General features: G+C 38.6%; 2 protein-coding genes across 2 annotated transcripts; one reads left to right on the top strand and one right to left on the bottom strand.

The window, feature by feature from the left end:
• Positions 1-17,078: 17,078 nt before the first annotated feature.
• On the bottom strand, positions 17,079-40,851 carry FBXO15 (F-box protein 15). Its single transcript, XM_062500735.1, has 10 exons — positions 40,832-40,851; positions 37,316-37,429; positions 35,339-35,443; positions 31,481-31,723; positions 31,026-31,235; positions 29,072-29,201; positions 26,694-26,776; positions 25,428-25,573; positions 19,790-19,914; positions 17,079-17,348 (listed from the first exon to the last, which is right to left on the bottom strand). The coding sequence occupies exons 1-10, from the start codon at positions 40,849-40,851 to the stop codon at positions 17,079-17,081; spliced, it is 1,446 nt and encodes a 481-aa protein (XP_062356719.1).
• Positions 40,852-42,310: 1,459 nt separating this feature from the next.
• On the top strand, positions 42,311-47,873 carry TIMM21 (translocase of inner mitochondrial membrane 21). The gene is made up of 6 exons (XM_062500723.1): positions 42,311-42,617; positions 43,818-43,880; positions 43,980-44,077; positions 45,361-45,434; positions 47,257-47,362; positions 47,456-47,873. Exons 1-6 carry the CDS (start codon positions 42,311-42,313, stop codon positions 47,546-47,548), a joined length of 741 nt encoding a protein of 246 aa, XP_062356707.1. The 3' UTR covers positions 47,549-47,873.
• The last annotated feature ends 24,216 nt before the right edge of the window (positions 47,874-72,089 follow it).

Genomic DNA, 72,089 nt, shown 5'->3' with positions numbered 1-72,089 from the left:
TGCTGTGATTCTGTGACCATCAAGGAAAAGACAAAGCTTGTCATGCTCTCATTATAAAGTATGAGAGATTACAATCAAAGTAACAAATAGTAAAATGGCAGCTATAGTATATTGCTTTGAGCAAAACTTTATATAAACAGGAAGTCTGTAAGAAAGCCTAGCTCTGCTAATATCCTGATTTAAAAATCAAAAGTTCTTTCCACTTTCCTCAGAGTAAAGTTTAGTATTTTCATGAGAATACTTGGTGTTTATGTCCCACCCCAACTTTTTTAATGAGCCATGTCTAATAAGGCCAAAGTAAACAACTGTAGTTTCTATATTATCAGCTGTGACTGGACCCTGTTGTTTACAGAACCCAATTCAGTAGGAGCGTTGCAAATACTATTTCACAGCAGAGCCTGGTTGCAGTATAGCTTTTTTTTTTTTTTTTTTAATCCCAGGTAAGTATTATTTGTGAGATTTTACATCAGCTCTTCTGTAAACTGCAAAATCATCCTTCAAATGAGATCAAATATGTTGTATTAGCAACTGAGTAAAAAAAGCAAGAATGTTGAAGCAGCAGCTCTCCCCACAGGAGACACTTTGAAATGTGCTATAAGAACAGATTAGAAGAAGCAATAAACACTAAATTAGAAAGGGCAGCAATCTTCTTTTCTATTGCAGTATTTTAATTGGGAAGGAGAGGAGGGAAGGAGGGGATATTGGGAAACAGGAATGGTTTCAACACTCAAAGTTTTAATTCAGTCTGTAGCTCAGAAATACAAGTGATATAAGGGGGCTTATACCTAAAAAGTTTACTTGAAATTTCAGGAGGTATTTTTGTGTTACCTCTGTGAGCCAGCAAGTCAATACCAGGCAAAAAAGCACAAATTTTCTATTCATGAGTGAGAATAGGAAATCTTATTTTTCCCTAGGCAAGCAGGGGAATACAAGGACCAAGACTCTCGTTTCACTCATAATGTACCTCCCCACCCCTTTTCTACCTAACAATAAAAATTACATAAAAGATAGTAATTGTAGGAAATAGTCCTCAAACTCTTGATCCTTAAAATGTCTCTATACCAGAAGAAAAATAGATTGGAAATTATGCTGCAAATTTTCATGTCCTCCAAGTGAGATTCAGGAACTACAAACGAATAAACCTGACAACCACAATTCTTCAGAGCAACTTTAAGTGGGCATGACCCACCAAAGATTCAGCAAAGCTTTTGTTAAGGGGAGTCACAGCTCCCAGTTTTCCACATTTTAGGAAAGAACCAAGAAGCCGATGAACAAAGAAGATCCAGTTGATAATAGACTACTCATACTGCTGAAGGCTCTTCAAAAGGATTTGTAAGGAGAACAACCAACCATGAGAAGAATTTTACATGGTTTAAAAAAAGGTGGCAATAATAAATAGTGAAATGTTAAAGGCAAAATAGCAGCAATTTGTTTGCCTACTCTACTCCCTCAGTGGAGGGAAGGACCTTGTAGTCCCATATATTCATAATCAATCTAAGAAGAAAAAAGGAGAGCCTAGGACAGCCATACACAATTCAGGTATGCCCCATTTTTGTCAAATTTTGTCCAGCTATTTATAAACATTTTAATTCTGAATAAGAAAGAACATACAAAAATTTGAAGAAGAGAGAACATTGTAGAGGCAGGACACACATGAAGAAAAAAGACTTCCTCCAAATGTTCAGTGGAACAAGTGACTATGAATGAAAGGTCTGAAATCAGAAGAAAAGGAGTTCTCTAGTAAAATCCTCACTGGAAAATACACCCTTTCAGCGCTGGAACAACAAACAGAGAAAGAGCCAAGAAAGAAGGATGGGAGAACCACCAAACAAGGGACAAAAAACTTGCTTTCAAACCAAAAGGAACAAAAGATAAAATAAAGCTTTCCTTTTACTTCATATTTCTTAACTGAAATTGCAGTAGTCCCAATACAAAACCCTATTTGCAACCAAGAAAGCAATCAAGAAAGACAGACGAAACAACATTCAGAAGTTATACCTGAAAAATATGAGACTGTGGGAAGCTACTGTCTGGAGAGAGATACACAGAAGGCTGAGGAGAAAGAGAGAAATCAAGCATGGAGAATAGCAACACAATACAAGGATCATCACAGCACTTTTCTTCACTCTGTAGGTTCATGACAAACACTTGCTGCCACTTGTCAAAAACTGGGTCTCCAGTGAACCTCAGACCCAGCTTAAAGCCTTCAAATACTTCCAGAAGTGACTGTACAGATTAAAATGCAACACAGACAAGTAGGTATTTGAAGTGCTCATCAAACAAATCGTGAAGACCATACCTGAAATTTCAGTCTGAAGGACAATTTAGCACATGTAACATCAGTACTTTTGTGCAGTATAGGAACTCAAGAATACAGTGGTCTAGCACTTCATTTCCTTGACATACTGAGACTACTATATTATCAGCATAATCTGCATTGTCCTAAGTTATGATATATCATAAAACATTTATACACAAGTTACTGTATTTTTAGTATAGACTAAAAATTATTGAAGGAAAACTTCATGATACCTAAATTACGAACCTGCTCAGAAGCTGAAACTTCTAGAATTAGCACAATATTTTTTGAGACTAAAATCCTGATTTGAACTGAAATATTTTGAGTCCTAAACTACAAGAATTTTAGTTTTCTTGTCTTGTTAAAGACAAACTTTAAGCAGACTTTCACTTCTTGATCATACTTTGGAAGAACTTTTGTTTATTAAACATAAAAGCTTCTGTCAGTCTTGGTTGTGTGAGCAAGGGAATACAATCAGAAATCGAAAGAACTGAAAAAAAAATAAAAAGTAGTTCCTATTAAAAACACTAAAGAAACTCTATTTGCATATAAATAAGATAATGCAGGAACACATATCAATATTGAGATCAAAATTCTAATTCTGCAGTAGAAATATTCTGCTGAAACAGTAAGATCTGACAGGAAAGGTCAGAGAGTTAATGAAATAATAGGGCCTCAGGATGGAAATAATAAATAATAAACAGTTTTATACATTATTATGCAGCTTTGTACAATAAGGCACTTCACAGAAGAATTGATCATGACACTACATGAGAAAGTCAAAAGCCATCAATCTGGCATCAAAATGAGAGATTATTATTTATTTGGAGAATATTCAGATGTGAGCCACATAAGTGTGCTGGGAAATGTAGTATAAAATATCCCCCAGCTAAACTATTAATACTGAGGTGAAAGTCACAGAAGTCATTCTGAAAAGGTAATTGCCATAAAGAGGAAGATTGGCACAACCACTTTTAATCACTGCAGCTACTTAATGCATTTGCATTCTAAAAGGCTGTGAACAAAATACTGAACTAAAATATGTACCTCTCATCAATGAGCATTTCCACAAGTTCACTCTTTTTCCTCAACTATTATAACACAGGAATGACAAACAGAAGAATATATCTCTCCTCTGCCTGTCAATGCACTACTCCTGCAATTAGGTTCTAAAACCACAAGGTATTAAGCATTACAAGAATCTACCTCAATACAAAGACTTTAATCTGTGCCTCTGCTAAAATACTCATTTTAATTGGAGAGAACTGTTGGCAATGTAAATAGAGGATCACAAATATAAGCACTAAGAAAAGATTAGTTGCACTGATGTCGTGCAGACTGTATGTAAACATCAGTATTTATTTTTTTTCCTTCAAGTCAGACTCCTTAGAATCTATTTATCTTAACAAGGCAGATAAATAGATTAACAGGTTTAATTAAGTTGATCTACTTACATTGAAGTATCTTTTAATTCTGACCACCCTTATTTTTAAATTGTCAACAAGTACCTGCATGGCAACAGCTTTTCATTTTTGGATGGGCAAAGGAGCAATTATATTAGTCATTTTATTGGAAAGCAGTACCTTGCACAAACAAAAAGGTGGGGTTGAAAAATCTTAAATTAAATTCTCGAATATAAAATTCTGTCTTGAAATTTCAGAAAACAGAAAATTTTAAGAAGTGACAACCATCACCCCCAACTACTCCTTACAAACCTACCTATTTGAAAGATTTAGGCTAACTCAAGTATTTTCTGTGAGGCCACCATAACGTCTTGAAGGCATCAGCGTCAGAAGCACAGTGACACAGGAAAAGATAAAAGTTAGCTTACAACAGAGCCTAGCACTTTCATAGAGTGACTGGATATAAGCACTGCAGTTATCACAGCCTAGAATCAGTCATCTTCTAGAACCATGCATAACTATTTTCTTAGGAGTTAACTTCAGATCAGCTTTTATAAAACAATTTGCAGTCACCTCCAGCTTCATCATTCCCCTTAAAGGGGTGGTTTCCTCCTGTGAATCCCAGAAGATATATACATCAGGAAGCAGCAAAATAATTATCTGTACTCGATGTGTGAGATAACAGCATATGCACTATACTTTTAGAAGTGAACATTACTAAACACAGCCACCTAGGTAAATAAAGCCTTCCAGAAAGTCAAAATTATTAGTGTACAATGAGAAGGTAGTTCCTCTTCCCCTCTCTAGATTTTGCCAGGTAGAGAAAAGACTACCAAGTACGCTGAGAAAGATGCACTATGCAGTCACATTCCAAAACATGATGACTGCATAAGAGACATTATTAGATTATCTCCTTTACAGCAGTAATTTTTGGCTGACAGATGACTGTATTTTCATTGAGTCATCCCCCTAACTCTGATGCAGTTTTTTGTTCTCTACAAATACACCTCTTCCCCGCTGACCAAAGGCAGTCTGTTTTGCACTGCAGTTTTATCTTCATTCCCTGCAGTGCCTGACAATAGAGTTTTGAGACAATATTGCTTAAAACATCTCACGTAGTGCAGATAATTATGAGTTTGCACGAGTCAGTGTTGTCCATATCTATCCATTTATTCAAACACATACCAAAAACAGTAGGGTGCACTAACAAGATCCAACTGAGTGTGTAAGAATGTTATTATACCTCCCCTAGAATAAACATCTACTGCTGTGAACAATTCAAAGTCTTTAAATGCCATCAGCATGCAAGAAAATATAAAATTACAAATCAATGCATACTACAGATTTAAGTGTATTTTCCAGCTGCCAAAATAAATTACTCTCATATGCACAACAGAGAACATTTGAAACAAATAAAGCCATGCAAATGCCTGACTGAGTGAAGTATACATCATGCAATGACTCCTGAACACTAGAACACAGAGTGTGTAATTTTCTGGAAGCTGTGCAGCCAAACAACTATTGTAATTTAGCAATACTACTTCTACTACTACCACTACTATTTACAACAATATTTATAATCTATTCTTCAGAGCATTTCTCTAGCACCATAATGATGTTTTCATGTTTCCATCTTATCAGAAATTTGCTGCTGCAATGGACACCTTGCCTTTTATTTCAGAAAAAAATTATTTCTTACTACCCACTAGAATCATCTTTAAGCTATCACTGGCACTGCATGCTACTTAAGGTTAATCTACTTACTGCAAGTTAGATCCATTATACCATATAATTGGGCTTCAACATAAACTGGACTATTCTTGTCCACCATGTGTAAGAAATATTGTATCATTCTGTCATATTACAGTTGTGCATCATTTAACCTCATCATATACATAATAGACTCTCCCTTGGTTACCTTCAGATGCTGCACATCAATTTCAGAATCAGTATAGCCTATAGATTTTTTTTAATTCCAGAAGAGGACTTTCTAATAACTCAGAAAGCTTACAATTTTTCAGCCTTGGGGCAGCTTTTCTTTTTTTTTTTAAATCAAATTATTTAACATTTTATTGTGTGCTGTGCAGAATAGCTAGAAGAAGACCCAAGCTAACACTTTGCTTCCAGCTCCCAAATTGTATGAACACAGTCTATACAAACATATTAGCCCTGTATTGCCATAGCTATACTTTTCTTTGAGCCTGCACACAGTTCTACAAATCTACACTAAAGAACCACTTTGCCAAATGTTGCACTGCCAAACACTTAATAAAAACTATGAGATTTTCCAAACCCTATAATAATAGTTGGGATTACTCCCCCAAAACTTTGCCTTTTTAAGGTTTTTAAGTGAAGCAGAACATTTTCTGAATCTCTCCAACTTCACGTGGTACAGAAAATTGAGCAGTTCGAAGGGGGAACTGGACAAAAACATTGTTATGATATCAAAGACAAGACATTTGCAGAGCAGAGACAATGAAGAATTTAAAATCTATACAAATTGTTGGTTCGCTGAAGACTTGCTGGCAAAAGAAACAGTTCAAAACACTCTCTTGCTTCAAATTAGCTGAGCAATTGTTCCAACCATAGTAACAGGAAGTGAATACAAACTACTTTCTACGCAATACTTATAAGCAAAGTCCAACTCCACTTGAATATCTTACAGTGGAACTGCCCCGAGAAATTTTCTTTCTATATCCTGTAAAAATTAATGCAGCAGGATATAGAAACACTGGGACTGAGTCAGGTATAATGAAAATAAGTAATAGAATTCACTGATGAGATAGGAACTGCTAGAGGGTGGCTGGACTGCTACTGAAAAAGCTGTTTAGAGCATGGTGCTAACACCAAAGTCACAGGTTCGATCCCCATTCAATCCCTGTACAGGCCATTCATTAAAGAGCTGGACTTGATGATCCATGTGAGTCCCAACCCATTATATTCTGTGAAATCTGTGAAAACATTATTCAAGACAAAAATGCAGAATCCCAGGGTCAATAATAAGTGTGAACTAGAACTGCACACCCAGTAACTGGCTCTTCAATGAGTGACTCTAGGGCAGTGATAACCAAGCACTTATCACCAAATAATCCTGACCTACAAACTAAAGATTGTTCATCAGTGCAACCTTAAGGGGACGGCAGTTATGTAACCACATGTGGAGAGCAGATACCCAGAAAGGACATCTGCCTGACTACCCCTGGGTTACTGCTGCAGTTTCAGGATACATTGACTGGAAAAAGGAAAATGGAAAAGGACATAAACACTTTGCTTTGCTCAGCTAACCCAGCAAAACTGAAGCAGCAGTTCAGCTACTTATAATTCCTCTCAGCATCCATTTCTAATCATTAAACTTCACTTCTCAGAAAAAAAAGGGTTGTTCAGAGAGATCTCACAAAATTACGCTCCTCACAATAATCTTATTGTGAACCATTACAAGGAGATGTATTTTACCATTCATTCTATTACATGACTGCAGGTGCTTTAAGACAAGATCAGTGTTTCCTACATAAGTGCTACAAAGAAATTTTCCAGTGAACACAAGGATACACATTCTCAAAAAGTCAGTGAGGGAAATGTGAACACAGAACGTAAATTATGTATTGACTGAACTTCAGACATTTCAAATGTATGCTCACATGTTAAACTATGCTTACCATTTAAGTCCTGCTGGGATCAAACCCTTTCCCACAGATATTCTGTCAATATTCTCACTGAAAAAAACTCTGAGACCTGGGTAAAAGTAGATGGTGAATTCATTCACAAAATTCTAAATTACACAAATGCATAGATATTCAAAGAGATTTTGTAGAAAACACCGTTCAAGTCACTGGTTAAAATTCAGTCAGAGAAATTCAACACAGATTTCTTTATTATGAGGTGAGATATGCTACCTTATAAACTTCAAGGCACCAGAGTAAGATAGGCCATGTAACTGAAAAGCAGGCAACACAGGCATGAACTTCTTGCATGTCAAAACCTATTTTCTCCCCACAGTTGAAGAAGACATGTGAGGACTGAAGACACGAAAGTAATGACACTGCAGGTTTCTACTACTGTGGGGTGGAATTTCTGGATGATGATGATGATACTAACTTGCTGCATCATCCTTACTACCTCTAGAAGAAGCTAAGCAGAAAGGACATGACTGGGGAGCTACTTGCCTATGTCTGAAGGTGACATTCCCAGGGTGAAGTTGCTGATGTACACTGCACCATTCTTGACCCACTTAGAGTATCTCTGCCTAAAGGAAGTACTTTCCACAGCCTCACACTCTCTTAAAATGCAAACTAGGAAAAGCATCACCTATAATATCAACAGGAGTTTTCTAAATCCAATGAATAAAATTAACCAATTTCAGTGTCAATTACAAAATTCCTTTTAAGCGAACTCATTAAACTCACTTAATGTGTTCTCATTAAATTCCCTTTCATGTTCTTCATCCCCTAATGTTCTTTAGTGGCAGGAGCACACACACACATAGACACACTGAAGCTCAGAAAATTTTCTTGACTGTTACTATGTATGACCACAAGCCCCAACCTGACCAGGTTATACACACCCTGCCAGAAACCTTCCTACAGTGGGGTTTTCCTGGGTATAGTGGGTCTCTGATGGGATGCCCTTCCCTTGATACAGGAATGCCAGGCAAGGATACTTCCTGGGACTGAGTGCCCTCAACACTTATTTTGTGGAGGTGATTTTTCTACTGGACACCCTTAAGGGACCCTTTGAGCAAAGCAAACTCGGGCACCCCTGAGCGAGAGGGGCTTGGGGAAGGGGGGGAGTTGTTGTCATGGAGGTACACAAAAGCAATCAGAATGTGCCACAGAAGTTAAATTGAATTTCTTCACCAAAAGCACTCCCATCTTTTCTCCACTCCCTATTTTATACTTCGTTCTTCTAGATGAGATAAATCTCGCATGCCTGTGTGACTTCTCTTGCTGCCTCTCAAAGTTATGGAGTACAACATGAAAATGAGCATTAGTGAAAGTTTCAGCAGGAAGTGCTGATTTATGATTTATGTCCTTTAGAGAATAAAAGACTAGAAAGTTCACTATGTCCCTGTTGCCAGATTGCAGCTACATATTGAATTAATGGTTCAGTTCACATATTCCTTACAAATGGCTGAAATCTATTCTATAACCTGTCCAATTCTGCCAGTAGTAAAAAGATGCTACCCAAGCGACACACTTGGTATAAACTTTACCATTTTACAAGCTTATATTACACTGCAATCTTCAGTCTCTCAGTTACTGTAATCCACTGGGTAGCTACCACTGTTTTCATCAAGGACATCAAGAATTGCCCCCATGACTGCTTAAGATAGTTGCATGCTTGTGGGAAGAGATCAAACAAGATTTATGGTAGTCACTATGTGGCAAGACAATTTGCCTGACACTGATGAGGCTAAAAAAGAGAAGGCAGCTCCCAGCAGCAAACCTGCCAAATAATTCAGCAGATAAATGAATCCTTCTATGATCCCCTCTATGAATACCACTAGGGTTATGATAAGACAAAGGCAGAATTTAATGTAAGTGTAGGAAGAAATAGGTAAAGAAGCAAAAGCAGTAGAACAAAATAAAGGAATAGATATAAAGATTGAAGTACAAAACCTTTTCCCACCTTCAGCTGCACCCCTTATCCATGTTGTTACACACAGTGACCTATATCCTGCAGATTCCTGCTGCAGTTTCCAAGCTGCAAAGAGTAGCATATCTTGGCTACATGCACCAGACCTACACCACTTTCCCTGAATCCTTAAAAGCAGTCTACAACAAAGGAAATGGGTATCATCAGTAATACAGTTAAATACAGAAAGGCTGGTCGAAAAACTCCAGCAAATTAGTGCCCAGTAAATTATTCATGGGCAAACTTTGTATTCTGAGAAATATGCTGGAAATAAAAATTCACCTCTCCGTAAGGATTACAACAGACCAATGCAACCCATGGGCCATCCAAAATGACTTTCTCCTTCTACCTGAACTCCATCACTCTTCTGGGACTTGTCCCATGACAAGCTCTTTACTCTACCCTGGTCCGAGAAAGTTCATGTCTAAGGCTCAAAGGCCTTAGATTTATCTCACTGATTTCCATGAACCTTAGCAAATTCCCTGTTATTACAGTCATTTGCTACATTCATGGGAAAGAAAGAGGTACCTGAAGGAAACCAAGGAGGGGGAAGCATTCATTTTCCTTTAAGAGAGCAGAACTTTGGAACTTAAGCTTTATAGATTAAGTCATAGACATATGAAACTCTGGTAGCAACCTATGCCTAAAATTAGTAGGTTTTGCCTACACTATAACCCCTTAGCAACAAAGAAGGTCTTTGCTTTCTCATACCAACATCTTTGCAGGAAATAGTAGGAAATGAAAGTAGCAGACAAGCATCTGCAAGAAAAAGTCATTCAATGGAAAGAGATTACAAAGATGGCCAGATCATTTTATCTTAGACCAGCTGTTTAGGTGTCTTACAAAGCACCCTAACAGTAGAAAAAATGAATGTTTAAACTACAGGTAACCTTGCACAGGTGCCAGCTGCTGCCTGTGACAGAAACAGAGTGAACTGTCATGGGCCATTCTCTATGAGCAAGTCTTTGTGTGCACATTAGTGTATGTTACATATAACACTGAAACAAGAAAAAGGGAATGAAAATATTAGACCACTCTACATGGGACATGCCAGGAATGTCTAATGCTTGGTGCTTCCAAAGGACTGGAAGAAAAAATCATTAAGAGAATAAACCAAGAATTATTTGCTACAATGATGTGACTTAGTCCTGCAGGAAAAATAGGAAAAAAAAAAAAAAAAAAAGGAAAAAGAAAGTGGGGGGTAGGTAATAGACATCTTTTGACTTGAATTCACACTGGGGTCTTGAAAAGAAAAAAAAAAAAAAAAAAGAAACAAAAAATAACCTCAGTCCTTGGAAAAACATTCAAATTGCAGATTTAAATAGGCAGCAAATTATTTACAGATAGAACAAGTTATGATTACCTGTTCATCAGTTTTCACAAACAGATATACACATATGCTCTACCTAGGTAAGACTGTCTACACTGTGAGAATATAAACATAACAAGAGCTTGACAAAAAGTATTTTATAATTATTAATTAGGGGTAAATCAAGTGGAAGAGGAATCTCAGAGAATGGTAGAGCAACTGCTACAACATTTGGATGGTATGCAATGCTTTCAGTTGACTAAGTCATAAATTTGAGGTAGTCTGGTTAGTTTCTATAGAGATTCTGGCCAAAAAAGTGTGATAATCAAGTCTGTTTTTACATGACTATCCAAGTATTAGTTGGAAACAAGCCATTTGCTTAAACAGAATTTTCAACGATCAAGACAAAATATCAGCACAAATCAAAAATTTAAAGCTTCTTCTTGATACTGAATGCAATTCTGTCCGGTTTCACTGCAAGACAATTTATTTGAGATCTCACAGACATAGGCCATTATAAAGGATGTGTTTATGGAAAACTACTGGAAATGCTTACTGCTGAATTAGTAGGAATAAACATAAAGAGCTGAGCTAAAACTCCAACCAAAACTCCAGTTTTAACAAATCCTGGAATAAATATGGATGTGCAGTCTGACTTGCAGATGGAACTCTCTTTGGATTTCAAAATTTGAAGACATTTTCCACTTTGCACTGTAATATTACAGTATACAATTTGCACAAAATTACTGCAGGTGCAAAATGAGGCACCAAGGCATAGCAGAAGAAATAAAGGAGAGCTCTGTGACAGTAAATTTAAATTCCACATATAAGTGCACCAAGTTGCTGAAATTGAAGGCCCAGTTATGCTGTACTTGCAAACAGTGATTGTGGGGAGATGCCAGAAAAAAGCCTCTATCCCTTGAAAGTAATAAACTTTGTTGCATTTTTTTTTATCAATTACTTCTACTACTTCCTAAACAGAGTGTTATTCCAGTTCAGTTTTAACATGTGTCCTACAATATGTGAAAGCAAGTGCAAAACTTGAAATTAAAAAATTACTAAGTACTTGTATTACACCACTACTTATTAAATATCTCTTCAGGATGGCAGAACACTAGTCTTAAAAGTTCTGCCTTTCCTCACACACAAATATTCCATTAATTACTCTACAGTGGAATTAAAACTGAAATTTTAAGATCCTTATATACGTATGTCATTAGAAAAAAACAAGATGGATGTGTGGTATAGTTACTACAATGAGTTTTTTTTCTCAAAAATATTGTTTTGTTTACCATCTCATCTACACAACAAACCCAGAATAAATTTAGTTAGAGAGTACTTTACTCCTCTTTCAAGGTTTTTGTTAAATGCTTTCACTAGGTACACAAGCGTACTTGTCTTTGCAAATTTCTACCAGAAAAGGCAAAATTGTAAATCAAGGTGTTAAAAACACATGAGAAAACAATGAACAAAGACCCACTGATAATCACAAATAACTAACTTTATTCATTATTTCCAGGTTTTTTCAAACATGGAGGGTTTTCAGTATACTTTCTAAGGTTTTACGGTTTTGTTTGGTTTTTTTTTAATCTATAATCTTTATTTTCAGATTCTTCTAAACATTGAGAGGGCTTTCTTCTGCCCTGTTTCTAAGTATACTGTTTCTTTGATACAGAAGAGACACTGATGATTCTGAGCTCTAATATGGTAAGCATTTGCATTAGCTTGAGGGGTTCAGTGGTAGTATCTCTTGTTCAATGGTTAAATACTTTCCAACCCCTGCATATTAAACTGCTTTATAATATTTCAGTGAATAAACAGGGCATAACAGAGTTATTACACATTTTTCTCTACCTTGCATTTTTTGGGTAACATTTTGTCAAGACAGCTGAATTTAACTTTATGACTGATTCAGGATGGAAATAATTGTTCAGACATATTCCAAGTGGCCTATATGCAGAACCAAAGTAATTCTACCTATCAACAGATGACCAGTGTCTGACGGAGAAGCTCATTTCCATACAAAAGGTCCATCTTTCTTCAAAAGGAGATTAACAACTTAAACCCAGAAAGAGTAACTCCCATTTTAGTTTTATTCAATACATTTAAAAGCCTTACAGTTTTCAACTTGATTATAAACCCTTCTACAACTGAAGAGGCATTAACATAAAATATCGCTACTCCTTTTTCACTAACATTTTTAGAGGCACAGCATGAGAAAAAAATTTAAGCCATGTAAGAGTCTGAGAAAGAATAGAATAAGCAGTGCTTTGACATTCAGAATGATAAATTCCTCACCACACTCAACTCCCTAGTTGTCCTCGTTGCCACCATTTCCCCCTCTGACTTATGATGGATACAAGAGACAGGACTTAAGTTTTCGTACTATTGTCCTTCCAACTCACTACACACAAACAGAGATTAAAACTCATCACTTGTTTCAAGAAGTTGAGAACACCATTTTTTTCTGGACAATTTTGTAATGCAATTATGTTGGAGCTCAGATTCAGTTACCACAACTTAGTTAGACACAGCAGATCAGCTGAGCCATAGTAACAAGTAACAAAGGCAGAAGAGCAAATGCTTTTACCTAAATCTCTTTCTAATTGTTTGAACACATTGAACAATCTAGTAAATACAAGGTAGGCTACTACATAACTGTGCCCAGGCAGTATCATTCAGATATACCTAACATATAAACTTTATCACTTGTCTAAATTCTTAATCTGAAACAGAATTAATCCATTTCAGCTGATGATACTTGCTAAACAGGGAGAGAGGCCAGGCAGGGAAAAGCAAAGTCAATGAGACTATTCACCACACAATTGCTTTCCATATTAAATCACAGGTACCAAAAAGCACATTGGAACTGAAACGTATTATAAAAGCAATTGCAAAAAGAAGGGAAGAAAAACCAAAGCAACTGAAAGGCCAGTTGGAAGAAAAATACTGCAATTATTTGCCTATGCTACAAAGACTTCAGAATATATAACTGCTATTAGCTTCCCACTATAGTAAGCCAACTGCAGTAAAGAGCAATGATTCCAGAGTGGCACTGTTAGAATTAAAGACAGTTGTTGAGATGATATAAACCAACAGTTCCCGCTTGTATCAATGGAATATCACATTAAATGCCCAAAAATATTAACAAAATGCTCATTGAAGATATTTTACTGTTAGAAATGCCTCCTAAAACAATTTTAAAAAAAATAAAGAACACACAATACAGAAGCATTTAGGTACACAGCAGACGTCTGACAAAACAAGGATAAATGGCAGGATTAACATTTAGTGCAATTCTATTAGATGACAACTCCTCTACCATTACAATAATCTCATGAAAGCCCTTTCACTAAATCACTTTCACAACGATTCTTTTTCAATGAAATTTAAACTCATTATGTTAAACGAGCACTATTATATTTGCACTAAAATAAACATAAGTACTGTTTTTTATGCCTCCCTACCATGTACATCACCCTCTAAAAATATCACAGTCCTGTCTGTTACAGAGCACTTAAAATTACACATTTAGAAGTTGGTAGGGGCTGCTCTATTTTTAATTGGATGAGTTGGTGAGCTGGTACCTGAAGTGCACAAATACAAGTAAAGTCTTTAACTTGCAGATGTTTCTACTTCCTCTCACAGAAATTGTCCTACTACTTGTACAAAGGATGTAATTATTGCTCTGGCTTCAGTACGTAACACAAAGTTATTAAAAGCAGCTGCAAGAAATCCTGAAGCATTAAAGGAAAAATGTGCTCTAAGGCTTATTGTCATGACTAGATTTCAACTGGTGCCTCCATCTTTCCTGTTTGTTCTAATAATTGTCTTTTATAGAACAAGAATCTTTTACTGTAGAGTGGTATACGAAACTCACTCTACCACCTTTTGCAACAGGTATATAAAAGGGGACTTAGAAGACTAAATGATGATTTTATCAAAGCATCAGTTTTTGGAACAGCTGCTTTCTTTCATGAAATGGGCCAGTGCAGTTTACCTAATGTAAACCCTTTCCTTTGTGGAGGTTCAGTGTATGTCCTTACCTATATAAAGAAAGGAAGATGCAAGTTGAAGAAATGGAAGCTTGAGTTAAGGTATATGTAACTTACCAGGTTCGATGATACAGGCGGTAGCTACTGAATTTACTTCTGTTGTTCAAGTCAAAAGCAACCGTCAGCTGAAATCACTGAGTGACATAAATATGAAATCAAGTTTAGGTCCATCTGAGGCCTGTTGCAGGACACAACCTTCATACCCTCAGAAAGGACACAATTATAGCCAGTATATACAGGAGAATGGCTCTGCAACAGTTGGGTCCATTTTTTAAGATCTCGGAAGAGTTTGCTTGAGTTTGCTGAATACACATGTTGTTTATGAACAGCAGAGGAAAGCCAGCAATAACCTGAGGAAACTGCTCTGCAGCCCTGGTTTGAAAAGACAGGTGTGCTACGGTAAGCAGGGCCTTCCCTTGAAATGGAGAAAATAAATCCCTCTCTCTGAATTAGTATAATTTTGAAATTAAAGGGCTCTTAGGCTATGATAGGGGGATAGGAATAACAGTTCTTTACTAATATATATAACAAGGTAAAACAAAACAACAACAACTATGAAATTAATAACCAACAGGACAGGAACCAGTAACAGTTCTCTTGGCCATGGGCACCTTTCCCCTGTGCTGCAGTTCCCGTCCCATTGGCAGTCGGTGCTCCCGGTGGGCAGGGACAGATGCGGCAATCCCAGCGTGGCTGCAGGAGTGCTGGGGGTGATGGAGGCTGTGTCCCGATGGGAAGGGTGGAGGAGAGACTCTGCTCACAAATCCCTGGAGCAGTGTCAGTCCCGGTGATCCAACAGGATGCTTGGAGGTGGCAAACTGAAGCAGGAGAACACCCTAGCAGGGGTGTGGGGTCCAACACCAGAAGAGGCAGCTCCCGGCGTTGCGATGGTGGGGGGTGTAGCAATGACTTTTCTCCTCCGAAGCCAAAACCAAGCGAGCCAGCAACTGCCCCCAACCCTCCTTTACCTGCTTTGAATCTCACGGTGTTCCCCCCCTTCCCCACCCTCCAAGAGAAACTCCCAAAAATAACGGGGAGGCTCTCCCTCCCTCCTTCTCAAGGACCTAGCCACCAGCGCTTCTTAGCATGTCAATGGGAAAAAAATTCCACAGGTGCAGAGGAAAGGAAAAAAACAACCCCCAAAATCTGTCTTGTCTCACCTTTTAGGTTGACAGTACTGCTAAAAACTTACTCTCATCCTAATCAATTAAGTCAGTAAACTTTCAGGCTACTAGATTAGCCTGCCAGGGGCAGGGACAGCAACTCTTTGGCTGTAATATCTATCTACCTCTGTAGCATAGAAGACAAGTGCTTACATATTAATATTGTTTGCACAAGCCAATAAATGTATGCAAGCAAATACAGAGAGAATTTATTTTAAGGAAAATCAATTTACCATAGTAAGTCAGAGCAGTCAACCACATAATTGTCTTTGCTAGCTAATGACACTGGACTCACAATATAATGTCATTTTTAATTTTTTTTTTTTTTATACAGGAAGTAGAAAAATTGATTCTAAAGTTACTCCAGGAACTGGAAAGATCAGGCACTTATATTCAATTTTTATATGGATTCATTGTTAGATAAACAGCATCAGAACAGTTGTTTCATTGTTTCTGGAGCAACTGAATGTTATGTACATTCAGTAAGAACAGATATCAGCCCAGGTTGGCTGGTATTTGGGACACTTATTCCCAGGTCAATATGTGAGGCAAATATCTAAGCTCAAATCAGACAAGGTTAGAACATGGGAAAACAGAACAAACAGGAATTGAAAGAAATGTCAAACAGATTTTACTCATTACTTTCTTAACAACTGCCTTGACTGACATATTTTTCAGATCTGACTTCCCATCTACCCTTTCAATCTTTTACTAAAATATATTTAACTGAAATTTTTCTGGAAAAAGTGTTAAACAAAACCTGCCATTAACCAATAGCACTCCAACAAACCTGGAGGAAACAGCACACATGCAGTTTTATTACTAAACATAAAAGTCAATGTCCTCAAAATCAGTGTAGCTTATATAAGGTAAGGCACCTTCACAGTATGGGTCTCAAAAGAAGCAATTCCTTAACCATAGTAACAAGTGTATATAAAGAAAAATCTTCCTAAAAATATTTTCAATATAGTCAGTGAGAAACAGTGTAACCATGTAATATCCAGCAGAGAAAACATCTCACTTTTATCAACGTAACTCTTCAATACCTCAATTGCCCATTAAAAAAAAATTAGGCAATTGCACCTGTTACTGGAAAACTTGCAGGAACAGTCTTGCTTGCTGATGTCAATCTTAAGCATAAACGCTTTATTGTGTTTTTTGTTGTGGGAGGGTTGTTTGTTTGGTTTGTAAAGCAAGCAAATTAGTGACCTAATTAAGTCAGTAGCTTGTTCCATACCAGCTATTTACCTTCTTGGTGCTTACATAAAGCACCAAACTGACTATAATATATTCCTTGGTTTCTTCCAACCGTACAATCTCAAGACATACTTTACCCTCTTTATCTGAATAGTCTACAGCATAGATATGACCCATGTAGTCATAAAGGCCAGATGACTCAGTAGACAATTCCATGCGGACCGGATCACTAAAACACCAAAAGGGCTTTCCAGTTTCATCCAAGAGAGTCAGATCCATCACAAAGCAGTCCTACAAACACAAGCAGAAGAGATTATTTCCCTGTGTCATGGCACAGTAAGTAGATCTGTCCCTGATTTTAGAAGAAATAATCAAGGGTTCCAAGAGCTCTATACGAAGGCTAAAGCCTCAAAATAAAATTGACAGTGCTTCACTGATCTACTGCAATAAATACTTACTTAGAGGTTTCCTACAGAAATCAAAATTGTAACCTACAGACATCAAACGCTGTGCTACAGAAGGTACCACTGCCAAACCAAATCAAACATTATTTCTTGAACATTTTTAAGCCCTTAACATCAGTTTTTCTTAATTATTAGTTACTTTAACATTAAAATAATGACAGCCCCTTCAATATGAGAAAGCAACTGAAGTTTAAAGTTGGCTGCTAAACTTGTGTGAACGCAGCAATGTTTGCAATGATATCCAGGGACCACTCTGTGGCAGTGCACACACAATTGCCCTTCCAAGCCAGCTGTATACAGTACTTTTTAAAAGGCTTGTAGCTTCAGTTCCCAAAGAGGTAGTACTAATCATCTTGATGTAATTACTCCTCTTACAAATTCTTGAAAATATTTCTTTACAAAATTACACAATCAGATAATTTTAAAATGTTAATGCCAATTATTTGGTCTTTGCAAACTGGTAGTTTTGCACATCACTTGGAAGCATAGGAGCTGTGTGTCATGGTTAGTATCAGCTGTTCCTTATTCTCATGTGTTCTGAATCACTAAATTAATCAAATTATCTTAATTGTGTTGTATCTGTGCTCCAAAAGCATAAACAAACCAACACCACATATTCCGTGCCAGAAAAATTCATTTGGAAAGCTTCATTGTTCTGTACTACATGGTTGTGCTTCTGTTGCTCTAACATTGCTTTCACTATTACTTTACTTCAATCAAACAACACAAGGGCAGATGGCATAAACATGAGGCAATATGACACACACAGTTTCCTTATGCTTTTTACTGTAGACTATGCTGAAAATAGCAAATTCAAACCAAACTTATATGAGCTACAGAATTATTGCAAACAAGAAAGAATTACTATTTTCTGGTCTGACAAAAAAAAAATGTATTCATTATTTTGTCCTAGAAACAAATATTCAATATATTTTATGCTATAAGCACACAGGAGAGAGACTAAAACTGAAAAACTAAAGACTACAGCTGTAGCTCTGTTTCCTCTGACAGGTAACTTCCTAAATTCTTATGTACTACTCAGGATTATTTTCATGGAAAAAAAAAAATCTGCCAAGCAGCTGTTAATCCTACAGAATCATAGAATGATTTGGGTTAGAAGGGACCTTTGTAAGTCATCTAATTGCAACTCCCCTGCCTCACCATGCCCAGCATGGAGAAAGAATATTTTTGCTTTTATTTTTTCTTCCCCAATGTCCAATTTAAATCCACCCTCTTTCAGTTTAAAAAGCATTGTCCTTTGACGTGTCACTACATGCCTTAGTAAAAAAGTCTCATCAAACATTCCATTCCACATTTATACAGGATTGGTAGAAACAACAGTTTTTATTAATTCTGAGATTTTTTTCAAAAGAAGTGCCAAAATTGAAATCAAGTGTTGAACTAGATGATTTTTCAGTAGTGCTTAAATCACATTCATCAGAATTTTCACAACTTCTAAAACATTCATGCTGATAAAGTACATTTTAAAATATGTGCCTTCACCATTATTGCAAAAGCTACAGACCTACTCTGAAACTTTGTTTGAAATAATTATTTTAGGAACTTTATCCAATAGAATGTGCGAGCATTCCTCTAAAAAAATCAAGAGTTAATCCGCCTGACTGATGTACCCTGATTGGAGCTAGGTGCTGACTGTGTGGATGTGGACTGTAGTTTCTGCCTGTGTCCACTGGCATTTTAACACTCCCCAACAGTTCCTAACTTTCACTGCACATACAGCACAGAACTGCAGAGTATTTCCCCAGAGGTTCAAGGCTTATTTCTTGCAAAAACACCCCAATCAACCAACCAAGAAACCAAAACAAAAAACAAACAACAAAAAACCCCTCAAACAACAAAAAACCCCACTGTAGCACCAAACAAACAAACAAACAAACAAACAAAAAAAAAAAAAAAGAAACACCCAAGCACACAAAAAAAAGCCCCTCACAAAACATACATCTGCAATACACTTTTTTTGTTCAGCATTTCTAAGAAGGCTGGTCAGTCACAGCATCTTTGCTGACTGGAAATCACTGGAGTAATTACACACACATAACGGGTCTATCATGCAATCCAGACTATGAGAGAGAGGAGAAAATTTTTTTTTTCTCAAAATTCACCTTTTTTTGGAATATTGGAATAGAGACTTTTGTCTAGTTATGGACACTTTCTACAAATCAAGAATGGTTTAAAAACTGACATTTTTAAGATGCACAAACATAATTCTTATGAAGTTTAGAGGTACAAACAAAAAGTATTTCTGACCTTTACATTGCCTTTAAACACAGCTGTTTCCCAACATATGCCAAGTGTCCCAATAACAGGCAAGTGCTTCCTATTATCCTTTAAGTTTACAACTCTGAGCCTCAGGTATCCATTTTCAATGTCACCTGAAAATATAAATATACAACATTACAGCAGTATAAATCAAATTCAGCCCAAGTACACTGCAAATGTTCTCTTATTGTCTTTCCAAGTCTTTTTTTCCCCCAGTCACCAGTAAGAAACCCTAGCATACACCAACAGCTAAATATCAAGCCCATTATAGAGGAATTAAGTTGCAGTTCAGAGTTTTAAAGCTGTGATCCACAATAGAAATAGCAGTTTAAAAAATCTTTTGTATTTTTAGTATAAAAATAGGAATGCCACCTAAAGAACTTACACAAGGATACATAAATAAAGAAGTAAATTCCACATTCAACATTTCAGTTTCATGCCACCAGTGCCTCCATCACTGCCCATTCCAAGCTCAACACTAACACACAAAATAAAATTATGAGACACCTCCTCCAACCTTTTTTTTCCGAGTTATTTAAATCTCTCAGTTCTGACTGCAAAATCAAATAACCCAATACAAAGGGTATACAGATAACTATTCCTCCTCAGAAAGGATATTGCATCATTTAAATTGACATGCAGTACAATTTGATTTGAATCAAGTTTTTAAATTATGGAATTTTTTTATTTTTAAATACCTTTCCAAGATCCCTGGGGTTTGTCTTTTTTGGGGTTTTTTTTCAGAATTACTATGATTTGTGATTTTTTTTTATTATTACATATAACCATATTTTTTTGGTATCTCTTACTCTCAGAAGATATTGACTTTTCTTTTTTTATTGTTGTTTTTTCTCCTTCGCTACCAGAGAAGGAAAGCTAACCAAGGAGTCCAACAGTCTAATTATAAAGTGGGGTACATCATAGTGAACACGATCTGACTGCAAAGCAAAGTGAAAATAAAATCATCACATCACTGACACAAGCAGACTTCTTGGTAGGACATCCCTTAAAAAAGTTTCCTTGAACAAGAGATACTCTCTTGAAAGAGCAAAACAAAAGCACTAGAGACCTCAGCAAACAAGAAAGTATCTAGCACTTGCAGGAGACAGATGGGAAGGGAGAGAAGAAATTCCCAGGAACATAATGCCTGTCAGGATCCAGTAGCAGGTCCTGAATGGTAAGGTAACAAGTGAAGGGGCTTGCAGAGGTTTAAGATGCAAGTGACAGGAGTGAAAAAGTTTTGGTGTTTTGTCTGCGATTCTCAAGCGCAACTGGAAGCGTGAGGCTAGAGACAGAAGAAACAAGATCAGAAAGGCTGGCTGTGAGTTAAATGGCTGCATCCAGCACTCAGTGGCAGCAAAACTTCTGCTTGGTGGCTGCTTGAAGCAGATAGTCAGAGGCAGTGATGGAGAAAGCAAGCCCACACTTTAACACAAAGGCCAAAAACTTCTCTGAATTGGTACTGTAGAGCCAAGCAACTCCCAAGACACAGCTGGCCACAAAGCAATGCTGGAAAGGCCTCGCTCACCCGTGGGGATATACTATAGAAAGAATACTTACCCAAGGGAGGAAGCAGCCCAGCACATGACAGAGAACAGTAGCTGCAGGTTTTTCAATACACACACACTGTCTGGAATAGGAGTGTGAATACAGTGAAACCAACATGACTACGCCCAGGAAATATTTTGTATGGTTGAAGGAAAATGCAATCCTCCAGACCTTGATAATCACTCTCCTTGCAGTGAAGTGCAAAAGAAATCAGTGAGGAAAATGTAAGCAGAATTCATTTCCAGGATCCAGCTCAAAGTAGAAAAGGGCCATTAAGTTGATACCTGTCCAAATGGTTCCATTCCAAAACCTCAGTAAACCAAATGCAATGACAAAATTTCAATAAAGGTAAAAAAAAATCTTATTTAAATAGTTTACTGTCTAACCACTGCAAGTCCACATTTAAAGTCGAGCTTTTATTCAAGAGACTTGAAAACATCAGTCAACAAGCATTTTTCCAAAATGACTATTTGGTTATCCACAATTCCAATCTGAATGCAAGTGGCTCTTGCTCTTACTCATTCAAACCAAATGAAGTTTGAATGGAATAAAAATGGATTGAAAAAAGCATTCTGCTAATATATTAATGAAGCCCAGGACATCACTGCTGCATGGCATTAATACACCATTGCTAGATCAGTTGGCCAAGGTGTGTTGCAGTTACTTCTTAACTTTAGCCAGAATGGAAATAGGCAACACATCAGGAATCTGAAGGCCAATTACTCATTGGTTGGTTAATCTTTGTATGTTTGGGTTTTTTAATTTAAAAGCTCAGTTTTGTAGGAAGGAAAAGTCTGCCTAAAACAAGCAAGAAACTGAAGGCCAAGCACTGAAATCCCCCCTTCCTCACCCCAGTCAGATGACAAAATTAAATTAAAGGGCAGAACAAGCTATGTTAAACATAGAAAGTGAAACAGAGAAGAAGCAAATTGTGCAGGGCTTTCTTCAGCCTGAGTCAGACTTTGTTTCATTGTCCCAGTATAAGACTTCTAGCCCTTCGTTTACGCAAGGCAAGTATAGCAGCAAAGCAGCAGAGTAAGATACAGGAACAAATATTTCCAAATAAAGGGAACACCAACAAAGAGAATATATATCATGTAGACAGACCTCAGGAGAAAGAAACAAATAGACCAATAGTTCCAAAGCACTTATTTCAGCTAAAAGCCAAGGAAGTTGGTTTTGCTAACCAAGCCTTTGTTGCAGGTTGTCATTTGATTGGTATTTTCAGAGGAAAAGCTGTGCTTAACACTAATTCTGGTGCCAACAACCAGCCTTATCACACTGAAATGGTTATTTAAACTTGCAAATCAATCCTCAAGGTCAAGCAAAACACTTCAAATGCCTGATATGAAATTTTACAACCAAATCTTAAAAGCTCTCTAAATACACAAAAATCAACCCTTACATTTTGCAAGCAAAACAAATCAGTTTACATCAACAAGAAATAACATTGAAAAGAAATATCTTAAACTACCATGTGACTATAAAGCTGTGCTTAAGAAGTTGAAAACTTAGCTATATACAGTTCAAAAATATTTATTAAGAAGGTGGATTAATGGCTTCTGGGAGGCGTATGAAAAGCCTTGCATAACTTCCTGAAAACAAGGAAAGTTTTCTAAGTATTTTCAATTCAGTTAGAACGTATTTTACATATTCACCCTGCAGGATCTGTCAATGAAACTATATTGCTAATTCTTTACATGAAAGAGAGCATAAAATAAAATGCTAAACCCCAACCAAAACAGTGGCAAAACAGCTAGTTACTGCAAGTATAACAGAAAAAAAAAATCTGAAGCCATATACAGCCCATCTGCTTGGTTCAATTAAGTGTGACATAACCTTTTTTAATTTAATATTAAAGAATTCTGCAAAAACAATTGAAAATAGAGTAGCAAAATGAACCACAATATTAATAGGCACTAACAAAAAGCAGACAAAAATTAATCTTGAACAAATAAATCAGTTATTCTGCAAAATACAAATGGGCATTCTCTCTGGCAACCTAGGAATGCCTAGAGCTCCCTAATGAAAACCAATAAAGTAAAACAACAGTATAATAGCTGACAACTGATCTGTGCCTCCAGTTGTGGAAACTGCCATAGCATGTCACATATATAATTTAAAATAAAACTGGACTGGTAGAGAATTTTCAAAAATAGCAAGACTTCTCAGTATTTTGCAGACTTCCATGCTTCAGAGTCCTCCCAGAGGATGGGACAAAGAGTATTATCAGAATGAAGCCTGAAAACAGAACACAAACCATCAAACATAACCAGTTTGGACAAACCTGGGCCACATTCAGCAACACCATGTTCAAGAGAATGAGAAAAATTAACAACAAATTACAGTGAAAAATGTGACAGCAAACAACCATATGCTGCCCCAGTACACCATTTTTGGAGGAAGTTAAGCATTTTCCAAAAGGAACTATTGTGCAAGCACATGGGATGGACTTGATGACAAATGTGCTTACTGTCTGCAGAGCCATGGCTTCAACTGTCTGATGTCCTGTGAGACCAGAATCTGCTGGCTATCCACACTTTTGAAGGTCACAAAACCAAAGCAATTCAGAAAACACTCGTGAGCATAAACAGATTCTCTAACTTGCAAAGTGAGATGGCATCACAACTGCAGCTCATTGAAATTCACTTCAATTTGCATAAACATCACTTTAATCTTTTGTGGAAGTAGCTTTTAAGCAGCAAGAAATTTATACCCAAAAAAAAAATGTACCACATAATACTTTTCCTTGTGCAACTGTATTGCTAAGACCATAACATTTCCATTTTAGAAAACAAAACATGATATTCAGCTAAACAAGAAAAGCCAACGCAATCCCAAAAACCCAACCTTCTGGCCAATTTTGAGAAGTTTTTTTTGAGAACATAAAGAGGACTCTTGTACTGCCCAACACTTCAGGTAAGATTTTTTGCTACATGCATAGACTTTTACTGAAGTTTAGCCTTAGAAGTACTCCTTTAATTCAAGCTTGGCGCTTCTCTGGAATCTGAAAACACATATAATTTCAGGTTCAAGGTCTACAGCACTCCACACTGCACAAGGCTGTAGTCTAAATGACAGTTCTTGGAATCAGCAAACACAAATGAGAAAAAACAAACCACATAATGGGGAAGTTCTGTAGCCCTGCAGAAGTATTCACGCCTGACAACAGCGCCCTCTACTGACAGAAAACCAGTATCTTCTGAAATCCACACCGCTCAGGAGTGCCGGTATGGAAAAAAAAAAAATAATAGGGACCAATAATTAATTTACAGCACTTAATTCCAAATTAAATTAATTATGGGTCTTAATTTTAATATTTAATCTGTCTCTGCTTACAGAAAGATAGCTGTATAGCTGTAGGAATTCATGCCGAAGTTATGACAAAAGAGAGATCGCCCACGTATTTTTCAAAACCCCAGTACAATTATGAATTTGGGCTGTATGAGAACAACAGGGATGGTGAATCATGTCTTATGGAAAGAAGTGACGAGAACAGAATGAAACAGCAGTTAAAATCAATGACTGAAGTTGTTTACCACACGGTGAAACCATGTCAAAACACACAACCTTAAGCCCACTGAAATAAAAACTGTAAATCTTAAAGTTCACAGTATCCTCTACAAATTTTTCTATATATTTAATCTGTCTGTGCACCCAAAGGACACTCGAGGAGAATTCTACAGAAAAAAGCTTCCAAAATGTATGAGGACAAACTGTCTCTCCTTTATAAAACACAGATGAAAGAAAGAAACATCAACCTGCACTAAGAACTGTGCCACTGCACTATTAATGGAGCACGGAACTAAAAGAAAAGACCCTGAAAATCTGTAGAATTTGTGTCCCAGACTTGACACTGTCAGAGTAACAGGCAGAGAGCTTCTTACATAGCAGGGTTAAGACACCACACAAAGCACCATGCAACTATAAAGAAACCACACCATGAATAGAAAGATACCTTACTCTTAAAATTCCATTTCAGTTTCACCCCTCAAAACAGAGAAACTGGATGCAAGAAGGAAAGATGCAACAGCAAGGATCATTTTTAAAACAGACATTATTGTTCCATCAACTTTACGTTTTCTGCAGAAGAGGCACTTGAATGATGCACACAGGTACATGCAGTTTCTGCCATGCAGATCAAGATGCAGGCTGTAGTCATGCAGTCCATATTCTGAGTCAGTATCATCCAGTAAAGGTTTATGAGGTGGAGGAACATATTGACTTGAAAAAAAACAAAAAGCAGAATTAGCAAGGCAGGGGATGACTTAGTAGAAATATAACACATAGCCCTGCATTGAGACCATCATCTTAATACAGTTCCAAAATCAAACATCTCTACTTCATCATGCTTCTTTTGAGCTAATAGTGTCTAATACTGCTGATCAGCTGTTCAGCCTAGCCAAAGGCAGAAAATACAGCAGTCAACTTTAAAAGGTACATCTGTTGAACTTCAAAACATGAACTTGTCTACGAAAAAGAAAAAGCATCAGCTTAACTATAATCTCAAAGCCCACTAGCTCTAGAGACTTCTCTGAAATAGCAAATACTGAAATAATTTTTTCTGATCCTAACTAAATAACTACTGTACACAAGAGACCTAAAGAGACCACATGCCAGAGGCAACTGAGCAACTTCTACATAGGATCCAATTTGGTACTAAGGGAGATGGGTGTTAAATCTTACATTCTGGGTGAGAAGAGCCACTCTAAGTTATAGTGGGCATCTAAGACTACTGGTAGATACAACAGTATCTGACCAGAAAGATGAGTGAGAAATAAATTCCCCAAATACTATTCTAAAGCTAAAAATCCCTGTATTTTTAGACAGTTTACACTATATAAACAGATGATATATTATACACTGGAATACACACAGATACAAACACTTCATTGGAAACCCAGCTACTTTCTCAATAGCACTAAAAGCTAACTGCAAGCACTTCACCAGTCTACCAGAGCTTTTCCCCACCCCTCTTACACAGCCAAAGATTGCTTCCCTACTTCCTGAAATGTCTCTTCTTTTCTGTTTCAGATAAAGATAACAATAAGACTGCTTGTGAAAAGGGGGAAAAGTGTGTGCAGTATATTTCTAACTTTCTCAATACAGCAAGTCCTAGTACATTTGTATAACTAAATTATCTCCTTAATAGCATAACAACAGCAATATTTTAGTATGAAAATGCTTCTACAGTTTTGTATTTAGTTACTCTGTTGTTTATATTAAACAATAGTTAATTACTGCCTAAATATAAATCTCTTACCAGCAGCCAATTTTAACTGTAAAACTCAAAGCTTTATTCAAAAGGTTATCTTTATTACCCACAAAGGAAAACCAAACTTACACAGTAGCAGAACCCAAAATGCTTCTCTCAAGAAGTTGATTATAATGGAGATTTGCCATAACAAAAGCAATTTCATTTTCCTCCTGAAAAGTTAATTAAAGTAGATGTATTTTCATCTGGAAATTCTTTTTTTACAGAAGGTCTTTCTGAGCATTAAAATTCATAGATAAACGCTGCTGCTTATTACTCTGCCAATTACTATAATAATATTAGTAATGGCTTGCTTTAACACATGGACTCCTAAAACGTTTACTGTCTTTTCACAAGAGTACAAAATACATATAAAAGATTGCAGCATTTCTGTATTATGGAGAAAGAAAGGCAAACTGGCAAAAATTACAATAGCAATCCAAGAGTTTTACTTCCCTAGCTTCTACTTACCACTTCAAAAAAGATATCTAAACAGAATCAAACGGCACTTACTCCCAACTACTGAAGCATCAAGTTTATTTTCTTATGTAAGGAATTATTTCCAAAGAAGGATAACATCAGTGAGGAATACAGGATTATTCAATAGAAATTGTGAATTTCAAAGAAAAAATTGCATCTCCACCAGATTATTTACTCCTGGAAAAACATTACGAACATAACCTTCTATAGATACCAACATAATCAAAGAAAACACCAATGTGAAAAGTAAATAGAGACAGACATCTGCACTTACTTCAAGAACACAATGCTAGGATACCAGGTTTTTTCCTTTAAGTACATTTTTAAAATCCTACATTTACAAACATGTAAGTCAAAGGAAAATTATCCACTGCCAGAAGTCTATTACTCTCCTGAAATGTGGGCAACTACTGTTTTCATCTCTTTGGGTTACCAGAAAATGACATCCTCTATTCAAACTTTTGGCTTTTTAATTACTCCTGTATTTTTATAGTGCAAAAATACAGCTATAAAGGATTTAACTAGGGAGATCTATCAATCACATAATTTCTCTGTCTTTCTCTATCCAAATACCAGGAGGCCCACGCAACCCACCTTTGGTTTCTGTTACACAGCTACGTTCAAAAAAACAAGATGTGTGGCATTTACAATTATTACACCCACTGACACTTAACTACCTCGTATTACTCTGCCTACACAGAGAATAAGAACTGCTCAGAAAATCAAGCAGGAAAAAATACTAGAGTGGGGCACTTGATTCTTAACAACTATGTGGCACTTGGTTATGACTGAACCATTTCCAGGTGCTGAAAGAGCTCTCTTTCCAAGCATGGACGGGACCAATGCATAAGCAAGACCACAGAGCCAACAATACAAGGACACCAGTCTACAAAACTTCTGAAGATACAAGAGAAATGACTGTTCATTTAGCAGAGCTTTTCACAGACTGAAACAGCCTGTAATGGGTTTAAGCTGGTCAGGCAGTCTCAAGTTTTCTAGGAAATGGACTTTCACTCTTACCTTTAAGTAAGAGTGAAAGAAATAAGCCTTCTGCAGTTTTAAACATTGCCTCTGGTGATTGTGCACATTTGAAACAGCATGCTTGCAGCTGGAAATTAGACACAACTTTGAGGAGCTGTTCATAGCCTCCCTAAGGAAAATTCTTTGCCAGTGCCAAATAACCTATGTTAATAGCATGGCTGAGGGAAGGAAAAAAGGGCTGCCACCTCTGAATTCAGATCAAGAGCAGAACACCTGAGATAGGCTTCCATAGCACCCAGCCCTGCATAGCCACAGGCAGACACACAGGTCCCAGTGCATCGAATGCAAAGATGCAGATTCCTTTTGTGTAACAGTCTACTTCAGGTGTTCTGCACTGCCCTCTAAAGACATTCATCTCTTCAGCCACCCTACAGAGGCTAACTGCTCAACTTAGACTATTAATACCAATAATTTAATACCCCCAAAAGGGCATGATTTACAGCATTCCTACTGCTGGAGCAGGATACAGGTACCTGGTGATGTAGATTAAAGCTAAGCTGCTATGTGGGAACTCATCACTTTGAGTGATATGGACAGGTAATGCCATGAATCAGAGGGGAAAAGCACTTCTCAAACCATTCTATTGCAAATTGTTCTAGGATATCAAACTTGGGCATGTAAAGACTGTAAAATAAATAAAATTGAACACAATATCTAACACAGAATGATACATAACTGATCTTTTAATTAGAAGTGGATTTTTTTAAGTGTATGTATTCCAGCGACAGCTCTCTAGGATACAATAAATCATCCACTCACTGTCCCTACATGTGTTTTGTAGTTACTAGTTTAGACATGATCTTTCAAAATACAAAGGGAGAAAAAGGAAGATTAAAAAACAAAAGCTGTCCCCAAACGCAAACTACAAGCCAAAAAAAAAAAAAAAAAAAAAAAACAAACTTCTCCTTCATATCATAATAAAATGCTGAAACAAAGTGTTATCTTACCTTCCAAATTCCTATTAAAAATCCTGGACTCAGACTGTAGAGCTGGACAAGCTCATCAGCACCAACTGCTATGCTATTTTCAGTCAGGTTAGCAACATGGTATTCAGCAATCAAAGAAAATCGACGAGGTCTTTGAAAAGAACATACAGAATGTAGCAAAAAGGCTGTGTCTCCTTCGTGTAAAAGTTCAGTCTAATTTCATTCTAACTCTGAAGTCTGACCCAGCAGCACATGGCAAAAATGGTTTAGAAAGCACATGGCATGCAGAGTCAAACTACACATTTGAACTACAGTGTACTAGCAGGGTCTCAATCCCTAACAAGAAAAGAAATAAAAAACACTATATGATCTTCTAAAACACTCCTAAAAACCAAAAAACTAACGTGCTTGCCCAATTTTTCAAAATACAGAATTACTTTACAATTTGTTCTTGATACTTTATTGATACTAAATTGAATCACTGAACATTTATCACTGTGAAGCAAAATTCAAAGGAAAGGATCAAATGTTACATGTAATAAATTAAAATTTTGTGTTACAGGAAGCTTTCCTTTCTTAGAATTTTTTTTTCTGTGTGTTACCTATAATTAAAGCCATTTTGCTCCAAAACACTCTTAAATATAAGTTCATGGACGCTCTTATTAACTAATGATGCAAAAAAAAAAAAAAAAAAAAAAAAAGAGCAGGAAATAGAGTTTGCATTACCTCTATTCAAAATTAAGAAAGAAGTCTTTCTAAAATCCTTTTCAGACTTAGGCTCTTATTACATTCAAAACAGTTCCTAGATGTCCATGTAGTATCACTGTAGCATCACCTACAACTCCACCACACTGAACACTGCCTGGGATGGGGCATCCACAACCTCCCCTGACAACCTGTTCCAGGTGTCACAGCACCCTCACAGTAAAATATTTATTCCAAATCAACATCAGCCCTTTCCGTCTTTAAGTCAATCCTGTCCCTGCACTACTGCCTTATAGTCTTCACAATGACATAATGAAATGGGTGAAACCACTGCCTTCATCTATAGTTGCAATTTTTAAAAGCTTGTAACTCTGAAATAAATACCTCAACTGCTGGCAAGCTTTCTTTTTTATTTTCTAAATATGTATCTTCATCTTGGTAAAACAACTACATTTCCCACATAACTTGACTGCAAAACTTGTCTTACTAACTTTATACAAGAGGCTTCTCCTGATTTCTTTGTTAAGGAAATACTTTGCTTCTAGTTGAGGAACCAGGTACTTTGTAGGTGAACAATTCTCTCTTTTCTCTATGGCTAGGGGATTTGTATAAGAAACACATAGCTGACACTGTAGCTACTACACACATATGCCCACACGTGTGCAAAACCCTTTGACAGCAACCAAATACCTCAAATAGACACTTTCCATTTAAATATATTTTTATAATATAATGACAAAAAAAACATTTTACACATTTAAGTTAAAAATCAAAGGACATGCTGTGGACTGTGTGACTTTATATGCATGTACTGAAGATTTCACACATAGTTAAACACCAAGTTCCCTAAATTCACATACCAGACAAAAAATAAACAACATGGATTACCTGATTGTAGCCACATAGATACTGATTAACTTTTCCAAGCTAACTTTCTCCTTTCAATAAATTCTCCTAGATTTACATTTTTCTTTCATGCTCATTTGTGTCTATGTCTTAGATTAAGCTTTCCAAGTCAGTACCTATCAGTCTGCATATCACATAACAATAGCTACACTAACCTATGAATTAATGTTATAGCTTGCTGGACTACACTATTTCTTGCTAAAAAGCTCTACCAAAGAAGAGAACATAGAAAGAAATACTGCAGGGAGGTTTTCTAATGAAGAGTTAACTTGCTGAGCCAAACAAACATCAGATAGGTCCTACAGATCATATTATCAACCATTTGCACCCAAAAAGTCCTCCAAAATCCTATGTTTAAACTCACCCATTCTTGTTGGGAGGTCTGCTTTGGTCAGGAAACAATGGTGTAACTCCAAACAGTTTTAGGGTTGACAGGATGTTTAAACATGGCCAGTCTGTACCATACCAAAGTATGGTCACAGATGTGTCCTTAAATGATAGGTTTGGCTTCTCTACTACACATTCTTTTCCATTTTTGTCTTTTAGAACAATTATCCAACACAAGCCAGAGACTCTGTTATTTAGGAATTGAGAGGGAAGAGGGGTATTTAAAAACAAATTCCCAAAACTAAAACTTAAACTATGCTTTTAACAGAAGTTTTATATTTCTAACTGCTACTCATGTTTTAGACATTAATAGATTATCACTGTATCTTTCCATTATTATATACATTTTGTGGCTCTAATTCTATACCCCCCAAGTTATGAATATTTTGTACATCATTCTCAAGTAAATCTTTGTCATAAGGCATTGCTTACTTCATAGCTTCTTTGTTTTTACATGGAAGACCTGTATAAGGATCTAGAAATTTAACAAGCCGCATTATTCTAGTTTTGAAGACCGATGTTTGTTTGAAGATGTATTCTTTCTTCCAGTACCCAGGCTTTTTATCATTTACAGCAGCACAGCCCAAAGAAAGTGTTTCTGTTTGCTTAGACTTCATTTTCCAAATGGTCCATTTTGGGCACAAAGAACCAGAATAGAGTTTCATCCAAACTCTGCTGAAAATAAAAACAGAATAGAGAGGAATAAATTTCAAAAATAGTCACTTCACTTTTTTTATATGCACATCTCAGCTGCCACTGAGCATGGTGTTAGCACAAAAAACAATCTTGTCTGTCTTCCTGAAAATGTGGGATCCAAGATGAAGCTCTGTGACAGCATAGTCATAGTCTGAAAAGTAAGTGAAAAATGATAAAGGTTAAGCAAAAGAATTTGAAAACCACCCCAAAACAATGATGTGTCCTCCTCACAGTAAATCAGTTAATGAAAAAAGCAGTTTAATAACTCCTATTCAACAAAGATAATCTGTACACTTCAAGTGTCTCAGATCCAGCTGAAAGTGGGGTGGAGGAGGACAATTAGAATCACCTTTGTTAGGTGGTGCCAATGTCATGCCAATCCCTTCTGCACTCTTTGGAAAAGCCAAGAGAATACATAACTTTCTGAAGTCAAAGAAATATGTGACTCTAATGATGGGTTCGTCTCTTTCATGCCAGGAAAACTATAAGGTCAGATTTCAGCCCTCCACATCCCAGTACCTCTAGGGCTGTTCACAGAACATTGCGTACAGGAACCCAAAAGAATTCAACCAATATTCTGTGAATTAGTAAGTAAGTTTACTTATTGCAATAAGTTTTCTAATTTTGAAGTGCTAGACACACAGTTTATGTAACTGCACTAAAGAAAATGAATAGTAAGGGCAAAAAATTCTTAAGAGACATTTTCTACCATTTATCAGCAAGATTTACCTTTACCAGTTCTCACCTACCCTCAGGCTAACTTACACTAGTGTGTATTTTATGGCATCTCCCCCTCTCCTTAAATTCAAGGACAAGCTCCATCCCACACTGCCTCCTACCCATCAAAACCATTCTCAATTCATCAGCTGCTGAGAATAAGTCCCCACACACTGAGAGCCAAGCTCCAGTAATTGATGCAAACATACTCAGGAATTTTGCAAAAACCTCCCATCCTGCTGTTCTGAAGATATATACAGAATTCCCCACTGCCATTTTTTGAGACAGAAGTATCTAAAACAAATAGACCAATAAGAAACAGTGACTGGTAAAGGTGAGGTCACAGTCAACATGAATTTTCAACCTTCCTTTCACCAAAAGCAGGGTGGGAAGGGTAACATAAAGAACAATCCCATAACTGAAACAAAGTTTTAAGATACTTCTATTTTAAGACCATGGGAGGCAGCCAAGTTACCAGATAGTATAAAACATTTCTGATGGGGAATTATTTTTTAACTCTAAAGCAGTTTAGAATTGTCCAGCGATGAAAAAGAAAAGGAGAGATGCCCTTAACATAGCATCACCTGAGGAATTTGACCTGTGTATCATCCATTTGGTCTTCATCAGCCTAAAAAGTCCAATAAAATAACCTCCTATAAAACTCCCCTGTTAACTAAAAGCCCCTTCCCAAGAGAGATATCCTGACATCCTTTGATGGAGAGAGATGCTCCACATCTTGCTGTATGATGCTGAAAAGACAGGGCTTAGTAGTAGGCATTTCCTGCATTTTGGAGGTGCAGACTTGGGCAATTTAGTTGACTGAAAACAGACTAATGAAAACTACCTACCATCCTCATCTTCACTCTCAGTAACACATTGCTACTTCCTTTCCTAAAACAGTGTCATACAAACAAAGAAATTAGTTCTAGAAACTCAAAAATTCAGCTAGGGCAGGGAAACAGAAGAAGATGAAGGAGGGCTTGGAATCACAAGTGTTTAGGAAGGTATCACTGCCCCTTCATCCTCAATTTCTGAAGAATTCAGGGCAGATAAATCAAAAAGGCATCCAACAGGGAAGCACAAGATTGCCTCTTTCACAGCAGAATATATGCCCTTCTTGCCCCAAATTGTTAATACTCATCTCAAGCTTTCTTACTGGACATTACTACAACAAGCCTTTACTTGCTAACCTTTTACTGCTAATTGAAATGCCAGAATCAGACACATCCTCATCAGCCATCACTTGACCACAATAGCAAAAACTTACACCTTCCCCTGTGCTCTCATTTCCTCTCACACAAGCACCTTCTGCTGGTGATCAGAATCCTCAGGCTTCCACAGGCAGACTATATCTGTGAACTTCCCACACTGTATGATAGGAAGGCTGGAATGCCCCATGCTGGGGCAAGGAGGGTGCACAAAGGAGGGGTCATAAACATGTCCTTGCCTTCAACAGTTATATGGGAGACATCAGTGCCAAGAACTGTTCAAGAGCACACTTTATATGAACAACCCAAAGACAAATCACTGTGTTAGGCAGCACAGACATACCACAATGAAAGACTGACGGTCCTGCTGCAACAAGGACAGCACCCTGTACATTCAGGACAGCAGAAATATCCTAAAAAAGATACTCTGTCTAAAAAACAAGGTCAGATTTGTCACAGAAATATGCAGGGACTTCAATTAAAACTTCTGTTCATTCACTGCAAGATTCAGGGTCTTGAGAAAGTCCATGAAAATCCATCACGAAGAAATTACCTGGTCTCACTGAACCAGTCAGGCTCCTAGATATGGGAAAGTAACTCTTCCCCAAATTCCACTGGTGCACATACACTAATCTCTGTTGAGATTAGAAAATGGAAACAGACATCATGAAGATGGAGACAGATGGATCATCTTCCCCTGAACAGCCAGTGATTTTATCCTGCCTTACCACCCTGAAGTGGAAAACACATACCAAGATTTTTAATTTGTGTCAACGATGCAATTTTTATCTACCCTTACCTGCTGACAGCCTCAAAACCTAAATCCAGATTGCAGATCTTCCCTTTAAATTCATCAGTTCTGAAGGTATCAATGCCAAGGTAAACCAATTAATTCACCATATAAGTTTTAGTAAATAAGAGAGAAATAAGATTCATAGAAGGTATAGCAATGTCCTATAGAGGAAGATATTTTCTCATTCAAAGAACACAAATGCAGTAGAATCCTAGAAAGAAAAGGATGCCCAGATCCTAGTTATCGCATACCAACCCAGGTTTCCCCTCTTTACCCTTTGACAAAATTATCATGGTATTGGTAGGAGCAATTTATGACCTCTGTATAAGTGATCCTTATACAAAATGCATCTGTATTTATCTTCATCTCTTTTGTTCTCATTTAGAAATCACCAAAAGTTCAAAAACAGAGCAATAGATAACAATCACTAGTGGATCATTTGATTGAAACAATCCCTCTGCAAAAATCTGATGAAAGAATTAAGTAAGTAGGATTTCAAAATTGTGAAAGCTATGACAATTCCATAAAGCTACTGGCAACACACCATTAAGGATCATCAGAACCAACAAGTTTGTGTATGTCCATTTGAATACCAACAGATATATGCATATTTTAAAACAAACAAAAAAAAGTCTTAACAGCAACATTTCTAAGCACTGGATTTAGTTTTTGCCTCATAACTCCCATTAAACAACGGACCCTGCACAGCTCAAATTCCATGCAACACGTACTTTGGGCTATGCAGAGCAATTTCAGTAGAGTAACTGCCCATTGGTGCATGCATCAGTGCTCTGACATCAGAGAAACAAAATTAGAAAGGCTCATAATTCAGGTAAACACAACTGCAGCACAATTGAGACCTTCCCTCTTCCTTACTTGTCATTGGCCAGCTCATAGAAGCGCTTATTCACACAACCAACAGACAATAGAGACACAGCATCCAAATAGGAAAATATCTTCAGCAATACTTCTGATGGCATGCTAGAAAAGAAGAGAAAGAGGAATACTGTCAGACTTGCCTGCAAACTCCAGAAATGACAATGGCAGAGAATTTTAATTTCAAACCAGACAAAGACAGAAGAGGTAGAAACCAGCAGGTTGTAAACAGATGAATCAAAAACCACCTGAAGAGTTAACTGTGGAGTTTGGGTTCTAATTTCACTCTCTGGTATGTGGCATTTGCCTAAAATAATTCATCACAACTTATTCAAGTAGCACTACACAATTACATGAAAAGTTATAGGTTTGCATTTTCATTAAACTTTGTAAACTTTAACTATGTTTGACATGAAACTACCTCATTTAGCTTCATTTTCTTACTGCTCGTACCATGATTTTAATATTTATTCCACAACCACCAGCATTTGCAAAACTTTTGACTGCGGTGTCAGGTCTCAGGATGCACTGGGACAGATATGTCCTACCCTAACTGCAGCATCATGCTCTACCTCATCATAATCTTCAAATATGTGCTATGGGGCCTTGTGCAGTTTTCATTTATGTCAACAGAAAGATGTGAACTTTGAAGTAAGAGCCAAGTGATATCTTGAAAATGTCAGCGTCTCTGTGCATCTGGAAGGCTGCCTGAAATGTAGGTGCCAGTCTAAGCATGACAAGCAGAACATACCCTGGAAATGAGCCAACGTGATTTTTGCATTAACAGACAGGAACACCATACCATTTGAGCAGTACCTCAAACTGCACAGAGTTTAAAATGCATGCACTTTATACTCTAATTTTCTTGAGCATAGCCATCAAAATCACCGCTATAAAAGGTGCTGTGAAAGTCAACAACCCAGCTGTCCCTCTCAGTTTTTTTACTGCTTCCCCCAGCAACACTTGTTGATTTATAACTATTTCAGAAGCAGAGAGCTTTAAAGGATAGCATGATAATGCCAATACCTCAATGTTTGTATTAAACCCAGAATCTTAGCTGCATTGACATAGAAGCAATATGCCAAAACTTGCTTTGCTCTTACATTAAATAACTCATAGAGTGTAAGCCCAAAGCAGTTAGTACACTTTTTCCAGAGATAATTTAGAAGTGATACCTTACAAAGCTGCAAATTAGCTAAAGTAATATGCTTGATCCACAATTTTCAATAGTTTTTACAACCATATTCTTTCTCCTTTGAAGGAAGCTGAAAGGATTTTTTTTTCTCACCATTACACCAGTCTGACAGCATAAAGGTACTGAACTGGCCATACAATGACCAGCTGGATGTCAACTACACAGGAAGCTATCAAATGCATAAAATGAGGAAAACTACTTTTTCAGATAACATATTCTTAGATTTTTTTTTAAATATAACTAATTTTCAAAGACAAAAGACCCCCACAATTATAATGAAAGTGCCTTTTCACTGTCAAACAGGAAGAGAAACATTTACCTTGCAGCAAACAGGCAGCAGCCACTTATTCCTCCCCGCTCATCCCAATCCACCCACCATTCTCAGCTGCTCTATAGACTAAGATATACTTGATGACAACCAATAACCAAGAGAAATATATGAAGTATAATTCTGAACTAGCTTTCACTGAAGTAATAACAATTTTTCTTCTCAAGGAACAACACTGCCCATGACTTGCAAAGGAGGAGCTGCTGAAGGCTTCACATGGCTTGGAAAAGCTACGTATTCCTCATGAACTTAGAAAAGAACGCAAAGGAGAACCATGCCAGAAAACATTAGAAGGTGAACACAGGATCCCAAAGTAGGCCAGGAAAGCATTTCTTATCAACTCAGAATATTTGACACAGAAATATCCAAGATATAAATATAATTACTGCAAGCAGTCAAAAGACAGTTTACAGGAGTACTTCCATTCTTACTCCTAAAATAAAGACATACTCACCTCTCAATGCACACATTTGGTTTAGGTTTCATGGGAGGTGTCAAATGCAGACCTTTATTTCCAGCATTTACAGTTTCAGAACTTTCCCCAGGCCTGGCAGCAAAGGTCCTTGACCTATTTGTAAGAAGGAAAAGCTGTTAAGAGTCACATATTCACAAAATGAAGAAACGTGCATATTGTGCACACCTAGACACATTTCAACCAAGGCAGGATGCAGGGAATACGTCACATGGCAATCATTATGATTTCAACAATTATGCCCAAATTAAAATACCTGGCATCAGGAAGATTCAGATTTGAACTCACAGCTATCAGTCCTGTGATTTGTCTCTCACAGCAGGCAAAGGGAACAGTGTTGCTCCCCGAAAGCAGTTTGAATCCAGTAGAGATCAATTACCCTTAGACCACTGCATCACTGTGGCCACCACAACCAAGCTCCACTGAGGCCCCTGCAGCAAGTCAAACTCACTGATTAATCTTCTGTTTCACAACGTTACTTCACAGACATTTCTGAGCCACCCAAATTTGCTAAGTTTTTAAAAAAATACCAGATGAAAACAATAACTTGAAACTTCCTCAGAAACTGCGGAGGTTCAAAAAGAATTAGTATATTTTCAATCATAGAAGAAAGGAGATTTTATGCATGAAACAGAAAGCAGCTAACAAGCTCTAAGGGATGTCCAGGCGTTAGACAAATTACTTGTCCGTAGAATTGCTTTGTTAAGGTTTAGGGTTTGACATGGTTCAATGATTTCAGACCTAGGGGGAGGTTAACAAAGTTTGGGAAGAAGGATGGCCACTGACAGTGGACACAAAGAATGCAGAATTTACAGGCCACAAGGATACCTGGAACAACTCCCAAGATAAGGAAGAAATTATTAAAGCCAACTCAGCAATTATGGTGAAATCAGCTCCAGCTTCCAGAAGTGTGAGATTGCAATCACTGACCCAAGAAACTCACTGATTCCACAAAGTGAAAGATGGAGCATGCAAACTAATTAGCATGAGAAGCCAGAGAATCATTAACCAATAGAAGATTGGTTACCTAGTAAACAGAAAATTAACTAACAAGAGAATTATGTAACTTGCAGCAAATAAAAACTGATTCCTTCCTTAGCTAAAATGTATAAAATAGTAAAAAGTTTTGGTAGTTGGTGCACTGGCTTTGTGGATTTGCCACCCAGCATACCCCTATGTGCAGAACTGTATATATATCAAATACCTCACCTCTGCATCTGTACTGGCCTGTTGCAAACCACGGTGAAAGAACCTATTTTGGCAACATTTCCACATCACCATTTGGGTAGAAAATAAAGGAACTTTGCATATTTACATGCGTATTTCATAATTTCACAAATTCTTACAATCAAACTGCTCACACATTTTTCCAAGTTTTCTGATAGGAAGGACTTTTTAAGTTGCAATTGCAAACAAATACTATCATTATTCCACAGAAATATGAAGACAGTTTCAATCTTAAACCAAATCCCTACACTTCATACCCATGGATGCCACCAAGCAGGCAGAGCTCCCCAATCATTGCATTGGAGGGGTTTTAAATTGCCAGCAGATTTCCAACACCTGCTGGTCAACACAGCTCTGGGTTTCTAGGTAACCAATCCATGGGGGGGGGGGGGGGGGGGAATAGCTAATTTTGAACTATATAGGTACCACATACATTTAATACCTACTGTTTTTTGATTCAAGATTGATTTATGCTCAAAGACAAGTAAAATCAAAAGAAATTAACAACTCCAGTTTACATTGTCAATTGTCCTATATAAAAAAAAAAAATCCAAGACATTTTACTGAGAATTGTGAATTGCTATAAGCCTAACAAAAAGACATGTAAAATTCAGCCAGCCAGTGTTAGACCAACTAAATTAACAATTACAAAAAAGTAGTCGTATAACAAATACAACCCAGAGATCAAACAAGGGTTTTACTCATGTATCACTATTAAGAACACTTAGATGATGACTAAATTGCCATTAAAGTGATCTAGAAACACAAGTTGTGTTCAACAATAGCAAAGCTATCACTTCCATATGTGCCAGGGCAGCACATCCCAGGCTATTCTGCCCTGAATCCATGCTGAAAGCAGAGAATTGGGCATACTCTGTAGGGACACAACTTCACAGATTCCAGGCACAAGAACAATTCAGGTAAGAAGCTAGATTCTGGGTTTTAAAACACACTACCTCGGACAAGCATAACCTGTATAGCCTGCATTCAGTCCTCCTTGCTCATTTAAACCACCCTTCCCTCTTCTTCACCCCAGGGAGAAATATCTGAGAAAATAAACATTTTGCCCACACATGCCTTGATAACTTTAATGTAATAGCTATTGTTTTTGTGTCAGTAAAGGAAAAAAAATACTGAACTTGTGCATCTTCCAAAATAAAAATACTCTCAAGGTGTGAAGAAACACACAGCAAACCTAATCCATAAATTACTTTTTAAGTACTGTGTGTGCCAAGATTTTAAATTAGTATTAACAAAATGTTTTTACATTGCATTGACACAGCTTGGGCAGATAAACCTAAAATGAAAGTCAATGACAGATGTTACATCCCCTCTTTAGAGACTTCTAGAAATGATATTACTTATGAGGCACAACAACTTCAATTGCCTTTTCATTAGCTTTCAACCTGTGGGGCTCAGTTTTGGACCAATATTTTCACTTTCACACACTATAATACTTGCAATGTGCCTTGATTTTTTGATGGTCAGCAACTTTTTGTCTTCTGAGCAACTTTTCAAATAATGTACACAAAGTAGTGAAAAAGCCTGTCTCCTGCACCTGTTAAAGCATATCCGGGGATAAACAAAAATTAAATTAATGTTTTGACATGGGTTGGTTGGGTTTTTTTTTCCCTCAGCTAACAATTTCGGTCTTTTAAAAGGTGGATATTACTCCAATTCATCTGCAGGTTAAAAAAAAAAAAACAACAGAGCAGGGGACTGAAACTGCTATGAAACCCAAGGTTGTACAAATGAGTTAGCAGACAACTCTGCTTTCTCAACTTTATCTCTAAGACTGATGCTTTAAAATTTTGAAAGCTGAACCTGTGCTGTAAGAATTAAATTAATCACACCTTCCACAGTGAAACCCTTCTAATTATTACAAAGGCCTAAGCGGCCTGAACACACAAAGTAGCCATTAAACTAACTTTGTGAACACTCATTATAGCACCTCCTCCAAGCTGAAGGACATACCGAACCTTAAGCTCCCCTTCCCCGGCAGAAAAACAAAGTGTTAAACCCAGGCCTCCGTGCACCTGGCAACACAAACGTTCTCCCACTGCAAGGTGTCCATCGGGCCAGGAGCAGGGAGAGGACAGCACCATGGCCACAGCCCTCGCCGTGAAGAGCGGTGGAGCAGGTGAAAAAAATTTCCCAGATGAGCAATGGGAGCTGAGGAAAAACAACAAACCACCCTTCCCAGAGAAAGTAAGGAAAGCCGAGCAGGCAGCCCTGGGCTGGCAGAGCCCCGCTCGGCACGCCCCTGGTTACCTGCCACGGCCCATCGCCATGGCCGCTCCGCCGCGGGACAGCAGCAGCCTCGCACCGCCGGCGGGGAGGAACAAGCGCTGCAACCCGCCGTGGAAATCCCCGGGGCGGGGTGGGACGGCGCCAGCCCGAGGGAGGAGGTGCCCGGGAGCGCGGGCTGGGGGAAGGCGGAGCTGCAGCAGGCCCGTGTAGGAAGGGTCGGTGTCCCGCGGAGCGCTGGCCGCTCCCTCGGCCCGCAGCGAGCTCGGAGCTCTCGGGCCTCAGAATCACAGAATTAATCAGGCTGGAAAATGCCTCTGAGACTACTTAGTCCAACCTATGACCAAACACCACCATGTCAATGAGACCACAGCACTAAGTGCCAATTCCAGTCTTTCCTTAAACACCTCCTGAGACGGTGGCTCCCACCGCCTCCCTGAGCAGCCCATTCCAATGTCTAGTAGCCTTTTCTGTGAAGAAATTCTTCTTTAATGTCCAACCTAAACCTCCCTGGTACAACTTGAGGCCATTTCCTCTTGTCGGAGAAGAGGCTGACTCCCACCTGGCCACAGCCTCCTTTCAGGGATTTGGACAGAGTGATGAAGCCCTCCTGAGCCTCCTTTTCTCCAGGCTGAACACCTCCGGCTCCATCAGCTGCGCCTCAGACCACTGCTCCACACCTTTCACCAGCTCTGTCCCCCTTCTCTGGACCTGCTCCAGCAGCTCAATGTCCTTCTTAAATGGAGGGCGCCAAAACTGAGCACAGTACTAAAGGTGTGGCCTCAACAGTGCCAAGTTTTGATACAAGCCAGGAAGCCATTGGCTTCCTTGTCCACCTGGGCACACACTGTTCAGCTCATGTTCAGCCGCTGTCCATCAGCACCCCCAGCTCTTTTTCCACCAGCAGCTTTCCAGCCACTGCCCAAAGCGCTGCCTGGGGCTGTTGTGGGTAGGACCCGACACTTAACCTCGTTGAGCCTCATGCCATCAACCTCGGTCCCTTAATTTAGCCTATCCAGATCCCTCTAGCCGCGTCCATCCGTGAAAGCGTCGACTGCACCGCTTTAACACATATATGTGCGCAAAAACAAGCAAAAAACACGTATGCAAACACAGCTTTAAACGGGAGAGCGGCGCCGCGAGCAGCCCGCCTCCTCCCGACCCCCTGAAACGAGCCGCGGACGGCGGGCGGTGCCTGTGGCTGTGGCGGCGCTGGGCATGGCGGGCGCTGTAGTGACCTCGCTGGGAGCCGCTCCCGGCGGCGGGCGGGAGAGGGAGCCCGCTCAAACTACCGCTCCCAGGACCCGCTGCCGCCACTCGCTGCTCCGCCGTCCCAAACATTTCCGCCGGGGCAGGGGCGGCCGCCGGCGGTGAAGGTCCAGGCGTGCTGCTGAGCTGAGGCAGCGGCCGCTCGGCGCAGGAGGCTGCCCGGGCACTTCCCCGAGGGTTCCCTGGGAGAGCGGTGGCGAGCGGCACGAAGTCTCCGTTCGGCCCGCGGGAGCCATGCCCGGCATGCTGCCCCGGACACTGCCCGCCTCCCTCGGGCGGGGCTGCCTGGGCCGCTGGCTGCTCGCCACTCGCGGGTGGGCGCTGCTGGGCCCCGGAGCCGGGTCCTGCTCCTGCTCCTGTTCCTGCTCCTGCTCCTGCCTGAGGTGGCGGCGCCAGCCCCCGCTTCTGCTCAGGGCCGCCCGCCAGAGCATCGGGACGCAGGCGGGAGGGCTGAAAGCTGCAAAACCTGGCGGTAATAGCAAAGATGTGTCCGTGCAAAGGGCTCTGAACGAGGAAACGCTGGTGTCGGCGGCTCAGAAAGGTAAGGCGGAGGATGCTGTGTACGCTTAGAAGGACTGGAGACGGTTCCTTCTGCAGCTGAAGTTTAGTAGTTCCAAACATCAAGTATGTAGAAAAAGAAAGTCCCAGCACACCAAGCCGGTTTTTCTTTTCACATCGTATTGTTTGGAGCAGCTGTTGCATTTCTGTGTATCCGTTGCATAATCTGAACAAATTACGTGACTTCTTCTAAACAGCCTGTTGATTTAAGTTATCAGGCACAAGATAGTCTCTCGTTTTCCTTTTCAGAAGGAAATCCTATCACATGCAGCCTCTCTGTGGGGCTGTTGAAGTAAGTTCACCTCCAGCAGAATTGTCAAAGCTCTACGTGTGATGGTAGTTTCTTTATGGATTGCCTTCACTTTAGTTGGCCTCATTCACTATAGTGAAAAATAATTATTACATAATTAGTCTCAGATAATTTAAGTACTTTGAAATTACTTATGAAAAACACCTTCAACAGATTAGAAGACTGCAGAAGAAATAGTTATTAACGTTTCCTCCATAACTTGTTCTCCACTGAAATGCATACTGTATCACTAAAATATAGTCTCTTATCAAGTGTTCAAATATTTTGAAACAGACAGTCTTATATCACTTATTTTGCAGTGTATTCTGACACTTGTACTTTGGATCAAAACTGAAAGATAAAAATTAATCAGAGTTAATTATGTTAATATGAATTTTGGTCTAATATTCCCCATTTTATTGCTCTGTTGATTGCTAGTTCATAAAATCAGTTCAGTGTGTGCAACTTAGAAGCTTTCACTTTTTTATTTTTACTTTTTTTTTTTTATTTTGCATAAGGATTGTAGCGATTGTGGGTTTAGGTGGTAGTATGAATACTGCAGTGCTAAATACCTCATTAATTCCTTTAAAATCTAGCTCTCATGTACCCAAAGAGTTGCAGTAATTGCTACTTTGGACCTTGAAAACATCTGGCAAACAGAAAGTAATAAGGCTTAACACAGAGATATAAACATACCCTGTACAATATGAGAGATGTTTTCCATGGTCTCTTTTACAGCACTGAGGCATTATGGAAACTATTACTGGAATTTTTTCTTCTGCTAAAATGTTATTTGAGCTACAGACTAACAGAAGAGCATTTATGTGAGAAAGTCATACAAGTATTATTATCCAGTAATAAGTAACTTATGTGTTGTTTTCTGTTTAATTTCAGTGAAAGAAGCTGGAAGAGACTTTACCTATTTTATTGTGGTGCTTGTTGGAATTGGTGTTACAGGTTATTTTTTAAATTATATTCTTTATCAGAAGAACACTTCTCATTAATTCCATCTGGTTTGATAAGTTTTCATTCCATCTGCTGTTGTTTCTGTTACAGGTGGTTTGTTCTATGTGATTTTTAAAGAGCTGTTCTCTTCTTCTAGTCCAAATAAGATCTATGGAGATGCCTTGGAGAAATGCAGATCTCACCCCGAGGTTGGTTTTTGAACTTCAGTCGTAAGTTTGTGTTTCTCAGTAGTTACTGCCTCTCTTCAAGACAAAACTTCATGCAAGGAATCTCACAAGCTACGTGAAGACCCACGTGGTGCTTTAGCAGTTCTGCCAGTGATTTTAGCTGGCATGGGGTGGGTCAGCTCCAGAGCAGAGGCTCCATTAGGACAAGTCAGTGCAAGCATTGAGCTTGTGTGAGCTAGCCTGCTAAAAGCCAAGTGAGTGTGCCACAGCACAAAAACTGATGGAAATACAGTCTGCCCTTCAGACTGTGCTTGTGTCACCATACAGAAAGTCTTCAGGACTTACCTGAGTGCCTGCTAAATGTAGCACTTGAATTCTGCACGTCAGAGAGGCAACTGGTCCCACTAAGTTCTGTAACTCTAACTTGCTGCCTTTTCTCAGCACGCTTACTCTATTGTGACACTTCACTATGGTTCTGTCATTCTGTGAAGCACTGCACTGATACCCAGGAATTTAAATTCTTCATTTGAAGCACAGTTACCATTCCTTTGGCTTACAGGAAAACAGGTGGAGAACAGTCATGGGATCACACAGTCATCATAGCTAGGTGTGAACAAAAATCATTGTGAAACTAGATTTTAAAAAACACTACTTCAGACAAAACATCATGCAAACAAGGTTGCCACAGATGCCTTTGAGGATAACCTAGAAATGAAGTGACAAGTTGTTGCTCGAATAAAAATGAAGAGTGCTTTGGAACAAGTTTGTAGAATTAAAACTTTTTTTCTGGTACTTGCACAGTAAAACTTAACCTCCCCTTCTGACCAAATTTAAAGTAATTTTAAGACTAAGTTGATATACCCTGACCTTATAGATTTGAAAAAAAATTACTGAATTTCTTATTCAGTAGTGTTTTTTAGATAATATGAAGGTGAGTGCATTTGGATTTTAAACTTTGGAACATATTGTCTTGGAGGAGACATGAGCTAATATTTTATGCCCTTTTTTTCTTTTTACACAAAACGTCAGTTTACACACCCTCATCTTAGAGAACAGAACATGGAACATACCAATAGGATTTATTTTAGACATTTAAAATGAGACTGTAAAAAAAAAGGACTGGAATACAGAGGAGTTTTCCTTAAACTGTTTTCTTTCATAAACACTTCTGTTCTTGACATGTTAGATTCTCCTGGGGCATTTTGTTACAAAAAGATGCATTCACAGCAGAGGTATGAGCTGATGCTGGAATTCCTGTTTGTATGTGATCCCTTCTGACAGCTCAAACCTCTTTCCTCTTGTAGATAATTGGTGTTTTTGGTGATTCTATCAAAGGTTATGGAGAGGCAACAAGAAGAGGAAGACGACAGCATGTCAGGTACCCCTTGGTGTTTGCCCCATAAAGACGTCCGTTTTTGCACAGCAAAGATATTTTTGAATCACAAGTTAGTTCTAGAGTGATGAACTTTATGTCACATACCCTGTCGCTTTTGATTTAACATAGAAGTTTTTTGCAATACTTCTTATGTGCCATATATCACTAAGTATGGTGTGCATACAATATAAAATGCCAATTCTGAGTGCCTCAAAACAAGCAATGGTCATCATGGTAGACATAGAGCTCTCCAAAAAATAGGATTAATCTGAAAAGAGTAGTACAGAGGCCTAGGCTTGCATGGGGGTAGCAGTAATTTGACAGAAGTTTACAGTCTGAAACTATACTGAGCTGATATGCAGAATGTTTTTTGGTACTTGAGGCAACATCTCTGTGCATTTAAGAGAACATCTATCACCTAAACTTTTCACGAGTGTATCTGTTTATTACTTTCCTTTTGAAAGAAACAACATAATTAGAAAACCTAAGTCCTCCCTGCTTTGCCTTTATTGAGGTATTTGGCAGGACTATATTCAATGAGGTTTCATATAGGATGAGACACGTAAGCTCAGACACAAGTTGAACCATGAAATTGAAATTTTTTATTTTGTTTAAGGAAAGTGACTCTTCTTGGTTGAAGCTTTATCTCTTCACCAGACTCTGTGAAAAAATGTTTAAAGTGAAGCTGCTAAATGAAATTGATGTACACAAACATTTTGAGCACCTGTCTGTAAATAAGTAAATCTACTATGAATCCTAGTATTTAATTTCCATCATTTTGAATGCCTAGTATTTTAAGTAAATTTTTGAGCTGAGAGCTATGTAAGATGCTAGGGTTTGCATCTGCAGTGTAAGAATGATCTTAAATGTTTCAGCAATCTACAGGTTTTCTTTTTTGCGTATCAACAGTCTGAATGTAAATTTACTGCAGTAAGGCTCTTCATATTTGTTCTCTCTACGCCATCACGTCACTTTAAAATATATAAGAAATATATTTCTCTCTATGCCATCGTGTCACTTTAAACTATATAAGAAGTTTATTTCACAGTGTGTACCTGGGCATGACTGATGGAAATAAGAGATTGGTACAAAACAGCAGTTAATAATTTCAGTAGAAAACTTAAACTGGTGCCAGAACTTTCATGGGATCATTAGTTTCCCAAAGTGGTTACTATGATGTGCTATTTGTTTAATACTTGAGCATGACCCAACTCCAGTCTAAATACCAGCATTTAGGTTGGAGATCTCATATCAGTGACAAAGTTACACAATTTCAGCAGAACAAAATCATTGCCAAAGTAAATAAAGCACATAGTAAACTGTTTGTTGTGATGTTTGTGGTTTAACCAACCTGATAATTAATTTGAAAAAAAAAACATGCTGTGTGTTTTGGCTTGATAACTTAAACTAAGTGCCTAAAAATACTCCAGAAGCCTTGGTGATGTGCAGTCTCTTTCTAGATGTCAGGCTCCAAATCTGGAGATTTTTTAGCATAAATACAAGGAATTTCCATAGTTTTCAGTGCTAGATTGCTTTTCAGTTTTGAGGGGAGAACTGGGTTGAGGACATCTAAGCATTTCTTCTCTTTAATCCTCAGCAGCTAATTAGCTCTTCTAGCTCCACTAGTCCTTAGGCACTCACACTAAAGCTTGAGAGGAGCAGTAGAAAAGGAACCCAAGATAGCATAAGGACACCACCAGAGTACACTTTCTTACAAAATAAGTAAGCAACTCCTCTAAGTAAGTTTAAAGTTGAAGTCTTAACTAGCATATAATCCGTGTTCTTGCTGGGTGGTTGGGTTTTTGTTTTGTGTTGCTGTTTTTAGTCACATTGAATACGTAAAGGACGGACTGAAACATATGCGTTTGAAGTTCTATATTGAGGGCACTGAATCAGGGAAACAGGGAACAGTCCATGTGGAAGTCAAAGAGGTATGTACAGTTGCTTGGTACACCTGACAAAAGTAGTCTTGAATTTAAACTACCAAAGAGAAAAAAACACTCTGAATTTTTTTTTCTTTCCAGAATCTTGAAACAGGAAGATTTGAGGTTCGCTACATATTTGTGGATGTTGAGACCTATCCAAGAAGAACCATTGTCATAGAGGACAACAGATAGCCCACAATCAAAGCTGCTGCCTTATCTCACATTGGATAATGTTGTTGTAGCCACTCTACACATGAATTGTGTGCTGTTGCCAATTGTGTCTCGCAGCTTCAGGGCTGTGTTACAGGAAGGAGCCTCTCAGGGCCTCCACTAAGGACTTTTTTTAATAATAGATACGGGATTTAAAGTGAAACCAGTGAAGTATAGCAGAACTATCATGGCCGATATTCTTGACATAGGAAAAGAATGCCTCCTAATAAACAGTTTAATGCTGGATAATACTTCTGCACACCCAAAACCTGAGTTTTCCAAGGTTTTAGTTTTGATTTGGGAGTTTTTTGTCTTCCTTTGCTTGGATTTCCCACTACCACTGCAATAAAGAAAGGGGTAGTGTAACTGTATTCGTTTTAGATACCTTTGTAGGCACGAAGGTAGAATGTTAGCAATGCAAAAGATACCTAGGCTTGTAAGGTTAGGAATGGTGGAGGCACACACATAGGACAAACAAGTGAAGATAGAGACTTCGATATTGGTGTCTTCTAAATAAATTACCAGCAAACAGAACATCACTACCAGCTGCTCTTTCCAGTGTTTGCCATGCTGCTCCACATGGTTGTAGCAAGGTGGGGCTTGGCCTTTTCTCCCAGGCAGCTAGTGACAGGACAAGAGGACATGGCCTTAAGCTGTGTCGGGGGGATTTGGGTTGGACATTACCTTCACAGTGTTTTGAAAACCACAATATTCCATTTAACCTTTCTTTCCCACTTTGTCTGCATCCGCATTTGATAAGCACTCATGTGGTGTTTATCAGGGCGTGTATTTCATCCATAAAGTGTTCCACATTATTTTCCTTTACTACCTGCATCACCTTGCTAGCTAAGCAGGTTTACCAGGATGCTTCTGTGTATTTCATGAATGGGGGGCACAGCTGCAAAGGATATCGCTTTTCCTGTGTTGTGAAAAATCTGAGAATATGCTTGATAAAATGAAGACAAAAAAGTAGCAGAAGAAATCCACCTTTATCTGACCTTAGATGTATTATTGTTCTTGATTTGAACACATGACAAATACAAGGCTCAAAAGTTTTCCAGTCTCAGTGGAGGAAAGCTTTTTGGAATCCTTTTTCTAGGAACATGTCATCAGTGAAGAAAAAAAGGAACTTCCTAGCTTGATTTGTCAACTTTGTACTAGCTAGATACCTCTCACCAGCATTATTTAAGCCCCTTGAAACTTCAGGAGTATTGAAGCTTTATAGGAATGTAGGTTTTCTGCAGGAAAAATACCAAGTTATTTTGCTAATAGAAGATGGGAACTGATTACTTCTTTTCATATTTCTTCTGAGGCTGAAGTTCTCTTGGTCTTTATGGACAGGGCTGGCACCCCTGCTTACAAGATTTTCTTGAATTCTGTTTCATGCAAACATATGGAGACACTTCAATCAAAATTAGGTGAAGATTAGTTGAACAAAACATCTGGAATAGAGAACATTGATCTCTCATGCAGTATCACCTTTCCTGGTGGTAGTTTGCACTGGAGGGGAACAGCTGCATTCACTGAGTTTGAACATAATGTTTTAGAATACCCCTTTTATAATTCTGAAGAGTGTTAGCCTCAGTTTTCCTTATGGAGCTGCCCCTGCTTCACTGTCTCATTACACTACCAGTAAGTCATGCTGAGATCCTTCTCCATGGCAGGGAGCTCGGTATTCCTCATGTTAGGCTGGGGAGACAGCAAAATAACTGAAAAGTCCACCTTCAGTTGTTGGTAAACACAAGCAGTAACCATTTCACTGTTTCCTTTTTAAAGCTCTTGCTTTTTTTTTCTCTTGGGAAAACACAGAATTACAGCATGAGCCAGTTGCTTTCTGAAATAAAAGTGTCATGTTATTGTTACTAAAGCTTTGGGAATAAAATCACTGCGAGCAAGTCAGAGCCAAAGGAATTACATTTTCACAGAAATTAAACACATTTTCCAGAGTTCAGTTTTGATTGTTGCAGAATTAATAAAAATATATATTCTCTAAGTCCCTCTCTCCTTTAGGGAGTGAAAATATATCACTCAGCAGTGAAAGGTTGTTTTTTCAAAAACACTATGTGGCAGATTTCAAAACATGTTTTAGATAGGTGTACAGCTTGGTCTAAACTTTCCTATCTCTACATTCATTTTTGCAGATGTCAAAACCAGCGGATGCAGCATAGGCAATATATAGCAGTAGCTATATAATAGCTATATGCTGCTACATATAGCAATATCCTTAGAGGTGGTTTGTGGGAGTAATGTTACTGTGTCATCCCTAAGACCTGTGTCTGATTCTAAGTCCTGTGCATACTTTCTGTATAGTGACAAAAGGAAATATCCCTCCAGGAAATGAACTCAGTAGAAAGTTAAGAATATTTTTTTAAAAAATTGCTCTTTCAGTATGCTTCAATAAACAGGAGCTCTTGCAAAGAAAATGTAGTTGTAGACTGGGAAGCAAAGGTGGTGTGCATGACTGAGTTTGAAAATGACCCTGATACCTAAATATTTCCTGCATGGAATTCATGTTTCAACAACTGATTTAGGTGAGAGAGTCTTGATACCAAGTCAAATTATCTTAGAAGTGGTTGCAAATAAGTGCACATATGATACAAGAAACTGCAACAAATTCAACAAGCAGTGAAGACAGGAATGTGAGTGAGACAATTACTGCATCATGTGCCAGCTACAGAGATAAAAAGCCAAAGAAAATGTGCTAGGAGTTTCTACAAGTAATTTCAATTCACTTTGCTCTCGGTCTCATTCACTATCACAACGGATGCTATGCACCCTAATACTTGTGGGATTATTCCAATATGTATATTGTCGGCAACCTAACGTGTTGCAGATTATGCACAAAAAACATGGAGGACACATTTTGAGTCCAAGCCCACTTTTAGGATTCACTGCAGTGTGTAAACTCACAGAAATACATAAGGCAAGCACTGAGACTGGGGAGAAAATTTAAAGGAAGAAAAGCTTGAAGGGGCAAGCTTAAAGGTGACAGTAATGGCTTATAACTGGTCTCTGTATATGGGGTTGTAAAGTCTGCTGGAAGATCTGGAATACAGCTGGCACTGGAAAAACAAAAATTTGAAAGCAAAATTATCTTCCCTCTTTTTTTTTTTTGAGAGGAGGGGAAAAAAGGCTTAGTCCTTAGGGAGACGTTCACTTGCTCTGAATAGGGAATAATAGAACTCTGGTAGAAATTTTCCTTAGGCATCTGGGAATGTATATTGTTATGATATACAGTGATTCCAAACAGTACTATAAATACTTGAACAGCAGAAGTATTTGATATTTTTTCTTAGTCAATTCTTCTCAGGGCTTTTTATTCTGTATGTGTTATATAAAATAATCTATAGGAATGACAGAAAAGTATGAATTAATACCATCCTGTATTCAAATTCAGTGTATTTATATTTTTAATGATACATAGTTAAAAGCTGAAAATATAGTAAAAATGTTTCACAGTTTAAAGGAAAGAAAGGAAACAAAAACAAAAAACTATTTGGAATTCTTCCAGTTGTCCTGGGAATAATATGCTATATTTGATTCCCTTCATCTCATGTAGGTTATTGTGGCACATTTGTAACTCAGCAAATAAAAATATTAAGCACAAAAACCCATTTCAGTAAAACAGATCAGTGTAGAATGCTTCTGTTTGCCTCTCAGAGTTCAGTATCAAACTACTGCATTTCATTTCAATATCCGTGTAAAAAATTTTCTCAGTTCTGGAAAAAGCATGGTATGGGAGGGATGCCCTCACCTGCTTCAGCCCACAACCATCCTGCAGCAAATCAATCTTGGCCAGCATCCAGGACTGCTCCCCCCACTGCAGGATGGGGGTGGAAATGGGGACCAGTAGAAATGAGAAATCTTGAGGAGTTGTGAGCAAGACTGGAAGATCACTTGCAGGTGAACTAAACTTCAAAATGAGCTCAATTTACTGCCTCTGGCTGGCCAGAGCAGCAGCATGCCGCAGTGGTGAGCACCCAGCAGGGCTGGCAGCAGTGGTGTCTCTACTTCCAGATCACGTACAGGCGTCTGCCTCCACATCTTTAAACCTCCCGATACTGTGCTGGGAAACCTTTTCAGGATAATCGTGTTTATCCAACCTCTATTTAATTACAATTCCCCTTTATCAGAATCACAATTATCTTCTCTAGCATGAGTTGCTGTCTTGTATTACTCGCCACAATTAACTCTATTAACCTTTTATCCAAGCACATTTTTACCTTTTATGGGAACTGGGATGTTTTGCAATTTCAATCCTAATTCTTCTTTTTTCTTTTAAAACCATAACAATCTCAGCCATAACAGCATTTCATTACAGTTACACACGTACTAAATCATGGCTATATTCCCTGAGATGTGATTTGCTTCATTAGTGCTACAACCTCCGTAGAGGAGCTGGAAGTGAATTACTGTTTTGTACACTGTCTGGGGCCATGCATTATCCTGTGTTTTAACAAAATGGAGACAAATCCCAGTGTTGGATCTGCAAAATGCCACTGGTTGCTTTTTGGTGTGATACCTGATGAGCTACAGATGCCCTCCCCTCCTCTGTGTGGCTGCAAAGCCACCACATCCAGGGGTCTGACACTAGTGTAGTGATAACAGTGGTGGAGAGAAATAACTGAGACATCTCAAGATTTAAAACAGCCGCTTTTTATCAATTGTCTTGAGCATAAAATCCTCATAATAAACCACAACTATTTTTTCCTTGAAAACATCCATGAAAAATGTCCTGCTGTGCTATTTTTTTATTATTTTTTCACTTATTTTCCTTGAAATTCTCTTTTAACACGTTTTTGTTTTTTTTTGTGGGGAGTCCTGCCAGCCTCTGTATATATTTCTTTTTTCTTCCAAAATACTGTGCTTAACTTCTGTGTCTGCATGTCTCTTTACCTATACTTAACTTAGCAGAATAAAAGCTGGTCTCCCTCAACTTGTCATCATAAGACATTTTCTAGACCCTTTACTGGCTTCATTGCTCTTGTACATATTGCTCTATGCATAAAATCACTATAGATATATAATGTGGACCATATATTTTATAGAATATATATTATGTAGACAAAATAATGTCTACCTACGTATGTGTTTGTATTTGTGTTCTTGACTTCATCTTGAAAGCTTTTCAGGTAGCATCAAAATAGACCAGCTTCTAGGGCCACTCCAAAACAGACACCTCCCATTACTGACCAAGTCATGTTGCAGAGCTGGTCTCCAGGGATGTTCCTGAGAGCACTGTGATCCTCCTAAGCCACATGGAACAAACAAGTCTTGAGTTCTGGGTGGTGGGTTTGATTGACACCTTCACTTTTAACTGATACCCAGCACCCCATCCAAACCTTCGATGGCTGACAGGTACAAAAGCTCCAGACATCTCTCAGTGGCAAATACTTCAAGGTGAATTATGAAGAAATCAGATAAGCAAAAGGATGTCACTTGTGCCAAGATTAGAGCCAGTCAATTCTAATCTCTACTGTACTGAGTGAATCGTGATGGCAGTTCCTTCTTGATAAGCCATCCTGCATTATAATGGTAAAGGCCAGTAAAGTAGTCCTGGTTTGCTGGTGGTTGTCAGCCTTTGGGATGGAATTTGAAGTGGAAGTATGTGAACATGGCTTTTGTGCTTTTGTAAACACATGCATGTTTCCTGTGGGAAGTATTAATCCTAAAGCAACCATCAGTGTCACAGTCAGCCCCATTTACCCACAGGCTATAGCCATCATTCTGTACTACTCACACAAGGGATGCAACACAGGGACTTCCTTTTCATGGAGGACAAGCTCCGTGCTCCCTAAACAAAGTTTTCCTGCATAATGTCTCCAAAATAACTATCCTCCACAAATAAATATCCATGCATACACAAAATCAAGGGAAAACTAATACACTAAAAAATGAAACATCAAGAAAACAATATGTATTTCAGGGACTGAAGTCAATGTTTTTAGATTTAGCAAACTTCTGTGATCATTACCAGGTAGTGTTGCAACCAGTGAGCAATCTTGCTGTGTGAGAGCATTAAATTCTCTGCTATATGCCCATTTGGATGTGGTTACATTGCTGCCCCTTGCCACAGAGTTCAGGAGCAACCAGCAGATACATACATCCCTGCTGAGGTCATTACGGTGACTTTTATAAAGGATTCTGCTTCTGTGCCAGCTGGTGTCCTGCTCAAGGGAGTCTCCAGCTTTAAAATGGCAGACATCTGATTGCTTTCTAAAAATAAATTCTTCTCAGTCTTAGAGCCCCGGGGATGGTTCTTGTCTCTAATTTATCTCTTCTCAGGGAATAAAAGGCCTTGTGCTGGAGGACAAATGCAGGCTGGTCTTTTAGACCTCTGCATATCACACATGTCCTTCAGGCCATGCTCTCTGCAGCAATTCCATGCAGATCTCACTGGGATTTTAAAGATGAGAAATAACATTAGTGTTTTTGGAACTGCAGGTACATTACCACTGCTTCATACAGGGTTATGTGCAAATCACACTCACACTGAAATAATTTATTTAGTAGAAATAAGGACATGTTAGTAATGATACAGATGGTTTTTTCATCACACAAATGAGTAATGAGCACATAGCTGGCACTCAGAAAATACTGATTCTATGATAAATTCTGTCACCCTTCTCTTCTGTGGACCAGGAGTGAGTATTTATGTCTTTCTCTCTGCTGTAGTAATCACCTGTCCCAAATGTTGTGAGAATCAGGTAAGGAACTGAAGCTGCAGAAGCCTGGGCAGGTGAGCCGGAGCCCTCAGAAAAAGACAATGAGTTTGAAGAACCCAGAGGGATCCAATTTCAGAAATCCTTTCTAAACACATTTTAATTCAGTACTTGAAACCATTTTTTAAGAAGAAGATCTAATCACTTCTGTCTGTTAAAGGGATGAGTAAAGAAACTGTTTGATAATACGTCACAACGTTAAGGAAAAAGCACTATTAACCTTTCTCTTGGGCCATTCATCAAAAAGAAAAATTGTATAGAAGGTTTCTTAGGAGAAGCAAACTGATAAAATTAGCACTGATAATGAAGGGTCAAAATGTCCGGTAGCCCAAGACTAGTATTCCTGGACATCCCACGTGTCTGCATTGCAGTTAATCTCTGGTTATAGTGAACAAGTCTTTGGACTTGAAAAAGAACATGCCCAGAAGCAGAAGATCACTTTTAAACTCAAGTTAGAAAACAGCAAACCAAAGAATTTTATGCATAGAAGAACAAAACCTATCACTTGAGGACAGTATGAAATTCTTTATGCATATGAAGAATAAAATATATTTCTCTGAGCTAGATGGAACTTTCTTATGATGCAAACAGCAGCTGCAGTGCTGTGTGCTGTGAGTGGGAGCTCATACATCACTCTATAATATAAACAGCCTAAAAGCCACAAAGTTGAGAGCAGATCTTGATTCTCACATGACAAAAGTAAGAGGTGCTGCAGAAAGGATTGAACTTTCCTAACACTGAACTGGGAACTTCATTAGGAGATGATAAATAATAGTATCCTAAGTCTATTCACCTTCCTTGGTTTTTTTACTTCCTACAGCATTCCTTCTACAGTCTTTCTGAATTTTAAAAAACAACAACAACCGTCAGCAAGTCCTTTAGCTGCAGGGAATGCAGCTCCTGCAGCTTTTTCCATAATTTGTAGTTTAGCACCACCTTCCTAGACACCAAAGAATGGCAGCTTTGCACTGCTAGAACATTTGGCTTGAAAGCCTTAGGACAAAAAGGAAAGTGCAGAGAAAGGTGGCTATTTCCCTTTCTGTTTTAATAACTAGACTTTTTTAACAAGATAGCATTCTCTGTCCTCAGCAAGTTTTGCAGCTCATCAGTTTTGAGAACCCATCCCACAGACTAGTGCTCCCTGTAGCACTTCATTTATGGCTCTATAGTTGTGGCTTTGTGCTGTCACAATTTCCGGGCCCATTGCTTTTGTATCCAAGTCATGAAAACTGAAGTTTCTAATGCAAACTGTATTTTACACTGAATATAGTGTATCTTAATGTTTAAAAATGAGCTTGTGAATGCTTGATATGAACATGGTACTTTCATTCAACATTCATAGGCAACAAATTTCAACCTCTTTTCTGCACTTCATGATAAATAGCTGTAAAGGAGAGAGTTTTGATGTCTCATTGAAAACCAAACAGAATTGACAATGGTAGTCTGTAGCTTCATAGTCCAAAATATAAATATTTTCTTTCATAATCCAAGGAATTGATAAGAGAAATGGTAAAGGTGGCAGACACATGGGTAACTTACCTGCATTGGTGTCAAAGGCAAACCCATACCTCAAAGAAAATTCATACAAAGCATGCAGATTTTTTTTTTAATTAAATCTTCAGTTTTCCCTTTCTGTGTGTTCCCCAGCATGCCCTCACTTGCATGGGGTATGTCCAGGATCAGCTACCCAAGAATAAGCTTAATCACAAAGTTACCTTACAGTCACCCTCTGCAAAACCTCCTTCTAGGCTGAGCTTCTTATCTTGTGACCTAGAAGCTGCAAATACCCACCATGACATACCCTGTTTTGCAAAGTTCTCACATATCAATCCCTGAAAACAATCCAGAAGTCTGTGTGCTTGGTGCTTGGCTTGGTGCTTCCCATCAGCACTATGAGCAAGCCCCAGGAGGTGCTCCCTAAGACATGGTCACAAAATTCTGGGTGACACATCAGCATGCTCCCTGTGTTTCTCAGGACAGTCCGATGGCTAAGCCACTCACTGCTGTGTTGGATACTGAAGTTCCATCCCCTCTGAAGCCTTTGCTTCCCTCTCTACTTTATTCACCAGCTAGAAAACACTTTTATTGTTGGGGAGACCTCTTTGGCATTTTGTTCTTTAATTTCTTTGCCTATGCAATTACTCAAGTGTAGTTTGGCTGCAAATATAAAACAAGCCCTCATTTTTGTGTCTTTAAGGGAAAAAAAGAGCCCCATTATATTGCATATGAAACAACATTTTCCCTCCTAGTATCCACCTTCCTATCAAACAATTAATTTCCCAAAATCAGTATCTCGGTGGCAAATTATGGCAGTTTTAATTAAGGCAGTGAGTTGAGAAATGGATACTCATTTAACATCTGCTGACTGTGGACAACAACACAGAGCAGAAAGTAGATGATAAGAAAGGAGCTGCAGGTGTCAGCCTTTAGCCTCCCTGAACTCCACATGTGAATCAGGTAAGGTTTCTGGAGGCAACCTCAAGAAAATGCATGTGAATGAGTTTAAGTTGTATTAGTTTAATTTCTTTACACTTTTATCTGGATATTCTCATTCAGAATTTAAAAAAAATAAATCTAAAGTGGCCTTAATTTAATTTATTTAATTTCTAAGGAGAACTAAAGCAGATTGAATTAAGGAAACTGAAATTCTGGCTAGGAGTATCCATGTAATACTTTTTAATGCAGTTTAATTTTTGGCTTTTCAATTCACATCTTTAATTTGTTGAGGCTGCATTTCCAGTGCAGCCCTGAGAAGCCAAACACCAAATGCATTACTGAGAAGAATGTCATGATGCCAATGCTAAACAAATATATTTTAATTTTTGTCCTGGTTAATGGATTCTACAAACATTTCTGCAGACATTGCTACTCAATAGAGGGAACTGCACGGACACATGGAACTGTGTGCTCATATGGCACATATTTTTGATGCTTCTGTGAAAATTTGAATTTTACTATAATTATAGCTGGAGTTTGCATAGAAAATGTGTTATGTAAGAGTTTTCTTTCAACTGTATATGATATTTACCTTTGTAGGAACTACTTATTTTTATTCAGACTTGCCCAGTATAAACAGCTTAGCTCCTATTCAGCAGGGAAACTGTTTTTAGTTGTCTGTTTAGTTGTCCAGGCCTTCTCAGACACCATTCATTATCACTAAAACCCTCCTCAGATTCTCCAGTGTCAGATCCAGATCCAGCCACAGTGTAGGACAGATAGCTTATTTGGAAAAGCCATGGGAAGAACTCAAGCATCGTGGCATTTTCAAGTCATAATATTTATATCCCCAGTTCATGAAGTTGATTTTCGTAGGCTCTGGCTTCTCTTTGTAAAACATTAGCTCTGTGAGTCAGCAGATATCTCAGAGGTGTTAGCACTGGATAAAAATGCCCTTTACAGCTGTGGTCCATCAAAAGTCACAGTCCTGGCATGCACAGCCAGCCAAGTAGGCAGCCACCCTGGGCTGGTAGAACTTCTTCCTCCCCATCTTCCTTCACACACAGTATTGCTGGCAGTGCCAGAGGCCACTCAACAGCAGCAGCTGGGGACTCTGGGGTATTGTGAAAGAGGAGCCTGGAGAAGGATCTGTGGGCTACCCATGAGTAGGAGTTACGCACTTCAGTCACTCTGATTTAATGCTTTTCTTCAGTGTAGTCCATCTCTTCTCATGAATGACAGATGAGGAAGTCAAACTATTGTGAGCAATGAGATAGGTCTACCTCAAATATACTGGCCTGGTGAAGACATTTGTTTGCCAAGCAGTTTTCCATCTTTCAGGTAAGTGAACTTCCCAATTAGCTTCTGAGCATGGTATTCGCATGAAAATCATTCCATTAATGATGCTTTCTTTGTCTCCAGCTGCTGCACTTCAAATTTGATGGCATTGTGTGTTGTTAGAAATTTGAACAGAACAAAAAGCATACAGAGAGAACAGAAGGCACACAGAATTAGCAATTATTGTATGATGAATACAAAGTGATAGCATCATCTATAAAAGCTGAAAAAGTTGTGCTTACAGTTCTTTAACAACTTGGAATTAAATTTTATGCAACGAGCATCTGTTATCAGTTGATTTTTCCCTCACACTCCAAAAGCTTCAGTCAAGATAGTTTGCCCATTTCTGGGGCCAAGGCTGAGGAAAGACTGTGTTGCTGCTTTTTCTCTGCCTGATGTAAAATACCAAGACCTTCTACCAGCTCCAGCAACCTCATATTTGAAGTAGAGATTTGGATTTGCCTGCAGACAGTTTGTGCAACAGATATGCACTTACATTTCCATGAAAATCCAGGCAAACATTTCCAATAATTAAAAAGTGGTGATTTAACTTGTCTGCTTTGCACAGACCAAGGCCAAAGCCCCCTGCCTGTGGTTATTCCCCAACAACTGGGACAGGGCATCCACCAAATGCCTTGGGGTGCTGAAGCCCAAGAACCTCAAGGTGACCATGCCCCATGCTGCTGGGCAGTAGGAGATCCCCTGGAGCTTTGTAAATAGCCTTTCTCCAGCATCTCACCCTTTCCTGCAGCATTTATAGCAGACAACAGGGAATAGCTTTTCTGTGAATTGGAGGGCAATAAAAGTGCTGAACAGCTATAAAACAAGTGTCAGAAAATTACATCAGAGAAGAGCCAGTTGCAGTAAGATGCTGGAGACGTGCTCTTTGTCTCTCCTGAACTGTCACAACAAAATCTAAGTGTGGTTTTGGGTCATTCCTTCAAGCTGTAAAAAGCATTATAGTAATCTTCTGACTTATGGTAAGTGGTGGCAGAAAGAGGGGTTACACTGTGACTGCTTTGGACTATACATTTATTTCAGAGTGATTCGAGGGGTAGAATTAAAATGTTGTAGTATTTCTAGGGCATCTGAGTAAACCTGATTCTTGTCTTAGTGGCAGTTTTAGCTCCATGGCATTCTGTGTACACAGCTATTAGACACAACATGAAAATATTGAAAGATACAAAATAGTCCATTCCCCAAAGTGGAGCTAAGCAAAGAAATGAAGAACCCAATGAAATGCCATATCTTTTTGGATGCAGAGGGCCCCAGAGCACCCACAGTTATGGGAAAGACACCTTTAAGGAATTCAAGGAGACAGATAAGTCCAGTCAGAACTATGCACTGTGCTCTCCCCCAGGATGTGTCTACTCGTGGCGGGCAGCAGTGCAACCTCCCTGCTCCAAATACTTGCTCTCCATCTGCAAAATACACAGCCTGGGGCAGCTCGCTGCCACACAGTGTTGCAAAGCATTGCCAAGAATGGGTCTGTGGTGTTGAAAATTAAAAAAAAAACCCACCCCTGGAAAGCATCTGAATGTTATCAAGGGCAAGAGCCAGCAAAACACCGAGCTGGCTGCAGTGCTGCGCCGATGCACGGTGCCAATGCAGGCTTCCAGCTGGGCACTGTGCCTGCCCTCTGGGCCTGCTGCTGTGGCAGTGGGCAAGTGGAGTGAGGGACACACCATGTCCTCTTTGCAGTGGCTGTCTGCTGGCACCGAGCACAGGAGCAGCTGGAATGGCTGCCTGCAGAGTGGGCACATGGCACTCTGCCTGGCCCAGGGCTGGATGCAGGCAGAGCAGAACCCACGGAGGCAGAAGGGCACACAGGCTGAGTCTTTGACATCTTCCAGGGAGAGGAGGCATTGATGGGCTCCTCATCCTCATCCTCCTCCTCCTCTGTGCTCATGCAGGTCTGGCTCAGTGGTGCCCAGTACCATCTCCTGCTAAGAGAGACAGTGCAAAGTGCTGGAGCTTACCTGGTGCTGAAAAAAGAGGAGCAGAAAAAAGCCCAGAGAGCTGTGGGGGAAGCCCACATGGATCTCCTCAGCAATTCCCCAGCTTTCAAGCTACCTGGGCGAGATGCCTGGAGCAAGCCGTGGTGAGCTCTTGGGGGGAACCTGAGAGGAGAGCTGGAGCCTCCAAGCACCCAAAGCACCGTGCTCTTCACCAGACACCAGCTGGATTAGCACAGGGCACATGCCTTCAGGAGGCAGTCAGAAAATCTGGGCAATGTTTGGCACTGCTGAAATCCCTGGTTGTCTCATGGTATGTCTGGTCCCAGGACAGGCACCAAGGATTCTACACAGCCCTGCACAGCTGAATAGAGGAGCAAGAAGTGCTGGAAATGAGTTTGAATCTCAGGGTCAATGAGTGATATGGGATCAGTGTACTAAAGATGGAGACCTGGAAAATAGGCAGCCCCACACTACAGTGGGGGAGCCCTGGTGAGCTCCTGAGTGCCAGTGGAGGGAGCATCCCAACTCAGCTCTTCTAAGGGCTTCACTGGGGATAGAAGCTTCTTACCCTTGTCACTGAAGGGAAAGGCTCTGAGATGATAGTTGAGGTTGGAAGGGACCTCTGGAGGTCACCACATCCAAGGTCCCCACTCAAGTTAGGTCAAGATGTACAAATACAGGTATTAGCAAGAATTTTCTTGGAAGTAAAGAATTAGAGTTTTTATCTCACAAAATTTTTATGATGTTCTGCCAGGTTCTGTCTTTTTGGTCCTCCTGGTGCCAGTCTGCAATTGAACAAATGAACAAAAAAAAAAATTGCTTTACTGGAAACAGGTCCTGCCATATTCAGCATTTATCCTCCATGAGCAGCAGCAGTTGTATGCTGTATGTGTTAATGAATTCTTCATCCACCAATGCTGAAGGCTGTGAACATTCTCAGTGTAAATTTGGAGCAGACTAACACACACCCTGAGTAACTGGTTTTCCCACTTTTCTCTGTCTTCTGCTCAGACTTGCCCTCTTACTACTTCCATGCAGAACTGGTAAGAGCCAGCCTTTCCTGCCTGGGCAACCAATGGCAATATTCAAGGCCTGATGTGCATACTTATATATAAAAATATATGTTTATTAATTATTTCAGTGATACAACTATCTGGCTATCTACTACTACCTGAACTTCCATGGCTTGTGACAACTTATTTTCAGGCTTCTGTAAATAATGTTCTTAGTATCTATTAACATTATTAATATTTACATTATTATTTCTAAAGTTATTACCTCTGATTAGCACTACAGAACTTAGTGAAGGACTGTGAAATATAAAACTTCAAACTGTTTCTATTTTCTGTCTGCTCTAGAAGATCAGTAATTCAGTAACCTTTTTAATAAATGTAAATTGATCTCTCATTATCTGCTCTTCTGAGACTTTGAAAATGTTAGCAGAATTCTTTGGTCCAACCTCACCTATTCCAAAAATCCTTGTGTCCCTATATGTCTTTCTGTCTTCCTAGGGTCCCTGATGACTCTTTGAGACATGATGCACATAAGAACTCTTCTTGTCTTCAGTTGTTTCAATGAAAACTCCAAAAAGGAAGACTCTTCATAAGGAATAAATGTGATATTTCAAAGGACATTTCTAGATTTTACAATCCCAGAATTTAAGACTTTGAAAAAACATTACACTTTTAAGAAAATGCAGCTGTATCAACCACAGCTTTTATGAAATGGTTGTTTAATTGTATCACAACCAAACACTGCCTATTCACTAATCGTGGATTAAGGCTCTTGGAAAGCATTTCTAATCTTTTTCTTTTCCTTATTTATCTCTTTAGACTTTGAATTACATGTCAATATGCTCTGATTTTCATCACAGTCACAAAGCCTACAAACTCATAAACTGAGAATCTTGGATAAATCACTTGACTTTAGAAATGGAAGATTTGCATGCATCTGTTTTTAAAAAAAGTAGCCCTGCAAGTAAAAGCCTATGAACTAAAGGGAAATAAAACTATTATCTATTTCTATTCAAATTCAAGGAGTAGACAAGAAAATAAAGTAGGAAAACAGGATTAGATACTTTAAGTCTTTCTTTTTTTCTGTAAGAATTCTTAGTAGAAAAGATGAGGATTATTTGTAACTGAAAGTATAATCTAATTGTTTAATCTTCACTGTTGTGGTTCCACTGAGAGTTCCTAACCACATATGTTGGCCATGGAACATAGGTGTCTTGGAGGACACATAGGACAATGGGAGCTGTATGGCAATCCCTAAAAAAGTAAAGCAAGGTTTCTTACTTCATATAGAAGTGCAGAAGGCCTAAGCTCACTTCTTTGGAAATGGAAAAACCTCTTCCTTTTGGCTGTTTCTTTAGAATTTATGACATTCAGAAGAAGGCTTGAGTTTAATGACAGCAGAAGGGATCACATCAACCCTACACAGTGATGTCTGCTGCCTCATATCTGCTGATGCTCCATTTCAGGAGGGATTGATCACCACATAAAATCAGTCCTGTGAATTATGTCTTTTCTTCAAAATTTTTTGTGGTTATCTAATGCTTCCCACTACATTGCAGTGTTGCGATGACAGGCATTTTACCCTGAATGAAAAATAGATGAAGGGTAGCTGGAAATGCAGTTTCTTTTGTTTTTCTCCTGAGCGGTATCAATTTTTTTCCTCTATTCATAACCTGACTTGTTCAGCTGATCTTTACAAAGAACAGGTATAAGATTTTATGGTGCTTTTGTGTACCTCATGCATCACTTTTACATAGCTACAGTGACATACTATAAAATGGGAAGACAACTTCCAAACAATGCTCACAAGTTTACAAACTTTCCCTGATAGCCAGCAAATTTGGCTAGACGTTTAGGGATTTTCTTTCCAATGCCATATGTCAACAAACTATGACTCATACCATATTCACGTAGCCCCTAAGAGGATAATATTAACTCTGGTTGAAGCCAAATAAAGTCTTTGTGTGTGAGCAGGAAACAGATTCAACACAAATTTTTGTTAAATTAAAATAACAATGAAGAAGCTACAGGAGGCAGAGGAATGAGCTGTTGAGTTGGATATGCCTTGTGGTTTCTGAGAACTGTCAAAATTTCTTTCAGAGCCTATGGGTATTACCACAGAATCAGTAGGTCATGGCAAAAGCCCTACTGACTTAACTGAACTACTGCTGACTGAGTGGATGTTCCCAGATATTTAACTGCTGATTTGCATGGAATTCATCCTGACAGGTCAGCCTGCAGGTGCTGATCCTGAATAACACAGAAAAAATAGTGATAGCTACATTGGCTATGCAATTCATATTGTATACTGCAAGCATAATAATAAAGTTGTGTTACATTGCACAATGACCATAAAGAACATACATATGAAACCATAGTAATTATAGAGAGGTAACAACTTTTAGTCTTTCCCCATTGTTCCAGTAAAGCAGAAGTAGCGTGTTATTTCAAAACACACACCTTTTCTCTAGTGTAGCTGCAAAATATTTTAGTGCAGCATCACAAAATTCAAGAGAATTTAGTATACTAGTTTAAGAGAAAAAAAGTATACTAGTTTAAATGACCATATACCAAGTATACAAGCTATGCAATAGTTGTTAATGCAATTCTTAGCCAGTAAGGAGAAAATTTTAAGACTATTAAAGGAAATAATAGTAGCTTTTAGCTACTTGTAGAGTCCCCTGCTAATTTCCTGAAATACAGTCATCCATCTTTTCAATTAGTAAATACTTTACTGAAGCTGCAGTATTTTCACCAAGACAATTCTTTTTTTCACCCACAACTTTTACTGCTATTGGTTTCCACAGTGAGGCCACACAGGCAGCAGTCAGTTGCCCTTATCTGTGATGCTTTCCTTCTGCGAGGCAGGGGGAAAAGGGAGTGTGCAGGGAAGTGAAGTGTTTGCTTTCCTGCTGCTGTTCATACTGCCCCTGGCTCCAGTATCCTTGGAGACCACCAGTCTCCAAGGGTATACACCGGCATACTCCTACTTCTTTCACAAAGAAGAGCAAAGGAAGAATATGAAATTCAATCTGCCCTCACCCTCTGAGTATCTAGATAGGCATCATATAAATACACGGAGATTGAAGCTTATTAGGTGATACCATTATAAAAAAGAATATTGTAATGAAGTTCATTACTAAAGGGCTCACTTAGATTAACTTTTTCACCTCAGCTTCTGCCTGGCAGTTATAATAAATGAAAATTCTACCAATTACTGAACAGACATCTGATTAGTTTTATAGCATATATTTCAATATTTTATTTACAATTGTGGTGGATGTGTTATGTCTATTTTTCAAAGTAGTACCTGGGAATACCCTAACCCTTTATGATTAAACACTTATAAGAATTGCTTAGCTTTGCAACTAGAGCACAAGAGCAGAGTGTTTGGCAGATGTAAACTGGTGTTTCACTGGAACATGTTCATGCAGAAACTTGCAGCAAACAGGTAGTGAAACTAGTCAGCCCCACTTCTGTACTCTCAAATGGGGGTTAGAAAGAACACAAGAAACTTATGTGCTGAAAGCATATACCTCCAGGATTATTGTGGCAGCATGAAAAACTGAGGATGTATCTTTAATGCACAGCTTGGTACTGGGGAGGTATATGCAATAGCTGAGACATTTGTAGCAGCCTGTTAAAATCATGTTGATCCACACTGTGGCTCAGGCCAGATATCATGCTCCCTCAGCCCACAAATGCTTTGCACTGTGGAGACAAAAGCTCTGTTTAAAAAAATAATTGCCTTCAGTTTAAGAAGTCATCAGCACCCACAGAAACTGTGTTCAAAGGCTTTGCTCCAGCTCTGCCCAAAAACCCATGCTGACGCTATGTGGGACCTCTCACTTTTGCACAGTGCAGGGAGGACACCCTACAACATTTCCTAAATCCATGGGCCAGACAAGCTGAATGTCTGTGATTCAAATTGCCACTGCTGCAGCCTGTCATAGTTTCATTGCTGACTTTTGCTCTCTTGTTCATACTGCCTTTGACCTCAGTGCCTAGACCTCCATTTGCTAAACTCATATTTATAGGTAAAGCACCCACAGGACAGCACAAGGTCAGTGCAACACAGCTGTGTTGCAAAACTACCCAACACATCTTTGCACTCACCAGGATATGTAGGCCCACAACAAAATCTGGAAATGCATAGGACTTGCCCATGCACACATCAGGTTATCCTACTCATCTCCATACCCCACTTCTCTGCTTTGCAGGCACCAGCCACAGCAATTACTCAGTCTCCCCTGAGCAGCTTTCTCAGTGTGCATTTAGCTGCACAGGTTGCCAAGAATTTTAAACCCAGAGACCTTTTACTACACTTGCACAACAGAATGTTTGTTATGGAAAGCCAGTGCATGCACACCCACCCTTTCAGCTTCCACTGTTTGTATCCTGATGTTGCAAACTGCTTTTGGACCTGAGAAGTCATGGGAGAGACAGACTACTCTTATAAAAGTAACCTGAAGCTAACACATCCCACACCCACAGGCAGCACTGCCAATACCAAACAAATGGTAAATGCCAATAAATGAAAGGGAAGTGTGTTGTAAGTGAAATATTTGCAGACTGTTTATGAACAATATTTAGGGACTTTCAGAGATGTAAAACACGATAATCTTTTTCCTGAAGAAATTAATAAGCAAGGGCAGAGGAATGCTGGAGGATTCTTATGTGCAAGATACAATAGAAAGTAACTGAAAATTAATTAGAATGTAAAGAAAAAATAATTTTTACAATCAGAGGAAAAGTTGTTAAACAACCTCTGAAGGCAGGTGAATTATCTTTTACTCAGTATTACCCTTAAAAAATTTGTCATCACATACCATATTTTTAACAGCCATGTTTAACATGGAAAGAATTTCTTGCTTTAAAATTTGACTGGTTTAAAATTAATCAGTAGATCATCAGCTGCAATAGCAAAGACCACAGCAATATTGTAAAATAAGTACTTTCCAAGGCTGCAAGAGAGATTTGCTGCAGAAATCTGCAGGGAACTGCACAACGATGGTGCTGTTCTGTACCTTCTCTAGGACATTCACAATGTGGAACAGACATCAGAATCTGTATTCTACAAATGTCAGCAGCCTCACTGCTTGTATTGGTTTCATATGGAATAGCAACTTCTGATCTGGTAAAAAAAGTTTACAAAAATGCTTTATGTGTATGAAAATTGGGTACCAGTATTAAGGGCAACTCGTTCTTGCTACAAAACCCATGTATTTTTATTGCTGTTACTTTAGATATTTTTTCATCTGCAGGTACAGACTCTTTTCCCCCTGAGTTTTAGAGGAAACACACTCCCAAAATCACCATTAACTCCTATTGATCAGCACCTTATAAATGGGCCATTTGTGTGACTGAACTGCTGCAGTATCTGCTGCCATACTGGAAAGAAAGTTTAAAGGCATTTTTCTCATCCGTGTCCCTGGGAGGTGATGGGTTGTCCTAGTTCACTCTGAGCTTCTGCCAAGGCCTGGGATGACAGTCTCAGAAAAGAATAAATCCCAAAGAAAAAGAATTGCTGGCCTCTTTTTGTAAATGATTGATTTGATAGTTTGGAGCATAGAAGCATATTCCTTTGTGTATTACTAGCAGAAAATTAATAGCCCCCTTCTTTTGCCATGAGAGTGTTAGGTGCTATCCTCAGGGATTCTGCCCCCTTTCTCAGCTTTATTAGCAGGAATGAGTTTAGATGAGAGGCACTTTGGCTCCTAAACCTTAGCTGATGACTAATGTTTTTGGGACATTTCAGCATGATAGTGTTTTAGACTCTCCTCCAAAACATACGTGATGTGTTCACCCTTCTCCAAAACATCTCTGATTCTGTAACACACAGTGACACACTACTCATCTCTTGGAGCTGCTGATTTTTACAGTTGTGTATGCCTTGCCTTGGAGTACTCTGACACAGGTAAATAAATATCCACTGAACACATTTAACAGCATTCTTCTTGTATTTATCTAAAGCTTTTGTGGTCTGTTCTTGTTGTTCCCTGACACAGGAGTTAATCGATGTGCCAAGCAAAGCTGCTTTGACATCTGGCTGCTGGAATGTAAAGCTGTAAAGTACTTAGGAGTTGATCCGACTTTCCTGGTTTGAGGAAGGCTTTAATTCATGCATGCTTTAAGTCAAAATGTCTATAGGAGAACAATTCTTGCCTTAAAGGGACTGAAATCATGCAGCATTGCATAGAAGTAGTTACAGAAAGGTACTGACACGAAATAGGTATTTGGGGTACCATTCAGTAAAAAAAATAATTTGGCAAAAATCTACTTCTATTTTTTTTTTAATGAAGGTTTATATGTACTTGAATATGTAAGTTTGAACAGATAAGTTTTAATTAAATGTGAGAATGAAGTTTGGTACCTACCCTGTCTCTCAGATGCATTTTGGATCTGCTGAGTTTACAAGGTCAAAGAGTTCTTACATAGTCAGCCCTGCAAAGCCTGCCAGAGAGCTGTCAAATGAGGGGGGGTTGTTGTTTTGTTTTGCATTTTTTAAAATCATCATTAATTAAGTTCCCAGAGGAGAAAAGGTTTCCATTTTTCAGCATCAGCAATTGTATCCTACTCTTTATTAAGCCATTTAAACTATACTGAAAACTGTGGACTGAGGGTTTTTGACTGGCTTCCTGATTACAAATAACATCAATTCTCATCCCAAGTGCACTTGTAATAGAAAAATAATTTGTTGTGAGCACCTTAGTTTATGGGCTTTGCCTACAGTAGGAACTTTTTTAAGACAAAAATCCTCAGTCACTGCAAGTAAAACTGAGAAGATACATAGTTTATGTGCTGTTGAAAAAAAAGTGAGGCACCCTTTAATTTTGTATTGGCAATATATCCAAAATTAACATTTGGAGATATGTTCTCTTTAGAGTGAAGGTAAAAGATCTAATTACAGGTGGGTTTTTTTTACATTAGTATTGTGATGCTACCAACTCTAAAACACAGAAATAATGTATTTTAATTTCTAAAATATGCATAACTGATTTCAAATATAGCCTGATATATACTGACACAGAAGATACCATTCTTGTTGTCATGTGCAAAAGAAGAATTACTCTTCAAATATAATTCCAATACTCAGAGAAGCTTGTTCAAATATTTAGTGATTTTCAGGTCTTGCTAAAATGATGTTATTTTTCAGATTCTGCATCCTTCCAGCTTTGGGAGACATTTTTGCTGTGAGTATTACGTGTTCATATAGCTATCTAATGACCACTGAGACTGAAATTTAAAATTAACAGGATGGTAGGGGTTTTTCAATTGTGATGCGCACAGTACACAGGGTATGTAGAGTATCTGGCAATTATAATGTTCTTCCTTCCTCCACCTCTTTAAATATTTGTTAACACTGTCTTTCTGCACATGCTGAATATTCTGTGAAGAAAACCACATTCAATAATAAGAGTATAATGTGTGGGAAGGAAGATGGGGGCAGAGGGAGAGGCAGCTGACTTAAGGAGCAATCTGGAGGGAAGAAATGAGATGATGTCTAATGACTGCAGGTAGACAGCTGGTCCCTGGCCTGAGCTGATGCCTCTGATGATCTCTCTCAGCAGGACACAGAGAAATTGCTGGTGGTGGCAGGTGACAGTGGGAGAAACTGGGTTTCACAGGAGACTGGGGGAAAGGTGTGTGAGCAAGGGGCAGACATGACAACTGAAGGGGGATTGTGCTGGGGATTTCTGGGATTTCCTCTGTGCATACACAGCCCAGATGGCTGGAGGCAGTGGGTGCTTCCCCCCTCCAGGAAGCTGGATACACTGGACATGGACCTCCCTTACCAAAGCTGCCACTATGGCAATGCAATCCTCCAAAACTGTGTTTGGCAGGTCCCCAGTGACTATCTGAAAACATCTTATCCTTTCTGCCCCACCTCATCCCCATATCTTAGTTCATCTGATGGACACAGACACGGGGCAGGGTTTCTCAGAGGTGAATGACTGTACAAGTCAAGATCAACCAAAAACTTGCCACCATTCACCTCACTTTAGCACTTGGCATCAAATCTTTACTGCAAAACTAAGGATAACATAGAAGAAAGTGGTTTTAACCAGGATACAAGCCATTTATGCAAACCAGGCTGCCTATTCAGTGTTTCCACTTCAATAAATTGTGACCAGTTCATTACTTAAGTCATTAAAAATTTTGGTACTTAGTCATGTAATCACTCAGTTCTCTGCATTTGTCAAAATAACCAGGACAAGAGAGGCCCCATTTCCTTACGTGTCATTTTTGATTGACTGTTTACTTGAAAAACTCTGTGATTCCAATGCAACTTCATCCTCAGGCAGCAAACTTTGTGATTTAACCACAGGAAATATAATTTGTGCAGCCATATGGGAGTAAAAGACCTAAAAAAAGAGAGGACACCAAGTCTAGGTCCTGCATCAAGGCCAGGGAAAATTACATGTAAAAATTTAACTGCCTAACATGAAGATCTTTGGCTATTTTAGCTCCACAGCCACCCATGGTTTTTCCACCACTTCATATCCTTGGGAGACTATCCTTGGTTACTGCAGCACTGTTGGACCTGCAGTCCCCAAATATCCTCTGATCCTTCCCTGTGCAGTAACAGTACACAGTGACTCCTGCCCAACTGTACCACCTTTCTTTTATCACTGTGATAAAAGTCATCCCTATCTCAAATTTCTCAACATTTTTAAATTCTAACCTTGTTCCCCTCTGCTTACATCTTCTTGTGGCCAAGAAAATCCATGTAAGGGACACCTCAAGCTAGGTGCAAATTACCTGCTCTGGTAATTACCTACTCCTACCATCTGGTGTGAGACACCAGTGAAGGCGTGGCTAGGTTCTCTCCATGTCAGCCTCCCACAGGCATTCTGTGTCCACAGACTCTACTAGTGCTCGGATGCTCTTCAGGGCATTCTTCAATGAATTTTCCTTTGTTGCTATCTAGTTATTTTTGCAAATTGTATCAAACTTAGTATCTCCAAAACCTTTTTCCCACTGTCAAATTCATTTGATAATAGCCAATAATTTCATAATTATCCAGGGTGAATAATGCAAACTTATAATGCCAAAAGTGACAGTCCTTTAGAAAATAATAGATTGGTTAAGGTGTTTTGTGCCACATTAGTTAAATAATTTGTTCATTGGCTTAGCAAAATTAGATTAATCCACTCCTATCTCTGCTATAATTTTTCAAGCCCTGTCATACAATGACAGCTCTTAAAGTAGTGTCTCAGGCTTGGAGAAGATATTTTCTAAGTACTAAGAAAGCAACTGATGAAAGAGTTACTTGTTCTATCCAAAAACATGCTATGATACTCAATGTAAGAGGTAGCCGTTTTCTATCCAGAATACCAAATTAAATGTAGAGATGTATTTAGTGCAAAACTTTGTTTCTAATTTTAAAGCGTTACTTTGAGGATAATTTTTGGATGGTTGTTGTGTGGGTTTGTTTTGATTTGGTTTTTTTTGGGTGTTGATTTTTTGTTTTGTTTTCTTTTGTTGGGTTTTTTTGGGTAGTTTTGAGGGGTTTTTTGCTTGATTGGTTGGTTTGGTTGATTATTGGGATTTTTTTTCATGGTGGAGAGTGCTGTTATCCTTTTTTTGACTTCATAATGTTCCAGACAATAATAAGCTTCTGATTCTTATTTCTTCCCCTCCCAAAGTTTCTGTTCAAAAGAAGAAACAACTACTTGTACTGTGTCAGCACTTTAGATATGCAGAATAATCTGTAGTTGACATATTCCATCACTAGAGGGAAATCATTACAGTGCTCTTCTCAGTAATGCTAGTCTGCACACTGTTCTCTAGAGCTGCAAAATGTGCAACAGGTTTCAGTTGGGATGCAAAAGTCAGCACCTGCCCCAGGCCCTGCTCCAGCTCTCACACCCCTGAGGGAGATCTACTTTCCTATGAGAAAGACAGAAATGGAAGAGAAATTATAAAAAGGGAGCAAACCTGATTTTCGGTGCTATTTCTTTGGGATTTTATAGTACATTTTACCTTTGGCTTCATTTGGTAGAAGTCAAAGTCAGTCAGTGAGATAATTTCTAGTGTAAATATTTAATTTCAAGAAAATTTTGATTTCTGTCTCCAGAAACACCATTTACACTCTTTTTACTGTGATCCCTCTGAGGTGAAGCAGTACAGAAACAGATATTGCATATGTATCTGGCATTAATTAGGTATTTAGTCAAATACTCATTTTTAAGGGAAGAGTTGCCACAATTCAGTTCTTACTTTTTTTTCCTTTTTTTCCTTAAATACTTCTGTGTTCCTTGCCCTTCAAATATTTAATCTAAATATCAAGATATTTCAAACTCTGAGCTTGATGCTATGAATGAAAGAAATAATAAAGGGATTTCTGAATGATTTCAAATCCTTACTTTCCCATCCATGCTTTTAGGGCTTTTGTTTTGCTTTGCTTTCCTCTCCCTTGCAACACTACACACCAGTAACTACTTTTCTGATCTGGCGTCCTACTCACAGATGCTGAAAGATGAAATAAATCTTTGGATTGACACAGAGTTACATTGACTTATACTGGGATCACCCTAAGCTCTGATAAGGCTTCTATATAATTTCCCAATTATATTGTTCCTTGAACCTACTGCAAAGTGATTTTCATCTTCTTACACAACTTTCTTTGAATGCAGCTGAGCATTACATTACAAAATTTTCAGGCTTCACAGATGACTGCCTGAACCTAAGCCTCATTAAACCCTCAGAGATCAGACTGAAGAAACACTTTCTATAATTCTATTTTCAAATAGCTGTCAAAATCCATCCAACTTTCAAAGTTTCCTATTCTGTTTCAAAAACTGGAGTAGCTCTGTGTTTGCATGTTGAAAAAACAACACACAATAATACATTATGTGTCCTAGGAGGCTTTTTCTTCTAATGGTGTTTCACCTCCTGTGAACAAACACTTCAGCAGACATATTGTAGCCATTTAGAAAGGACCTTAGATGGGTTTTGGGCTCTCTTCCTAGATAACAGCGACTAGCAGAGAGAAGAACAAGATGAATGAGAAGGAATGAGAGATGAATAAAAAAACTAGGGAGATTGTAAT

This window comes from Cinclus cinclus, chromosome 1 (genome assembly GCF_963662255.1).
Source record: "Cinclus cinclus chromosome 1, bCinCin1.1, whole genome shotgun sequence".
Lineage (NCBI taxonomy): Eukaryota > Metazoa > Chordata > Aves > Passeriformes > Cinclidae > Cinclus > Cinclus cinclus.
This window is presented reverse-complemented; position numbering and strand designations above follow the sequence as displayed.

Excerpts from the sequence above, each read along its gene's own strand:
- FBXO15 (XM_062500735.1), bottom strand. The coding sequence starts at position 40,851 with ATGGCGATGGGCCGTGGCAG. Across the intron at positions 29,202-31,025 it reads AGACCTCCCAACAAGAATGG|ACCTCGTCGATTTTCTTTGA; the intron begins GTGAGTTTAAAC and ends TTCTTTTCAAAG. Across the intron at positions 26,777-29,071 it reads TTTTAATAGGAATTTGGAAG|GAGGAAAATGAAATTGCTTT; the intron begins GTAAGATAACAC and ends TTAACTTTTCAG.
- TIMM21 (XM_062500723.1), top strand. The coding sequence starts at position 42,311 with ATGCCCGGCATGCTGCCCCGGACACTGCCCGCCTCCCTCGGGCGGGGC. Across the intron at positions 43,881-43,979 it reads TGTTGGAATTGGTGTTACAG|GTGGTTTGTTCTATGTGATT; the intron begins GTTATTTTTTAA and ends TTTCTGTTACAG. Across the intron at positions 47,363-47,455 it reads TCCATGTGGAAGTCAAAGAG|AATCTTGAAACAGGAAGATT; the intron begins GTATGTACAGTT and ends TTTTCTTTCCAG.